This window comes from Pholcus phalangioides, unplaced genomic scaffold (genome assembly GCF_987345545.1).
Source record: "Pholcus phalangioides strain wild (caught in Gottingen) unplaced genomic scaffold, Ppha-v1.0 ptg000015l_1, whole genome shotgun sequence".
NCBI lineage: Eukaryota > Metazoa > Arthropoda > Arachnida > Araneae > Pholcidae > Pholcus > Pholcus phalangioides.
The window spans coordinates 60,058,228-60,130,316 of NW_028301608.1; the positions used below are offsets into that span (position 1 = coordinate 60,058,228).

The 72,089-nt window shown below is 33.2% G+C and overlaps 5 protein-coding genes across 5 annotated transcripts; 2 read left to right on the forward strand and 3 right to left on the reverse strand.

The window, feature by feature from the left end:
* Positions 1–22,948: 22,948 nt before the first annotated feature.
* On the reverse strand, positions 22,949–27,201 carry LOC149076348 (uncharacterized). Its single transcript, XM_089242214.1, has 3 exons — positions 27,190–27,201; positions 23,702–23,764; positions 22,949–23,416 (listed from the first exon to the last, which is right to left on the reverse strand). The coding sequence occupies exons 1-3, from the start codon at positions 27,199–27,201 to the stop codon at positions 22,949–22,951; spliced, it is 543 nt and encodes a 180-aa protein (XP_089098340.1).
* A 10,633-nt stretch (positions 27,202–37,834) lies between these two features.
* Positions 37,835–40,539, reverse strand: LOC149076349 (uncharacterized). The gene is made up of 3 exons (XM_089243913.1): positions 40,270–40,539; positions 39,128–39,184; positions 37,835–38,584 (listed from the first exon to the last, which is right to left on the reverse strand). The coding sequence occupies exons 1-3, from the start codon at positions 40,279–40,281 to the stop codon at positions 37,910–37,912; spliced, it is 744 nt and encodes a 247-aa protein (XP_089100039.1). The 5' UTR covers positions 40,282–40,539; the 3' UTR covers positions 37,835–37,909.
* A 5,694-nt stretch (positions 40,540–46,233) lies between these two features.
* Positions 46,234–48,585, forward strand: LOC149076350 (uncharacterized). Its single transcript, XM_089242215.1, has 3 exons — positions 46,234–46,254; positions 47,810–47,869; positions 48,103–48,585. Exons 1-3 carry the CDS (start codon positions 46,234–46,236, stop codon positions 48,583–48,585), a joined length of 564 nt encoding a protein of 187 aa, XP_089098341.1.
* A 10,154-nt stretch (positions 48,586–58,739) lies between these two features.
* Positions 58,740–62,248, forward strand: LOC149076351 (uncharacterized). The gene is made up of 10 exons (XM_089242217.1): positions 58,740–59,164; positions 59,552–59,892; positions 59,987–60,329; positions 60,417–60,539; positions 60,637–60,799; positions 60,892–61,115; positions 61,224–61,323; positions 61,435–61,622; positions 61,715–61,818; positions 61,959–62,248. Exons 1-10 carry the CDS (start codon positions 58,740–58,742, stop codon positions 62,246–62,248), a joined length of 2,301 nt encoding a protein of 766 aa, XP_089098343.1.
* Positions 62,249–68,537: 6,289 nt separating this feature from the next.
* LOC149076352 (uncharacterized) lies at positions 68,538–70,855 on the reverse strand. The gene is made up of 3 exons (XM_089242218.1): positions 70,844–70,855; positions 69,354–69,413; positions 68,538–69,020 (listed from the first exon to the last, which is right to left on the reverse strand). The coding sequence occupies exons 1-3, from the start codon at positions 70,853–70,855 to the stop codon at positions 68,538–68,540; spliced, it is 555 nt and encodes a 184-aa protein (XP_089098344.1).
* Positions 70,856–72,089: the final 1,234 nt, after the last annotated feature.

Consider the following 72,089-nt stretch of genomic DNA (forward strand, 5'->3'; position numbering starts at 1 on the left):
AAAAATATTTCATTTGCTCAAGTAGTCAATCCCTTTTTAAAACTGCTAATGTTCTCTATTTCTCTCTGGTAACTTTAAATAATTTCTCACATACCACCCGTGTGTCACTTGTAGTATTTGCATCTTTTACTGTTAAGGTTTTTCCTATATTTAACTTGCTTCTCCTTTCTGATAACCTGAATACTTCTATATTGCACTTGACCAACTTCCACTATAAGCAATATCAACTTACCGCAGGCACTTGCATAATGCATGTTTCTTATTATACTCATTTCTTTATGCTTAATGGATCTCCTAGTTTATTTATTTAATCCGAATTACTTTTGCTGCAAAGCAGTGGGGACTTTCATTCATTTTTATTAGGATGGCTGGTATCTATAATTTCTCATTTCCGCGGTGATATGAAGCAGCTATATCTGTCTCACTCAGGGACGCTTTAAATACCGGTTCTCAGCAATAGAATTTGTTACATTTCTCAAGTGAAGTATAATTTCGATCAGCTTTTTTAATGATCTCATCACACATTCTTCTCTTTCCTTAAACTTATACCCAATTCGAACTTGAAATCTGATTATGAATATTTATTGTAGTAACAGCTAAATAAAATAAAGATGTGTGTTTTGATTGGAAATCCTGATTAAAGATTCAATTATTTTATTTGCTTGTTTATTTTATAAGCTTCTTTATTTCTGATATTGATCTTAGCTAAGAACAGGATATCATCATCGATAACAATTAGAAGTTTTAGATAATTACACTATTTAACGATCTCAACGTAATCTGAAATTAACCCTTCAAGAGGTTTCTGAAATTTTCTTGACCCGCATTATAACTGCCATAGTATACATCACTAAACCTACTAGAAAGTGCTACCCGTTTTCAAGAAGAATACTGTTTTTTTCCGATCTCTGCAGTGATAAATACCCCCTTTTGAAACCGAGAATAATAATAACAAAAAAACGATGAAGATAAATACTATATCTCTTTTCTATCATTCATTCTGTACGCGTATTTCTATACAACTCCAAAAAAGACGGAGTAGAAAGAAAACCCCTTCTCTCTCTCTCTCCCGTTATCCAACTTCGAACAAAAGCAGACTCAGCTCACTGGCAGTTGATTGATAGGACAGAGCATGGAAGGAAAACATGTTATCAAGCTAAGCTGTCAGTACAGAGATAGCTGCGTTTGGGATTGCCGAAATTAAAGGGTTTTAAAAAGACGAGATATTTCGGGATTGTTGCTGTAAACCTGATTGGGAAATAAATTTACGATTCCCTTTCCAAAACTAAACTCATTCAAATGAAAACTGAAGTTTTTATTCAATTTATTTAAATATCAGTCTTCATACTCGACTTTTTGCCGGTTGTGTTTCAGGTAGACTATTTATATTTCAATAAAATTGACGTGAATGATTTTTGAATTTTATTAACACTGTAACCAACATAGCAGCAATCACTAAACCGAATGTAAAATGTCACATCTTTTTCATGAATTAGGATTTCTTCCGATTTCCAACCTATGCAAAGTAGGGAAAATAGAAAAAAAATGAGTTTCATTTAGCAATCGGCTCCATAAAATATCTGGGCTGAAATTAAAGGCTTTTAAAAGACATTTCATTGATAAGTGCTGCACTTCAGAAATTTGGATTGTATCTGTGAGGGCATCTTCAGTTGTGGCGTGAACTGAGTCACTGCAATCTCCTTAGCTGTCCAGATATGACTGATCCGAGCAGTCGAGAAGATTTGGAGGGGGTTTCACATAGTTGCTCCCACAACCTTCAAAGATGTGCACTACAGATCTGGATGAAACATCTGGGATTTCCAATTCCACTAAACCATACTCCTAACCCTGTAGTTTACTTTTCAAGACATCGGCTATTGGGTCTTCAATCTTCCATCTAAAATTGCATAGCGATACTTTAAAGATTCAACGGCTAAATGAATGCCAGAACTCTGCCACTGGACTTATCCCGTTTGCCGAGGTCTCTTCCAGACGGGTTTCATGGCAGAGTTCGGAACACTTTATTTTGAGTCAAAAATAAAAAAAATTAACAAACACAATTTCAATTTTTAATAACAAATTTTTACAATGTATTGTCTCCCACCAAGGACGCTATAATATCAGTTTAGATTTCGATTCTTAGATCACGGTTCATCATAATTATTCCGTTGATTTATACTTTATAATTTGACTTGTTATTCTGTTATAAAATAGTGTCAGTTCGTATCAATAGTGTCAGTTCGAGATCCTGGTCGTAATTCGAGACTTTGCTCTCAGCTCAAATTTAAAATTCAAACCAATGTCTTTTCTCTAAACTTACAAGCCGACCCCGTTATTTGCCAAATAGAACCAAATATTCAACTTGGTAAACTATGAATAATCGAAGAATCCGCAGACCAGATAACCTCTGAAACATTTATTAATTAAAAGTCTATTACCATAAAGACTGGAAACGTACATATTTTCAAAAATAAAGAAATACGCTTTTTCGAACATTTTAATTACAGTATTAGTATTTCTAAACTTTTCCCCCATCTTCGTAGATTCATAGCTTTAGTTATTCCTTAATTTCTACTTAGCATATAAATGTATATAAATCTAATAATTATGATAAAACATAATACTCATTCATAAGACCATAAATCGTTATACAGATAGTATAACTTATTCGAAACAAACCCTAATGATTTTTATTACAACATATCTTCCAAACACATTAATTTTTAATTAAGGCTGATGCCTCTTTAATTACTAATCACCAGTAATTTCTCTTTACTGTCTTCTATTTCAGCGATGTTTCAAATAAGAGCTAAAAATAAACTCTAAACGTGATTCCTATAATTACAAGTTTCTGCCTTTTCAGATTATAAGCACGTCTCTGAAAGATATTTATCATCACTGTCTCTCAGAACACGTTTAATATGTATATTTCGGTGCAAGCTATTAACGGAAATAACATCGATAAATCATGTATCTTCATCGTGAATATATTATGCGTATATCTTCATTGAACGCCACAATATTTTTTATACCAGTATTCAATATAATTACATACTTACTATTAATTTCACCTTGCAATAATGACTTTCAAGATAAATTTAACTTTTTCTTTCCTGTGAGAATCCAGGTAGTTAAATCACTTGTCGAGATAGAAAAGTTTGAAGACACCTGAAAAGCTCTAATTCCCTTAGGGTTTTTTATCGCATGAAAATCACCAATCCCCGTTTGGTAAACATTGCCAAAATCGTGAAAATAGGCATAACCGTCGATACTTATAAGCTGGGCCCTCTAGTGATATAGCCACTAGAAAGTTTCCATAAACTATTTTCATTCAAAAAATGAATTTTTTAATTAGTTTTGAGAATTCCTCTCACTTTACAGCAACAAAGCATAAGTAATAATGTCATATATTTCTTATTGCGGAAAAAAGTCAAATAATGAGATTAGAATCTCATTAAACAGGTAAAAGGCCGAAGTCCTAAAATGAAAGCGAGTCCAAACATGTTTTCAACAATCAATAAATTGTTCTCTTTGTTCATTGTAAGAAGCTCTCTCGATCTCCAGGGCATTTCTGGGCAAGTTTTGGGCAATTCTGCAGTAGAATATCTTGGCCACTGTGCGAGCGTGCAGTATTCGTGCTGTACTCTCGTCCTGAGAATCCAGGTTCCATCCCGTTAACTGCACAGTAGTTGGTCAGCTGAAGTTAGTTTTCTGCAATTTCCCAACTTGAAAGCGCGAATGCGAGTCGGTCTCGTACTTAAAAAGTATGTCCGCAGAAAGCGGACAGACGTACTTACATAACATGAAAATTCAAGCATTCACCATCTTCACTTGAAAATACGGAAGGCAGATGGCCGTACCAGCAAGAACACGAAACAAGCGCAACTCTCACAGGGGCCCCCACTCACAATATGAACACACATTCCGGCATGTGAAGATCCCTTAGAAATTCCGCAGAGGAATTTGTACGAGCTGCATGTATGGTTAAAAAGAAATAAAAGAGTCGAAGCCTTTTGTCACACACTGAGGATCGCTCGTTCAAGTTTTGAAACGCTGTGGTGTTGCTTGACATGTTCACGTACTCTACAAGCGAAAACTACCACAACTACTTAACCGTGCATGCACCTCGTACACATCCCTCTGCGGAATTTTACAAGCGGCTGAAGCTCTCGTGCTTTTCATCAGATCGAAGTCTAAGGACACGAACGTGAATCCATCATAGCAATCCTATTCGCAAGAAACCATCCCAAATCTAACTTTCACTGTGAGATGGTACATTTTCTTGTTGAGATGTAGAACGATTTTTTTTTTTTTGTATCATGACAAAACATGTATATTTTTTGAATAATCTAAATAAATATGTATTTTGTACATACAAAATTATTATTTTTTTGTATATATTTTTTTTTTTTTGGATACTGATTTAATGGTCCCCGATGCCGCTGAACTTTCAGACTTTCAGATACAATGTTTACTGCTCTTCTCGATTTATGTCGAATCCGTTATATTACAGATATCAATTTAACTACATCATGTTTAATGGTGAATGACAATCATTTTCATAAAAGGCATTTTCAATCATCGGCCTTTGAGCTTTATGTATACCTGTGTGGTGTTCCTTTGTTTTTATATTTTTATAAATTTCTTCGGATTTCAACTTGGAGGTGTGATAGCTAGCCGGTCTCGCATTTAAAAAAGTCTCTCCGCAGAGAACAGATAAACCTTCAACACGATAATTATATACCATCAAAATTCAAGCATTTACCATGTTTGCATCAAAATACGGAAATCAGATGGAAGAACACAAAACAAGCCTAGCTCTGACAACAGTACAACATACAACATAACTGCAATACCTCAGGGTCATGAATGTACATACACTCATCCAACACGTTCCGATATATACCGATTTGTTGGAAATCGGTGAAGAACTGTGTACGAGATGTATGTACGGTTGAGTAGTGGTAGTAGTTTTCTTCAGAGATCAAGCATTCACTATCTAAAAGATAAATAAATCTGAAAAAAACAAGTCTTACAACTTTGAAGATGAAGTATAACATACAATCTCCTGTATTCGTTAAGTTATTAAAAAAACTTGTGGGTTGGAAAAGATATCTTGCCGAATCACTTCCTGCCAATGTTTTAGTTTCATCATGCCATGAAGCATCAAGATCAAGATTAAGAGATAGAGAAGAAAAGAGATTAGTTTTTTTTTTATTTTTCTAAAGAAAGGATTGAACTAAAGTACCTCCCTGTAAGACCAATCTTAAAACAAAAAGTATTTTTGTTATGCCTTATCAGGTTTTGAGTTTCCCTGTGGATGTGAATTAAAAAAATTGTTATTCCTCTCTCATTGTTTTTATTAATATAAGTGCCGCGCACCTTTTATCTATCACACTGGTCAACGATAATTTTGTTCTCAAACATATTTCAGTGATTTTAGGATCGTTTTGGGGCACTAATTCCGAATCTGGTGTTGGTTTTGTCAGATTGACCCTAGTTTTTGGAATAATGCATACTCTCAACAATGTGATTTGTATGCTGCTTATGCCTTACCATTGAAAGATAATTTTCGCTTTAGCTCAGAAACTAGAGCCAATCTGACAAAATCAATGCTTGATTCGAAATTAGCGCCTCAAAATGACTCTAGAATCATTGAAATATATTTGGCAATGATTTACTGCATTTATTTATAACACGCTTTCAATGTGGTTTGTATGATATGGTATTACTATTCAAATTAAATTTTCACTTCATCTCAGAAACTAGAGGCAATCTGAAACAAAACCAATGCCAGATTTAGAAAGTCAGCAGCCTCAATATACCCTAAAACCATTAAAACTTTCTAAAGAACACGATTTTTCCTTTGAGCAGTATCATCATTGTGTATGTTAAGGTAACCAATATACAAGAGACTGACTCGTATTTTTATCTTTTCTTTGGCATAATTATTTTTACCAATCTGAATTAGAAATAGTATAATAGACATCGCTGAATTTCTTGTTAGATGCCACATTTTTTAAGAGATAGGTTTTCTTCCGATTTTCAGCAAGTGCAAATCCTTTCCCCCACAAATTTTGGTATCGTCATTGCCGGAACACAGCAAAATTGCCGCATCCGGTTTAGCGAAATATGTTATCGATACCTGTCAGAGGGTTGAAGGAATATCCTGGTGTCCCAAAAAAGACCAATCGCATTATATTAAATCAATTAAAAATTGTTTTTTTGTTTTGAAAGTTATTTTATGAAACTTGTACTTTCTGAGATAACTGTATTTATTGTGTGGGCGTGAAAATTGTCAATTTTAATATCTTTATGCAAATATTTATTGCATGTGTGTTACATTTTTACAATGTGTAAAAATGGTAGAATACTTTACATGATATCAACATCAAAAGTTTCAACATTATATTTGCAACCAAAAGTTGCTAAAAGTTTACTTTTACAGAGGAATGCATGGGATATATATGCACAAAACAAATTTAGTCTCCAAATATTTTTTACTATCGTGAAAGATTTTGTAGCAAACTTTCTCGAATATACTGAGTGGCAGAGTGCTACGTAGTATAAGTTGGTCACCCTTCACTTAAATTAATGATGAGCAAACTACGGCTCACGGGCCAGATGCGTCCGCCATCAGATTTTAAAATAATACCATAAACATTTTTTCCATTTCGGTGTTTTCAAAAAATCCGTTCAAAAGGGGGTGTTCCTCTTTTTGCATATGGAAAATATATTAATTAGAATTTAAATATAAATTGATTCTCAAAGACATTTGCATATGGTAAAAATGGAACACATATGCAATAAATATGCATAAAGATATTTTTTAAAAAATTTGACAGTGGTAAAAGATAAATCTCAATTGCAATATAACCATGGCAGTCTTCAAAGTATACAACACATTCCACCACTTTGTTCCCAAGCATAAAAACAATATTATGAATCCATGTCAGAAAATATGTCTGGCCCGTCAAAATTTTTTCTTTTTGTTTTTTTGGCCCTCTTCTAAGAAATGTTTGCCCATCAGTGATCTAAAATGTGTGATTATATTATAATCATATATGATTACATTATGATCATTATAATCATTATCACTATTATCAATGATTATAATATGATATGATAATCTAGGGCTCGCTCGAATTTGACATTCGAACTCAACGAAATACTAGCTTCAAAGAAATTCGCATGTTTCTTTCCATAAATTAATTTTATTATTGACTAAATTGAACATACGACTTGTATTCATATAAATTAAACAGAAACACTGTGCATGCACATTGGAGTACTTAAAAGATTCCGTAACCATAGCCTGCGCCATATGCAGCTGGAGCATACCCGTTGCCCGCGTATCCGAGGCCATATCCATGACCATATCCGGCACCGAAGTATGGGTGAGCGGAAGACACGATGTTGACTGCAGCTGGATCTTGATTGGCGGTTCCAGGTTCGTTGGTCTTGACCTGAGCACGGAAACCGGCACCGTCAGCGACGTAGTGGACCTGACGATGGACCCCACGGGCATCGGTGAATCCGTAGCTTCCCTTGACACCATGTCCATCTCCGGTCTCTTGCCTGTGTTGTTCACCATGATGATCCTTCACGGTGTATCCGAAAGAATAAGGCTGAGGTGCGTGGTGGTACTGCAACAAATATTTAATTTACTTAAAAATCAAAAAAAATTATTTAAAATATAATTCAAAAATATGAAAAAAATGCTAAAAATGAATGAAACAAGATTTTGAAACATATATATATATATATATATATATATATATATATATATATATATATATATATATATATATATATATATATATATATGCATTTTTTTTAAATTCTATTTTCAACGATTTAAATTGCATGCTTCTATGTTGACCAATTCAAGTTAGTACAGTGATACCTCAGCTTGCGAATTTTTTGGCTAAAAATTATTTTTTTTCCGTAAATTTTCTGCCTTGAATAACGAATACGGTTTCGGCTAACGAACAATTTATTTGATATGGATACATACACTAACGAGACTTCGATCTGTTTTTATCTTTTTATAGAGCTCCTTGGTGTTTCAAAAAACTTATCGAATTGAACGATTTCATAGAGTTTTATGGGAAAATCGTGTTTCCGTTAACGACCTTGAGTCCAGAATGGTTATCTTCGTTAGTCGAGGTATCACTGAATCGTATATTTCCGATGTACTAAATTCCATTAAGTACTGAGAATAACGCAAAAATGATCAAACAATCACTTTGTCGATCAAGATTAGCGAGTTATTTTAGGATAAAGAGACTTTCCTATGGCCCTGTATACCTGAAATATTTTCTTAAGATACTGTTTTCGGATTTAAGAAATGTCATAAAACTTTCGTACTTACTCCATCATGCAAATACGTTGCCTCAACCAGGCAAACGGCGACAAGGAATAATGCGACCTGAAATCATAAAGGGTAGTATGTGTGATTAGGAATAATTTAGTGACGGCGAAAGTGTTGAGAACTACAATGCAGATTAAAAATTTGAATATGATTATCCTTATTATCATTATTATCCTTATTATCATTATTAAGTGGATGTTTATAGTTATAGTAGTGGCACAGTTCAGAAAGCTATTATCAGTTCAGTCATCCTACTTTCTGAAAATAATTTACTTTTTTGGCAGGCCCGTCATTTGGGAGGTCAGAGGGGGCCGTTGCCCCCCTTCCCCATATATATGTATATATATATATATAATTATAAATACATTGAGTACATGTTCTTTGCCCCCCCCCCCCCCCTGGAAAAAGTTGAAATGACGGTCTTGCTTTTTGGTCCTGCTGTACTGGCGTAAAATGAATTTGACAAATGCCTACTAATTTGGGCCCCAATAGCAATATTTTACAATAGAAGCGAAAAATATTTTTGTCATTTTTTCAATAAGTCACTGTTGTGAGTTCAAGAGCTCATATATGTATATGTATGTGTATAAGAAAAATTCAGAATGAGTCGGTTTATATCTACACCGAGCAAGGTAAGTAAAATTTCTAAAATATTTAGGCCCGAGACATTTATCAAATTATTTTTTTCCTGTCTCTCGTTCATTCATCTGGTCGAGAAATGGTAAAAATCATTATTTTCGACAAGTATGTAGTGAATAGAAATAAATTACCTACTAAGAGTCAGATAATATACATAAGAATAACAGTACCAAGTGAATTTCAGCAATTTCAACAGTGTTAAATTAGATTGATCCAAAACAATCTCAAAGACCTATGGTAGTGATTCGAATCCTATCACTTTCCAGGAACGTATATAAGTGAAACTCTACTCACCCTGCAGATCATTGTTTTCTAGTAATCCAACGTTTGCGTTGTACACAAAGAAACTGAATTGGTTTCATACATTGGTGTATTCGATTTATATAGAAACTGTCAACCATTATCCATCCACTACAGTAGAAATGGCGTAACCCATCCAAATAAATTCTGGGTCAGTTTCTTTCTCATTACGGTATCTCACCATTAAAAGTTAATTTTCCGTTTAATTTGTTTTTTGTATCCAACAGATTTGTTTTGAAATATTTCTCCCCTAAACTACGTGCAATTAGTCAAAAGCTAGCATTTGATTTGCATACCATTCAAACGTATAAAGGTGAAGGGGGATTACAATATAACTATCTATAGATTAGATATGAAAATATCTGACCCGTGTCTTCACGTACTCACTTGACTTGCTCTCCCGTCTTACGCAGTCACGGGTAATTAATTTCTAGAGATCTGAATTGCCAATTCCAAGTTAGGCAGATTTAAATTTACCATATTATTATCAACCATGGAAAACCAACGCTTGAAACGCTGATGAACGAAAGTGGTTCATTTGCATTTTTTTCAATATTTTAATATAGATTTCGTCACTCTTTAAATTCCAAAAGTTAAAATTCAAATATATAATGGTTCCTGAAAGAACCAAACTCAACATACATACAGTCGGACCCTTCGGAGTCATATTAGTGCACGAAGGGTGGCTATTATGCATAACCACCGGTAAAAGTGATAAATTTATCAAACTTACTGAAATTGACGATTATGTAAATTAACCGGTCATGATGCCTAACACAACAGGAGGTCCTGTAAGTGCTCATGTGGCCTTTATCTCATCAACCGTCCCTTGTGGAGGTATAGTTTCAGTTTAAAAAAATGCTCAACAGGCGTCCAAAAATTACCGTGTACCAGTTTTGAGTGTGAATATACAGAGCGTTACAAAATAAAAAAAATTGAATCTTTATACGGTCCCCTTGTCCTCTAACTTCCAATTGCCCTGTTGTTGCCCTGTCTCTCCTGAGGCCAGCAAAAAATTCCAAGTTTCTAAGTGCAATATTCGCTGAAATATTCGAATTCAGTAATCGGAGAAATGTTGGAAAAGGACAGCATAAATGAGGGGGAAAAAAGCCTTGTCTGTTAGTTTTTGCTGTTCTTTAACAGCTTTTCTCCGAATTTTTAATTCAAGTATCTTGGCGAATATTTCACTTGAAACATGGAATTTTTCTCTGTTGTTGGCTCTAGATAAGGGGAACAGGAAAAAGTGGGCTAAAAATCAAATTCTCTAAAATGTAGAAGTCACTGCAAACTTAAAGAGAGGTACCGTTAGAGAGCAACAGACCTACAAACGGTACAAACGTAATTCAATCATTACACTTCACTCACTTCACTTCTGCAATATAGAGATTGCAGTACTGAAGAATCAAACGCAACACTAGAAACGCACTCAGACTGTTAGGTACACACACTTACACTTCCGGTACATCTCACTAGATAGTAAATTGTGATAGATAACGGTAGACCTGAGTAGCGCTCGGTTTGAAAGAAAGACAAAAAAGTAAGTAAAAATTCGTTATAAATAGGACTCTGAATCGTAAAGAAGACTGCCATTATAACAGATGATGTTTGTTATAAACGAATTGCAATTTTTCGAACTTATCGAACTTATATATCATAAATTGTAGAAACTTTCTGTGTACTATATCTGTATTATTTCAGTCTTTTAGATTATTTTGCTGTAATGAAATAACAGGACCGTACTCATGAAATTGGTTAGTGTCACGGCAGCTGGTTCTCTATAGACGTTTCCGCATAGAATTTCGTATAAAAAAATAAGTAAATAAATAAATAAAAAATTTCCAACCAAAAAAACGAACAATTAAGATTCACAATTATTATATCACTCGCTTTCATGGCTGTACGAACTCAACTATTTTCACTAATTGGAAAGATTTATTAGCATAATTTGTTTAGACGTTCAATAATGACTTCAAACTGCAAGTTCGTGACAAATGAATCATGTGACCGCGGTCGTATAGTCTTTGGAAGGGACAGAAGTCGAATAAAATCGCCGTATATCCAGCTTACTTAGTGGGAAAGCCTAATAATAGGTAAAAGCTGTGAAGCTGTGACTATTCTGCATTTTTGGGACTTTCTGACGTTACATAATGAAAACTTTTTTAACTTTATACTCATTATAACTGAATATTTATTGTACCTTTGACTAGTTATTTGACAATTTCTTTTAAATGACTCGTTTATATGCCGTACTCAATATATTGGAGTTTTACTATACTGATTGTTGAGTTTGTAGCATAGAAAGCTGTTGTCTGTGAGATTTAAAGTTTGTTGTGGTGCTACTGGAAGAGTTTTGTCCTTTTTTGAAAATGTCTTATATTAAACTACATTCAATCATGTGATAGCAATACGCTATTTTTTTAAGCTTATAAATCTACACTATAGTAGATCACTGTGATCTCATCGAAAATAGTTTTAACTACAAGTAAGTTTCAGTGTTCACTCTTTACTGAATTAGACATTTCACAAATTCATGTGGATTTACTTTCATTTTTGTCATTATTATTATTAATTCTGTGTATGTGCATGTTGAAGACGGTGTTTCCGTTCATTCCTCAACTAGTGGTTTTTCCATTCCCATTCAGTTTTAACAATGGAAACAAATATGAATGAGAAGCTTTTTCCGACCCCCCCCCCCCCTCCCTTCTTTCTAGCGTAATTAGACACAACTGCATCTAATTATTTTTTTAAATTTTACATCGTGAATCAAAGGAAACAAAAATAGAAGATTGTTCTCAATGATTCCAGCACACAATATCCCATCAAGCGGGGGTATTCGATTATGAGGGTATCAATGGCAATTCAACTGCCATTTTGCAACGTTAGTACCTATAGTTTGTATATTCAAAACGCTACGAATAATTATGAAAACTTGAAGGTCAGAACCTAGTCTCAAATGCACATATATACTTTTCTTAATCTTAATAGTCATATTTTCTATTTATTCCAAATGATTAATTCAATGAAAACATCATATGTGTAGTGGTTGTGTGGTGTGCATTAACAATTGAAGTGTGGATCGTAATATTCGATTGAGTGGGTAAAAGTCGTTGAAAATCATATTCAGCGGAAAACATTAACGTTGCCTCTATGGGAGGAATTTTGGTGCCGGAGGATATTATCCGTTTGAGCGAGGCAGACTCTATGTGTTTCTATTCTGTGTTAGTTATATTGTGTTTATGAATAAAAATAAATTTCAAACAACGCGTTTTTAGGTCATAAATTTTCCATAAAATAAAAGTACCGGTTTAAAAACAAATTTTGACAAATCAGGATTTTTACTTCGAAATTTTCTGAAGTGTGGTATCCGTTTATTCGTATTCAGATTAAACGGGGCTGACTGTATTAGTAATTATTTGTCTGTACCTTTTTTTTCAAAATTTTTTCCACCCATCCCCATGATTTTAGGGCACGTGCAGTATCGACTAAGATAAAACTAGAACAAACGTATTTTCATATTGTTGAAAAAAAATCCATTTATTTCATATTCTTACAGTTAAATACTATTAGAATAAATACACGAAATCAGAAAATCTGTACAAGATGTGAAAACGATTGCATCATAGGTATTAATAATCCCTTTAAATCTCAATCCAAATTCAGAAGTAGGATATTTCTAACTTTTTCGCCTGGTTTCGCCTTTCCAATTCGCTCCGGGATGACTGCTTTTTACGTTCCTGGAGTATTGTCCCCCGCTGTTTTCCCCTTTAGGAAATTGTTCCTGGTTCTGTCCATCGAATGTATTTAGTTTTTCTTGAATTGGTTGTTGCCCATTCTGCGTGTCACTTCCCTCATTCCAAATGTTTCCATTTCCGGCTATGCTTCCATATTCAATTTGTCTTGAATTATCATTGGATTTCGACTGCCCTGGCAATTTTTGACCGAATCCATTTCCCGGTCTTTGTTCGTTGGAACCAACATTTCCCTGCCAAACGTTTCCATTTTGTCCAAGACGTCCGTCTGGAATTCCATCTTCGTTTGTAATCTTGAATTGCCCTTGTAAATTCTGATCACTGGGTTTAATATTCTGAGCTCCACTACCCTGTACGATCTGAACATTATCTGGCCCATTCCAGTTCTTATTGTCTCCAGCATTTGGCCGTATCTGAACGTTAGGTGACTGGTTATTTCTACTTGCGTCGATGGATCCGATAGATCCCCTTGAGTGTTGCCAATTATCTGGCACTCTTTTGTATGCTCCATCCCCGGATACGATATCTTTTTCATTTCCGTTTTGCAGAGAAGCTCCGTTCAAATTTTTACCAGCATCGTTTCCTCCATACCATGTATTAGTAGCTCCATTTCCAGCACTGTCAGGTTTTCCTCCGATTCCTGCTTTTTGATTAGAATCATAACCACTAACGCCACCAGCGAAGTTTCTTCCATTACCCCCACTTGATATTTTTCTGCCATCATTCTGGTTAATACCACCTTGACTTCCTAGAGCATTCTGAGTGTTGAGTCCAGTTTCCCTGAGCCATCCATTACCATTTCTATTCTGATCACCCACCGATTCGCTTCCTTTATTCCAATTTTCACCAGATCCATCACCATTACTTCCACGTCCTTCATCCCAAATATCACTCAATTTAGTTTGAACGGTTTGATGCAGCGCAACTGGTTGTCTGTTCCAATTCCCAATTCCAGCATTTTGATTTTGCCCACTAATCTCGCTTGTTGGTCTTGTTTGAATGATGTGCTGAGGGGAAATTGATTGTTCGTTCCAGTTACCGAATCCGTCATTTTGATTTTGTCCACCAATCTGACCTTGTGCTGCGGTTTGAATGATCTGATGTGGTGCATTGGATTGTCTGTTCCGGTTCCCAACTCTGCCATTTTGGATTTGTCCGCCAATCTGACCTCGTTGTGCTCCAGCTGGAATGGTTTGATGTAGAGAAACTGGTTGTGGTTGTCCGTTCCAGTTCCCGGTTCCATCCTTCTGATTTTGTCCACCAATCTGACCTTCTTGTCCTTCTGTTTGAATGACCTGATGTGGAGAAATCAGTTGTTCGTTCCAGTTCCCGGTTCCACCCTTCTGATTTTGTCCACCATACTGACTTCCTTGTACTCCTGTTTGAATGACTTGATGTGGGGAAACTGATTGTCCGTTCCAGTTTCCGGTTCCAACTTCTTCGTTTTGTCCACCAATCTGACCTCCTTGTGCTTCTGTTTGACCGACCTGATGTTGAGAAATTGATTGTGTGTTCCAGTTCTGACTTCCACCAATATTTCCACTGTTTTGAGGACGCGAGGAAGAAGAAAGCTTAACAGACGCTGGATTCCCGTTGGTGGTACCGGGCTCGTTCGTTTGTATCTGAGCACGGAATCCATCACTATCAGCGACGTATTTGACTTCTCGTCCATTACCCTGGTAATCAGTGTAGCCGTAAGAGCCTTTCACTTCACCATTTTCATCTCCCATTTCCATTCGGTACTGAGAACTCTCCTTGTCTTCAATATTGTAACCAAAAGAGTATGGCATCGGTGCATGGCCCTTAACCTGAAAAGTTAATAAAATAATGTAGAATATATGAACGAAAATCAACTACACTTAGATCTCTTGAAGGAAAAAAATACGAAACTTTATTTTTAAAAATTCGAAAGTATCATTCATCCAGCATTTAGTGCCGGTTCCACTGTTGCGTTCAACTGTGTCGTTATGTACAGTTATGGCTCCACATTCCGAAAAAGCAGGGTCTGTCCCCTACTACTAAACTTCTAAATCGTTCATGCGCCTAGTAAACTATCCCCTGGGTAATTTCTAAGTTATTAATGCATGCTTGATTGTGTTGCAAGGTCTAATGCGTTTGCGATGCTGAAGTTATTAATTTTTTATGGTTTCCATATTGAATATGGCGTTCGCCAGAAATTTCTTGTGTACAGGGTTAGATACAAATAAGTTCTCTCACTTCAAAGAGCTCTGGAGTGCGTTCCACTGCTCCAAAAGAGAAAATTTGTACTACAGATAATTACATTGATGCGAGTGTCATTTAATAACCTTTTGACGGTCAGTGTTCCGATTTAAGAGCATCGGTTTTATTAATAAGAAAAAATATATAAGGTTCATAACAGCACTTGATTTTGTTCTTAAATGTGTGAGATTCCAAGTATAGTTTTTAATAAATTTATTTTAAATTTGCAAAACAACAATCTCAATGTATTTGCTATGATTTTTTCTGTTTTCAAGGGTGAATAAAATTCAATTTTTTTATTTGTTTCCGTAGACGAACCTTGAACCTTCACCCCTATATCGGGGAGCCGTATAGATAGGACTTCAACAGCTGATACCCCCCTCTATCATCGTTCTTCCAATTGAATTCAGTAGTGCATTGAAGCCATGGTTGGTATAAGAGAATAGAAATGATCACACAATTTAAAGGTCATCTAACACTATCTCTAAGGTGGCGAAATATTTAAAAATGTGGTGGTGGAAATGCATCTTCAGCCCGGGAGTTACGAGTCACCTCCACAGGAACTAATGGATATCACATATATTGATGATATATGATGATGGTAATAAAATGTAAAATTAATAAATGATATAATAAAATCACCATACGATGAGTAGGATGCTGAAGAAGCAAATACAAGCATATACCAAAGACCCCGGAACATTGGGTCTGAGCATCTCGAGGAAATTTTTAGGCTTTTTAAATCTAAAAGTCTTGAAGTCTTGGACTTTTAAGTCAGTGCTATTGTAATTGAAGATTTCACGAAGATGTCATAGTCAGAGTTGAGAAGAGAATCACAGTATTTTCTTCTAAAGAGTCTTCTCTATAGGCATGGGCAAGTCCATTTCATAGTCCATGCGGGGCCGAGTCCCGCATAACTATGGAGGCATAACTAGCCTGATCCTTCAGGTTCTAGATTTTCTGACTGCGTGTGTTTCTCGTAATCATTCATCTGAAGTCAGTTAGATAGTCATGCAAGCACTGCGCGTATATGTGCCACAAACTTTTTTGTGTCGCTCAGACTCCTTTCCAAAACCATTTCATTCGGTTTCAAGCTGTTTAACTTTAACGGACAACTGTTTCTTCTTGTACCATATAGCTTTTTTCAAACAAAATCACACAGTTAAATAGAAGAGAAGGAAACAATAGAAAATATACATACTTCTGGATTACAGTAACTAGAAGGAAAAATAACCAGCACTTCAAGAAGCACAAGCAAACGTGTCTGCAAAAAAGAAAATAACAGTTCGACAATTAATTTATGAATTTTTGAACTGAACAAAAACGAACATTTGATCATTTGAGACTATTAAAAATGTTTTGTATCCTGTAGACCTAACATTACATAAAATGTCATTATCTATAAATAAATCAGTGAATTTTACTGCGAAACAGATATTTTTTGTAATTTTGTACGAAAAGTTTCTTTTTGTGAATATATTGGTTTTCCGATTCTATAAAGTTGCGAAGTATTCTAATCGCTATTAAAGAGTCATCGATTCATTGTATTTGATTAACTGCTAATATTTTTAAATTCCACAAAGAAGTAACTGAAAACTACTACATTTGAAAATAGTAACAATAACAACTGTATCGCGTCAGATATTTTTGCAAGATTATGTATATATTGTCACTTTGAATATTATTGCATGTCCTCTTTAATTACGTGAGAAAAGTATCCGAAAAATAAAGTTCGTTTTATAAATATGATACAATGAATTTATTTTAGTCATATTAGTATTTTTTAATTAAGTAGTTGTTAAAATAGTTCTAAGCCTTTTTGCAGCAGTCTAAAACACTTCCGATGCTCCTGTCACAAACTCTAGCCTAGGTTGACATTATCATTTTGGCTTCCAAAACTGAAACCGACTTTTAATAATTTGTCTGTACTTGGCACATAGTTAACGCCGTCTGAGCTAGGGTGATGTTTGTCTGGCAGGAGGCAGCTACTCAAAGTTATTTAAGAAATCAAAATATCCTCTATAAAGCTCGACTACACAGGGCTAAAAACACTTCCAACTCCCCCTGTCGATAGATGTTCACTGCGTAGTATGCTTCTCAACCACAGCGGGAAAAGACCCATTTCTTAAGCAAGCCTTTTCTCTTTGGTCTTCCAAAACAAATTGCATGACACCAGTTGGAGTTTATTCCTAAAATACCTATACGAAACTGCACCACCAAATTTTCATTCCCCCCCCCCCTCCCCAGAATTCTTAGATGAATATCTCGGTGCTGAAACAGGATATCAAACACCGTCCAAAGATCTGGATATGAAGAGCTATATTTCTAAAAGCAATTTAACCCTCTATGTGGTCCCGTATATACTTGAATATACATGTTAAAAAATTCTATTGTACCAACTTCTTTTCTCAAACTTTTTTTTTGTATTTTAGTGTACACATCTTTTAGTGTAATTTCAGAACAAAATTATGCTATGTAAATGCAATACTTTTTCTCTTATAAAGATTTGATTCCCTGGCGGTGTCATTTTTGAGAGCTGCATAAATTTTACATGTTGAAAGATTTATAAAATCGCACCGAAACGAAGGTATTGGTACCATTAAAATCAAGGCAAACTATATATTTTAAGTAGTAATACTCTTAAGCAGCAATTTTAGCTAATTAAAAATCCACTCTAATTAATTGAATTGCTATGTTGATATATTGTTTTAATTGGAAATATGCTATTTGCATAAAATTACTTCCGGTTTTTCTAAAAGAAACTTTTCAATACGTTTGGGTGAGTGGACCGCAGAGGTTTAATCTTTTTAATAATCCAATGCGGAGAAAAAGAAATCAATCGCCAACAAACTCATCTTCAACCTACATCACATTCTTTTCAATCAAATTAATTATTTTTTTTTTATTTATTTGAATTTGCTGATAGAGATGCCGTGAAAACACATATTGAAAATTTTTCCCTCAAAGCCAGCTGATTGCTATGAGGGGTGCGGAGGCGAAGGAGATTTAAGATATGCCAAAGAATAGCTCGAAATTGTAAGAAAAAATCACGAATACTTCAGAGAATAGAGAAAAACTTTCTTAAATAATTTTCCCTTCAAGAAAAACGGTCATTACTTACGGATAAATTTTAAGCAACACAAGAATAAAATGCGAATTAGTAATTACATAGTTAACTATAGTTTCCTAATAATTTGATGATTATTATAATAGTCTTTAAATTATTCAAAAACTGGTAAAATTTGTCTTTATATTATTGACTTAAATCTAATTTTTTTTTATTGTACTTGGACATAAATTCTGAAATTGTTTCAAATATAAGTTAAGAGAAAAGTTAATTTCGAACAGTACAGAACAACTTGAAGTTGAAACTTAACATTTAAATTTGAAAATTGACTTCCGCTTAATACTCTTAATACCACAACTCTCAGAACTTTCGGAAAGATCTGCTATTCATCATATTATTTAAGTTTCGAATAACGCAACATTTTTTTAATAATATCGATAAAAACTATTTTCAGTAATATTGAAATTGCATATATACAAAAGCAACATAGATATTATAAATCAGGCATGTAAGGGAACCTCCAGAAATAAGAAATGGCTTCTTACCTTCGAAATCATTGCTTGTGATCAACTAAAAATGCGTAGTTCACGACTGAAGATGTTGATTTCACTCAAGCCTTATATATGAACGACTCGTGAAGAGTCGAAGACATGACACATAAAAAGTGGCATTTATTTTCGATTCATTTCTGGTTTATCAATCAACCTGTCCATATCGATCTTATATATCCGAAACGAACAGTCATAGGTAAAACAAGGGTAATTGCCGAACATGATAACCTGATGATACGATTCATGACATTTTGAAATCTTGAAAAATTTCAGATCACTGCATGACCACTTATTGACAAATGAACCATGAATCCATCAATTGAAAGAACATTTTTCTTCATAAGAAATAATGTATAAGAAAAAGGTAAATTTTGTAAAGGTAAATAAGAAAAAATATATTTTACCGTAGATTCTTATGAAACCTAGAAGAAGGAACCTCATCATTTTTAACACGACGTCGAAAACGTCATCACTCTATACAAGTCCTTCCGCATACATCATCGCGATTCTCTAAAACAAAAATTCTCTATTTCCATCAAAATTTAGCACGGTGTGTTTCATTCACCATGTTAGTTTGGCAATACTGTGCGTGTATTTATTACCAAATATCATTTTTACTGTATATTTATTTTTGTAAACGTATTCCTAATACATCGGACATTGATAGTTCAATATTATGATCATATTCATGCGTGTAATGTGACTAATGGTGTTTTTTATGGAAAAACAAAAATCAAGAAATCGATCACTCTGACGAGTGAAATAATAGTTCCTCTATTCCATGCAAAAATTCTACAATCTCGGATAGACAGGAATAAAAATTTAACTAAATTGAACAATGTGTTAATCGATTAAATTATAATGAATTTACCATCGTTGTTGTTGATCTTTTCACTGTTCCCAAACAAATAATGTGTGTTAGTATAATTTACGCCTCTCTTATTAATACCGAGAATTTATTCCTTAACAGAAAAGAAAAATTCATCGAGATATTAAGTGCAATAAAACCCCTTTTAACGGTTAACCTTCAGATGCGGTGACCCTTCTTTCACAGCTAAATATTAATTTTCCGGGTATATTCTGAGTTTGAATTTAAAACTTCTGTTTAACGGTCACGCTTCTTTTACGGGCGAATTTTTTTTCTCCCCGCCGGTGTCCGCAAAATACGGATTTTACTGTAATTGCATTTTTTTTTTAAATTTTCGCCATGTTCGGGTGTTTTTTGCATTCTTTTTAAGAGAAATTCGAATTCCGACTGCCAAGTATGTTTGTTTCCTTGATCAATTCCTGAATGGAAACTATCAAATATCATGAAAAAGTCATGGAAATATTTATATTTTTTCTGAAAGAGAAAACCGTGAGTATAATAGCGCTTCCAAAAAATTTCCTAAGCATGGACCCCACACGAGAATAAATGCATTAATTATTTTTTACGTGATTGTCGTGATCATATCTGTATTATATCATTAGAGTGAATTTGCATCTCACCAGCGACTTTTAATGTGAAAATAATTATAAATAGGCAATATCAAATTGAATGAAAAATTCCAATATCAAACATTTATATGGAAAAACTATATTCTAGCTAATGTTCATCTGTCATTATTAGTTGCAAAAGCTTCAAATTAGTTTGATTTCGAATAAAAATTTAATCATTTTATGTGTTTTTTAAACAAAACATTAATGATATATTATATCTTTATTAATTAAAAAATTGTAGCAATGATAATTTTTATAATAAATTTTAAAAAAATTATTGGTTTTTAATTTTTGATGCAGGATCTTGTATGAGTATGTACGTAAGAGTTTGAGCAGCATGTATGTACGAGTATGATCATATATTTATAAGTACAAATATGTATGTATCTGGTCACAGCACTTTGTGAGTTTTGAGCTATGTGAAGAACAGAATCTTTGTAAGTGTTTCAATTAAGATATTTTAGTTTTGTTCTTCATACCGTATGTATAGTTAAATTAATAATAATAATAATAATGGATATTCTAGAACTTGAAAATCAATTCAACACCCACTTTGATCATATAAGCCAGTGTTTCTTAACCTTTTCTTGCCCGTGGCCCCCCTTTGAACCATATTTTTTTCTCGTGGCTCCCCTGTCTTACCCAGAGTTTTCAACTCTCATCTAGAAGCAAGACACTTTATACGTATTGAAATGATTTTTTTCAGTGAATTTATACTAAATGAAAATTTTGCAAAGAAACTTGGCCTCCAGACCACTAGCCTAGAATTTATTGATCTCCCCGCTAGTCCGAGTTCTATCAGGACCGTCTCAACATCATGGGGGTCCCCTCCTTAGGCAAAGTGATGCTATGGTAGTCTCATACTTTAGCTGGAAATAAACATCCTACATATTTCCTACTTATTTTCACAATTAATTGTACTATACAAAATATCATAAAGTGGGGTCACTTATGGGCATCAGGCCCCTGGGCATGACCCCACCCAAGAGTGGGACTGACAGAGCTACAGCCCGGGGCCTTATAGGGTTTTCATCTTTTTTTTTTCATACAATACATTTCATATAGAGAAGGGGAGTCTGAAAAATTTAGCCGGGGACTTGAGAAAAACCCCATCCTAGGGAACTTGTTGCAAAATGTAGGCGGTGAGGCCTAGGTGGATCTATGCCCTAAAGAAGGCCCTAGTTTTATGGGTGGTTTTGTTGGATTCTCTCTCACTTCAAGTGTTAGTCACTAATATAAAATCTTTATTTCTCCACACCTTAAGTTTTCTTCTCAGCTCTCCAAACCACCTGTCATGGCCTCTTTCTCCATTTTCTTCCGTGGCCTCCTTGAAGTATCCCAGTACCACAAGTTGGTTGAGTACCCAGTACACAGTACCCAGTGGTTGAGACCACTGATATGAGCCACAATACGTCTTTTTTGGTAACAATGATGATTTTAAAAAATATCTTGCGCCTACCATAAATGCTACATACGCCTACAACCTAATGCTTGTTTATGCGTGCTTTTCAGAATACGTCTCAAAATATCGGTGGCTCAGAACCAATTGCTAGTTCTTATGGAGGCAAAATATGGGGTTGAATGACTATTTCTGTCTGCCAAAAATTTCTCAGACATAGAAATTATTGCAGATTACGTAAACTAAGTGATGACCTATTTATCAGCGAACATGGCACTGACTAGCAGTTTAAACAGTGGCACACTAGCTGGGGAAAGCGGTAATTTCAATCTGAATGAAAAAAAAAACGGATAAGTTTTAAATAGGTGTTTTTCTATTTAAAAAAAAAAGTTGGTTATCCTAAAATACAAACTTAATTCCCCTTGCCGGATTTTACTAGCGAACCGTTGTCCTAGAGGCATACTTCCAATTAGAAAAATTATCTGAATAGCATGTATATATAGAACTCAAATACGTCATTCATGTACAGCAACTTTAACTATAATGAAAGTTTAATTTCATTCCGGAATAGCTTTGGGAAATTTGCATATGCAGCGCTTACGTTGAACTGCTTTTAGGTGGTTTTTTACGATTGCAGTGCTTTTAAGCCCATGAAGCGGATAGGTCAAAAAATCAATTCTATTCATAAAATGAAACATTTCAGTTGTGCAGAATTTGCAGGTAATTATTTACTGCATCTTAAGCGCACCTTCCACTTACAGGGGCTTTTGCAGGGGGATAGAAAGAAATATCTCAGGTCTGTTTTTTTAGAGCTTTCATTTCACTTTCTCAATTATTTAGTTATTTTTTCCCTTCGCATCGATTTATTTGCTACTTTTTTCCGCAATATTATCATGAAGATAATAAATACCGACTCTTTAATTATATTTTTCAGAGTATCATTTTGCTAAGACTACGATTTTCGGCATACTTTGCTTAAGCCTTTCAATCCGAAAATTTAAGTTATTTCTTTTAACTCTGATAGTTCAGAAATTTCGTCATTACCTTTTTTTTTTTATAGAATACGAACACTTTAGACGAGTGAGAGTAGTAATGAAGGTGTATATAAATAGACAGAAAGATTTCTAATTTTACTAAAAAATTTATTTGTAATAAGAACATATATAGTTTCTAGTGGTACAGGCCATGATGGTTCTCTCTGCTGTCATATCGGTGGACAGTTCCGTGGCCGTAACCATAACCTAATCCGTGTCCGCCATATGCTCCAAGATATCCAGCGGCCAGCGGTGCGCCGTGACCGTGACTTCCATGGCCGGCATATCCAAGACCGCCATAGGAGTAGCCACCATATCCCAGTCCGTGTCCGGCACCGAAATATGGGTGAGCAGAGGAGATGATGTTGACAGCAGCTGGATCCTGGTTAGCAGTTCCCGGTTCGTTGGTCTTGACCTGAGCACGGAAGCCAGCGTGATCAGCGACGTAGTTAACCTGACGGTGGATACCGCGATCATCGGTGAACCCGTAGCTTCCTTTCACACCGCTATGCCCATCACCGGTTTCTTGCCTGTGCTGCTCACCATGCTTGTCCTTTATGCTGTATCCAAAAGAATATGGCTGTGGAGCATGATGATGATGACCCTGCATGAATAATTTATTAACATTATAGCATAGGTGACAAAACATTATGTATGATTTTAAAATTCTAGAGTATAGTAAGTTTAATTCAACGCAATTAGATTTACAGCTGTAAAGTCAAATGTAAGAAAAATGATTGTGTTTCAAATTTGTTTTAAATTTAACAAATTTGAACCTTTTCGAATGACTTTTCATTAATGTCACTACAAAAAGTAATTGTTTAATATGTGTAGGTGATATAAATAATATTTTTGATGCGAAATATGTATTTAATTTGTTTGAACTTACTCCATGATGTGGTAAGTAACTTGCTTCAGCAACAACAGCTGAGATAAAAAGGATGACTGCAAGCTATGTAGCAATAAGAAAAGATCAGTGAGATGGTACGTCAAAAGCAACTCAAGTCTAAAAACTAAACACATAGAATTTCATGAAAAATTTAAATTCATGCAACGAAAATTTATAAATTCATGAAAACAAAAAAATCATAAAATAATAAATAAATTCATAAAAATTAAAATTAAATTAATTGAAAATGTGATCTCTCGTTAGAAAAATATTTAAAGAATGTTGATATCCCTACCACAAAAATAATTTTACGATGACTGACTCAAAGAAGCTACATGAGTAAGGAAAAAATAATTAGAATAATTAAAATTCAGTCATGCCGTTCCTATGCAACGAATAACGTCACTTAGTTTCACTCCAATTTTCTAAAGACAATCAAATGTTAGTTTCAGACATTTAGAAAACACACCTTACATAAAAATCAAATGTACGGTCTCACCACAAAACGAATTTATTTCACAACGAAAATTTTACTGGAATCCTCACATTTTCATTAATTTTACTATACAGGAATAATTATTTCTCACAACAAATACTTTCTGTATTACTCCCTCTATATTATTTCTAAAACTTGATTATTTCATTACGTAAAAAGAAGCAAAAATCAGGAATTTAAATTATCGGTATCTTGAAAAAAGAAAAAATTATCAACAGAGCGAATTTCTTTCGGGAATATATAGAAATCAAAGTTTTACTAATCTTCATTTTTTTTTTATTCGGGTCCGCATAAAAACTTTGCTGAAGTGATAGTATTACAGGTCGATTTTTCTCATTTTGCTGATGAATTTATAAATGCGTTACTTTAGTTTCTAGAAAGAACCATGGAATCTATATGTCTATACCGGTATATCTACATTCGTCGCTCTTACTGAAACATTTGATGTTAATCTGATATGCGTCATAAAACGTGTTTACTAAATTGAAGTAGGAAGTTGATCATAATGTTTATAATGATTACAATGAAAGTAATCTGACCCATTCAGGAAAATAATTATGACTGTGTAAATTTTTATTTGCGAATATTTCAATAAGAGTTTTGTCTTTCAAAAATGTTTTCAAAATACAGGAAGTTTCATCTCGGACGGATAATACTGCTATTACATAGTTAAATCTTTTTATAGCATCAAAATGCTTCTAACAATCGACATTTTAAAAGTCAAATAAAATGGATGGATTGAATTTGGGGCTTCATTGAAAGATTAAAATGAGATTTCTAGGACAATTTTTTTTTCCTTTCAAATCCAATTCATTTTCTAAAGTCTATGGCTGAGAAAAAACTTTTTGGAATAGTTTAGTTTATATATAGTAGATCATTTTTGTAGGTATTGCAATACGAGTAGCGAATTTCTGAATTTCTAAGAAATTGTGGTAACAAGGTATGTGAAAGTCTTCTAAAATATGTATTTACAAAAAACATAAAAAGAAAATACTTTCTATTAATATTAGAATTCTAAATCATATTCTCGAGTCGATTATCTCACAACTATAGCGTTTATCATTGATTTCTTCGAGAACTTCGACTGATCATGACAGGAAGTTTTGAAATTGAGTCAGAGATTAATGATTAGTTAATGATTACTTAGATGTTTGTGAGAAGTAAGTGTTCATTAATTAATAAGCAATGAATTGAAATCCATATCGGAGAAAATTGGCCGTAATAATTAATAATAATAAGCAAACATAACCCACATAACACCGAATTGTTTCAAGTGTGCCCGGACACACCCTATTACACAGAACAATCCTATTTTTATTGGAGGTAAATACATAGATAAGTAAAGTTAATTAATAAGTGTGAGTTATAGAGCTTATTAAAGTAATCAGCATGTTACAGCGGTCGTTTTCCACCATCAGTCATACTATGTCGAAACACTTTTTGGTTTTATTATCATCATTATAGTAGTGAATATGACTGCTATGTTAATATGCAATGTAGAAAATTAGACAAAATTATTGATGTACGAGTATAAAGACATTATCTATCGAATGTATTTTAGTTGTTCCTATGGAAACAGACAGTATTAATTTTATGCATAATATAAAAGATGAAATTGTATAAACTATGCAATTCTATAAAATTTTTGATAGAAAATGTATAATCAAATATTGTAGGTATAGTTTTGGTAATTATGATGATTATTAAAAAATGAACAGATAGAATAATTATAGGGACCGTTGGGTCAGAAAAGTTTACTTTAAATCAGCAGTGTCCAAATTTTGACAGTGCTGAAAACAAATGAACAAAAAATATGTTCGAGTAATATTTTTAAATAAATTATTAATTTTTATTCATCCGTTATTCTTGCGTGTTAAATTCGTAATTATGCTTTCGAATTTCCTGATTTGTTTTGTGAGAAGCTCTATATGTATTATTTCAGTGCGCTAAATACTGTATATTCAATACAAATGCATGATAACCGACGTTAATAAGATTACAATTATACCTAAAGAAGCTCGGAGATTTCACGAGCGTAAAAACCGATTTAGAATATTTGGCACCAAGATAACTGCAGAAGTATACATGTCTACCGCGAAAATTCCACACACCAAATGGTACAAAATGGTGCCGAAATTCCATGTACATTTCGACAGACCATGGGTGATCAATATAATTGTTACACTGTGCAGAGGATAAAACATCCACTAATATAACCGCTATCACGATGACCCTGGAACCCATTTGCGTTGGTTACCAAATTTTAACCCCTAGCCTAAATAATTATTAAAAAATTAATATTAAAAAAATTGAATGATCTGGGGTGACTGTGGGTTTAAATCCCCCCCCCCTCCAAAGAAATGAATTATATGTAATTAGGCATAGAAAAACCGTATAAAAGAAGTTAAGCAAAATATAAATATTTCATTGAAAATAGTTTAGTCTCGTATGATATTATGATGATATCTCTAATGATATTATTACTATTAACATGCCAATGTAAAGTTATGCAATGATTATAAGAAAAATCAGTAGTTTTTTTTTTATCCAGAATCCAAAATTTAGTCCACAGTAATATGACTATCGGGAATTATGTGATCAGAACCACTGTTATTTTTTAAAATAAGATATACAAGTCGAATGACAGAGGAAGAAAAAAGGCATAGAAACGCCCCAGCTTCATACGTTACACACTATTTTCATTCAAGAATCTTGAGAATTTTATAATGTTACTTATTTTCAAACATTGAACATTGTCATGGAGTAAAAAATTGTCACTCTTAATTTAAAAACATAAAAATGCTTTAAAAAATTCCCCCGAATATCTTAGACAATGCCACAAAAAAAGTTACTAAATAGGCTATGGCTTTGAATTAGCCGCAAGAGCTAAGGAATAACGTTTAAAGCTGTATAGGACGCTGCTTTATGCAACTAACTACGACAATTTCAATGACTGATACAAACATAAGAATAACCAAATATATTTACCTACCTTAAGAGACATGTTTGAGTTAATCCGAGTGTTCCTACAAGAGCAATGTATGAAACTGGTATGATATAATTCTGGCAGCGGACAACCCTTTTTATACAAAAACGAATTGCACGGTTTGAACTTGAAATTTTAATGTTTTCGACATAAAACCTTATTAATTCGGGGTCGAAATCTTTTCCTCCCACTTTTTTAAAATAAGAAAAAAAAAATCCGTATCAACACCCAACCTAAATTCCATTTCTCCACCCTACCTTTCAGCGGCTTAATTTATCAGTTATATCATAATCATTCACGGATTAACGTAAAGTAAATAAATAAAAGCGATATATATCTAGAATGTGCACTTAAAATGCTATAATGATATAGATACCGTAATCAATACTGTCTCTTGATAACTTCGAAAGAAAAAAAAACTATACTACGGAATTTTTTTTTTTCAATGAAATAGGTGAAAGTGCTAAATGAATGTTTTTTTTTCTTTTAAATAGGTAAAGAAAAATAGCATTCATAATCTTTTTAAAAAATAAAAACACACTCACACGGCCTTACTGTTCAGTTTCTCTTTTCTCTCATTTTCCGCTTGTATAATAAGACAGATTTCGTCCAACGCAATTTCTTCGCACGATTTTTTACCTCAAAAATCTACTTTAGAAATTTACTAATAAAAAATATCTGTATATACTGTAATCATAATTGAGCAATTCTTTCTTCTTCGATACGACCTCAATATTTTCTAACTATGTTCCCACTTTCAATAAAATTATAGTATATTGTTTTGCTACGAATTTACATTATCAATTTTTTGTATAATCAATTATTAAACATAAATTTGAAATAAGTAAATCTACTTTTTTTTTGACAAAATTTTTATAATACAATCCATAAATTTTCAATTTATTTGTTATCGTAAACGATTGAAATAGGTCATTCCACTGAAATATATAGGACTAAATACGTTAAAACCTCTTTTATTGAAACTGAAAACAGTTGAAACCAGGGAAAAAAAAAAAATTCTTTTAAGATGAGGAGTAAGTTCCATGTCTGTAAAATGTGCAAAAAAAGGGGGAATTTTGAAGTTAAAATAAGTCTAAATAAATACAGTGCATCTTAATTTTCTTCAATTATTGATACAATCTGGCAAATGTATCTCTCATTAATCAATTTAATTTATTTCAAATTTTAAATTTGTCATTGCGATGTTCGGTGATAGAGACCCCCCCCCCCCCGATTTTTGCAATGTCTTACGTGTTTCCAAGTCTTACGGTGTTTACGTATACCAAGTCTCAAAATTTTTCTAGACTTCAAAAAATTGGCAAAAATTAAGAATATCAATCACTGCTATCTCAGCCAATTTTCATCCAAATTTTACTGGGTAAATGTTGTTCAGTACACTGAAAAAAGGGGAAAATTTTAATAATTGACATATTTTTAATGAGATTAATGTGAAAGGGGTAAATTCGATTATTATTCATATTAATCGATAAAAAAAATCGGGTTATTATTCATAATAATGGAATTATCACATTTACCGTAACATATGCAAAAAAAAAAATTGAAATTTTATATAATTTTTAATTATAACTTTACGGAAGTGCCACTTTCAAGCTGAATATTTCTTTGCTTCTTTCTTTTTTTTATTTCACTTGCATGTTAAAATGAATGTGGATCTTTAATTTCCTTCCTGAAACCACGTATGGAGGATTTACTTTTTGTAAAATAAATTTTGTGTCCGTCCATTCTGTTTGATCCAGATTATCGAAGATATGAGGTAGTATATGTACCCTGTTATCAAGACAACCACAGCCAACTCAAGGTATTAGATTACGTCCAAAACGTCATTTAGGGAAGAAAATATCGATTTTTTAAAATAATTTTTTTCGTGAAATCGCCATTTACTGCGATGTTTTGTTTGTAACGCTTAGAAACAAAGTTTTGTCCAATTTAGTGTTGCGATTTTACATCAAGTAATCCGTGAATAAAAACGTTGAATGCGTTTTACGACGTATGCCATTTTTGGCATTTTACTTGAGTTTGAAATATGATTTATAAAAGTCTGTTTATTGTATCATAGCAAAATTTTGATATGATATTCTCTCATATATTGCCAAGTTTATGGACCAATATTTAAGATTTATCGCATGTGTTTGTCTGATTACAGTGTTTTATATACAGGTATATTATAAATGAATTTCCAAAAACTCACACGTACATAAACAGATTTGGGTGTAACTTAGGAACATGTACTATACAACCCTTTAAATTTTGGTTCAGTTCATAACCTGTATCATCACCAGCTGAATATATTGTGAAAATGAAATAAAAAAAGATTTCATTCATAGAATTTTTTGCAATCGTGTTTTGAATATCACATGAATTTGCTTGAAATTTGACATAAAAAGTATGTTTTCATAGAAAATGGCGTGGGTAGTACAAAATTTATTATTGTTTTCACCATTTTCAGACACTTTCTATCAAAATATGTTATTGAAGTTCACTCCAGTACCATTTCATAGAAAAGTGCTGATACAGATAGTCGCTTACACCTTAATTAGTTCTTTCAATGTCAGTATTTTTCATATTAACTCTTTTAATCTCATTGTAAGAACTACTGTATTTTGAATCTGAAATACAGTATTTTGCGTTTTATTTCAAACATATTTTAATTTGATTTTTATTTCCTTCCAAGAGAGTTAATTAGCTTATAAAAACACTATAAGTGATTTACTTCGCATAACATGAAATACTTTAATATTTTACCAATGGCATTATTAAAAACAAAACAGAAATCGCTATCATAGTCGATATTGAATAAATCACTTCGAAAAGTTTCTTTTCCCATTACTTTCTTTACATAAAAATGCAGATATTTAAATCCCACGTACGTTGCGAAGAGTAGGAAAAATAATATCCGACGTTGCGAATGACTAATGATATAAATCAGATTTTCTAGGCGTGGCAACTCCATTCTGCTAATTAATAATATTAGGAGACGATATAGATTACTGTACGTCAAATAACCAAGATTTTACATTAAGATAAATAAATATTCCGTCCGTGGGTCGATCGTCATTGCGACAAAAAGTATTTAGAGTGAAAGGTTATGAACATCACGCACGGTGAAGAAAAGTGTCATTTAATCTGAAATAACGCTGAATTATTTATTCACTTGTTTTTGTTCAGAATTTTTCGTAATATTATAACAAAATTTGTTTTGAAATACGTAATTTTATTTTATGGGAAATTTATGTCCCTAACAACGAAATATTTTAAACTGAAATTCATTTCATACATGAATACAATTAAAACAAAATAAAAATGCATATTGAACTCTTTTATTTTATCAAAGGGATCACACGCACAATCCGTCCAGCCAACGTTCGTTAATTTGCATATACTTGGAAACAGACCAATCGTTGCGTGTAGACAGCTGTACAGTACCTCATCAAAATTGCATTTATTATAAGTTACTCATTTTGTTCGCCTGAGATAATATTCTTAATTAATGATCATTTAGATTTTTTTTAATGAATTTTTCCGATTTTAGTTATTGACTTAGCTTGTTATTATTCCTTAGGTGAAATATATATATATATATATATATAATTCATATTCTCTTTGTCTAATGTCTCGTCCTTTGTTTTGTTTCGAACTAGAAAGACGTTCTTTGATTAAATAAGGAAATCATGTACATGTAAAGTTTCTGAATGTTGGATTTATAATCATTAATGCAGTCCTGGATCATTGGATTTATAATCATTAATGCAGTCCTGGATCATTGGATTTATAATCATTAATGCAGTCCTGGATCATTGGATTTATAATCATTAATGCAGTCCTGGATCATTGGATTTATAATCATTAATGCAGTCCTGGATCATTGGATTTATAATCATTAATGCAGGCACCAGACAACAAATTTTAACAAAGTTTCTTGGTTTGAAAACAGTTATTTACATTTCTTATGTAATTTGGTGTGCTAAACCCGAATTTAACTATGAAAAAGCTGGAGTGGCAACGGATTTCTCCAAAATTTTACATTTATTTTGTGTATAGTAAGACAATACCAATTCCTTATAGAAGAAAAATTTACATAAATATTTCTTAAAAAAAAGAGAAGCTTTGAGTTAGGACTCCTGCTGCCACCTATCAAATAAGACCAAAGCTGTAAATACTTCAAGTAAAATTAACTGTTGGTTTTATACCGGTGGAACTGAGCAATACATTGTATGATGACATATACTGTTTATTTTCATGCTGGTATTCAGGTATTATAGCGCATGAAACTTGTAGCAATCTATAGCACGGAAATTATAAAATATATGTATCATACCACATACTGTTCATTTCAATGCTGCACACCAGTTTGAAACCACTTAGTAATTTTACTAGAACAATTACAGGTGGTGTTATTTTTATTTGATAGGTGGCAGCATGAGTCCTAGCTCAACCAACTATGGTTCTCACACGATAAAATATAATAAGTTAGGAAACGTTACATCTCCTATTATTATTTTCCTTTTGTTTTTGGCTGGTTTGCAAATTATTTTCCCCGTTTATGATAGTGTGCGCGAAACTGTAAACTTATTCTCACCGGTCCACAAGTAGAAAAAAGGTTGAAGGACACTGTGTTATAATGACACTATTGGAATTAATGACATAGTGATATTAACGAGCGCCAATAAAACCTTTTCATAGTAATAATATTCGTATTCAAGAGGTGAAAATCATTCAGAATGATATAGCTTCGTGACAGACGCAATTCGTGTCGCTGCTCAGTGTTACTAATCACTTTTTTCAATGTATTTTTAATCACATCGTCATTAGACATCTAATGACGATATCATGACATACACATTGCATATTCCCAAAAAACTGTAACTGCATATCGTATAACTGGCACACACACACACACACAATAACCAAAGAAAATACAATGAAAACTGTGCAAGACGGACACTGTATGAGACGGAAACCTGTCTTAAACGGAATCAAAATATAGTCTGTTCAATGATTAGTGCTGTTATTTGCACTTTTCTAAAATGGGAATCTGTCTGAAACGGAATATTATTTCAGTCTGTTGACGTTAAGTTTCGTACAGGTTTCACTATATATTGAGAAAAACTGCAGGAGGGGGGGGGGGGGTGTGTAGAATTTTTCAAGTTATAAATTCTAATATTAATATATTTCTCACTGTATTGCTTATTGCCACCCACTGCTTGAGATTTCTATTTAGGGTTTCGATTGAAAATATCACCCAAATAATTGAATTCGTTTCTGATATCTGTTCGCAATTACAACATCCACGAAAGCAATCATTTGCTTACAATCGTTGGATAGCCATAAACTCTTTTTATTATTTGCACATAATTTGAAATAAATCAATTGATGTTCAATATCAAGTTATCTTAGGGCCCTAATGAAAGAGGTTAATAGTAACCTAATCCTTTCGCTAACCAAAAATTATTTATGAATTTCTCAGATAACTTATATCAATTTTCGTCACGAAAAAAAATAGCTATATCCTCTTTTTATATCAAAAATATGGTGCATCCCATAGCTTGAACGAAATTAAATTTTTGGCTCGAGGCATTAAGTAATAACTTTGGGTCAATTCTTGTTCACCACTCGTGCGAACGAAACGTCGAAAGACAAAAACTGTACTTCACGTCGGCCAAAAAAATCCCGAAAACTTTTAAATTTAATAACTTTGGGTGTTAGATTATTGTCTTGTTATGTAACAAGAAAATAAAACCAGCAGTTTTGTATTGACAAGTTATACGTGGAAGACGCGAAGTACAAGAGAAAATATATTACGTTATTCATTCGGATTTAAAAATCAAAAATTTTATAATTCCAAGCCGTGCACAAAGTTTACTATTTATAGAATTTTGGCAAAATGAACTCACAGACTTCTAAAAATTCGGAAACAATTTACAATTTTAAAAAGAATGCTGTAAAAATATTTTATGCCATTATTCTCGTTGACTAATATAAATATTTCCATGATGGTCACTCTCATCTTCATGCAATTTCTTGTAATTTTCGAATAATGCATATAATTTTTTTTTTTTTTTTGATTTTTCAACAACTGTTAATTTTTTTTTTAATTTCAATCATCATTTAGAAGTAAATATCTTGAATTCTAATATGATATTTTATTTCCCACTTATGTATTTCTTTCACAGACTAATACACACGACGCAATCAATCAATGAATGAGAGCCGTAACCCATGGAAAAACAAAAAATCGAGAATCTGATTAGCCTTTCATATTAGCCAGCAAAAACACGGCCTCATTGATTGATGATTATTCTCTGGACGGTAGATTCGAAAACTGTCCAACGTAATTGCATAACAAGACTGTTCTGTTGACAGTCGGGTGGGGAGTAAGACAAGACGAGGGAGAGAAAAACACAACCAACTCATTTATTGGGAAAGTCCGAGGAGATTTTCCACTAGTCAAAATGTTTTATGGACGAAGTCGCCTATCTTAAGAAGCTCGAGGCGCTCTGCCTTTCTTATCAATCTTCCCTGTGGAATTTCTATCTCCACGTAATGATTTATCTACCTGCCGAGAATTCTCAATTTCCAATTTTTGCTGACTTGAAACTGTTAAGTAGTCACGTCTTCTCGGATACATGTAACGCCTTTATAGCGTCTAAAAAGTACTTTAAAAGTAGCGGGAATGAAATGTTTGCTGTTAACCATGAAAGTTAACGAATCCTTTCAGGCAAAAGTGCACAACCTTCGGCCCGAGGGCCAAATTTTGCCCTCAAAGAGGTCCGTAAAAGTTGACCCGGTAGTAAAGTATCAATACACAAAAAACAGGATAAATACCTGAACTGACCATATTTTTTTCATAAAAATGCGTGATATCATCATAAAAACTTGTCAAGGGAAGTAAATTTGCCAATTACAGCCAAAAAAACCATCGAAAGCAAGTAAAGTTGTAAATTACAGCAGAAAAAAATTGTCAAAGACAATTGCCAATTACAGAAAAAACAATTGTCGAAAAATAGTGAAGTTGTCATTTACGGCCAAATAAGCTGTCAAATTCAAGTAAAGTTTCCAGCATCGCTAAAATTGCTGAAAAATAAACAGTCGTAGAAAATGATGGGTACTGCTAGTGAAAATGTAATTCACCCAAAAACATGTACTCTATATATATATTTGACTTATAATGTGGGATAAATGTATTTATATGACTGTAACTAATTATGATAATTACAGTGATAATTGTCATAAATATAATTTATAAGTCATAAAATTAATTATTATTATTTATTTCAAAAATTCAACCAAACCTTGTTTAATATTGGGAAAAAAGGTGCATTTTATAAAAGAAGTTCGGAAAGAAAAAAAATCACGGGAATATCCCGTAAAATGTGGCGTCACACTCTTCATATACAGGCCCGCGAGAGGCAGACATACCTCATATTTGGCAAACTGACTTGAAAGGTTGTACAATTATGCACCTTTGCTCTCGGGCATTGAGGTAGAAATTGCATCATTGGTGATATTTTTAAGGCAGTTTTTTTTTTACGTTTTCTGAAAAATATCTTCAATTTTTTTCGGTCTGTATCCCAACAGATTTGAGAGATATAAATTATAAGTGATTAATTTAAAAAGTAATAATTTATTAATTCTTAAAAATATGCTGAAAATGTTAGATAAATGAGAACTGTTTGGAGAAGTAGTATATTTTTAAAAGTAATTATATTAGTATTGCTTTGAAAAAAAGCTCCAATGTACAAAACTTATGAAAAACATGGAAAAATTCGAAAAATGTTTATGTGCTTGGTAATGGTGAGCAAGACTGGTAATTGTGTAATTATAAAAATATCAGTCGTAACTTATTCCGGGACGTTTGATAAAAGATCTCTTGTAAAACTTGAAAAATTTAAGCAATAAGCGTATCGGTTACATTTAAACGAATGTGAAGGGCTTATTGAATGTTTTTTTTTTCAAGTTTTGTAAAAGATCGCTGATCGTTTACCAAACGTTTATAGTGTAATCTCGGCCTTACGTTGAATGGAAAATTTTATTATACATCAGCTAACGAATATGATTCGTTCTGGAATTATGTTCGTTAACCGAAACGCGATTTTAAAGGTTCCTATGGGAAAATCTTTTATGATCTCCGCTCCTATCTTTGACGAAATTTAATGACAAGTTTCATGAAACATCAACGAGCACTATAAAAAAAAAGAAGACGAAAACTGATCGAAGGCTGAAGTAAGCAGCCACGCAATTGGATAAATGAGAGTTTATAGCAAGAAGAAAATACACTAAAGCTCTTTTTATTTTTCACCATGTATACCAACACTAGCTTCAGTTTACTAAAGCTGAAGTTGATACAATCCTGTCGAGTTTGTAGGTGTTACTATCTATTTGTTATTGAGTCTGCTCATTTCTGTGTCTAATGCATGCAGATAGAAAAAATAGGCTCCTAGAATTTCCAGACTGTTCAGTTTGATGCTAAGTGTCGTTACACTGAAAAAAAACTCCTGCTTTGAATATATGTAGTGTGAATGCATAGGCTCCTTTTTTTTCAATGGATTTGCTATTAGCTGAATCTTCCATGTTACATGAAATTGTTGAAAATCTTTTGAAAGAAAGCTACACCTGGAAAAAAATTCTGAGGTGAATATGAGATAAAATCGGACTCGAATGACAGTAATGGTGATTTCCCGGGTTCCAACCCAAGAGAGGATATAGATAAGATATTTTCCCTAACGAACTTGAGGCGACCACCGATAGACAGTGCCTTCATTTCCAACCCTTCTCATCAATGGCAGTAAATTGCAATATAATGATATGGCCAGAGTTGGTGTTTGGTGAAGTAGTAATGGTGATTGGCACTAAAATTCAGCTCAATAAGTAGATTAGATTTAGCATATGCATCCATACCAACGAAAATATTCATTAGTCGAGGCAGTTAATCACGGAAAAAATTTTCGTCAGCCTAGGCGTTCGTTAGTAGAGGTATCAATGTACATGTTTTCTCTTCTTTTTCCTCCTTAATTTCCTGTTTATTTTTATTTATTTATATGGTTTTTTGACTCCCAGTAGCATTTAGACAATAATTTTAGACGTGTACATTATTACTTTGTTTTCTTGGAATTAAATTGTAGCTAGGTTGCTCATAGGCAAAGAATATTTTTTTATTTATTCTTGTCTTATAATATTATAATATTAATCTACGTCTCTGAGTTTGCCAATTTTCCAACCCCAGCACCTATTTTTCTTTCAAATGCTTTGCCCTTGCCCTCTTTTGCTCACCTCATTCATTTTTCAAAGCATCATAAAAAGAAAGAGCCAGATTTTCATTCTTACTGATACGCACATTCATGACAGAATCAATTCTAACATCAAATAATGTTCAATTCATCAAATCTGTCCTCATATTCGAAACGAAATCGGTTTTTTAACAATTGAATCGATAGTATCTGGAAATAAACACTTATTTTGTTATTATTGGCAAATACGTTCATCGGAGTTGTTTGAAAATAACCTTATTTCAAGTGTCCTGCTGCATTTTTCGTTATTCCATCGAAAACAAGTGTAATAATTCAAATGGTGGTTTTTCATTATATTTCTCTTATGCGAAACCATAAATACGATTCTTTCGAGATCAAAATCAATATATCTTACAAAATATATTTCATCAGGTTGAATGATGATTATTTTTTGTTGATGGTAAATACCTCTAACTATTTTGTTTACTAATACAGTAGCACTTGGTTAATTCGAACTTTTACAAATTCCACTTGAGTTTTCTATCTAATTCAATATCAAATTTTTTTTTGAATAATTTGAAGTTGGAAAAAAAAATCATGATTTTTTTGTGTGAATAAATTTAGTTTGGAAAATTTCTACAAAAAGTCAGACTGATTTTTTCTCGATCAAGCAATAAATTTTAAAGGCGTGCCACTTAAATACCGATTATGAGTTTCAAACTATGGATGAAGATGTACCACTCAAAACCTGAATCTTTTTGCCGTCATTAATAGTATTAAAAGTATCAGAGTTCAGATTTTTTGTGATACGTTAACGGAAGTATATTTCCTTGATAGCATAACAATGATAAGCAAAATTCAGGAAACAGTTTCGTAACGGATGACCATGAACCGTTAATCAGGCCTTGAACGTGATGAAGAAATTCTGCAGTGATGCCGATTCCAAAACAGTGAAATAACATAGCAGCTAAGACCAATTATTATTATTATTAATTAATAATATTTGGGAAACAGTTTCGTGACTGGTGATAGAAATTTAATAATTGATAATCATTATTCTATAGAAGAGTTATCCACTTTGCCCAAGAATATTTAGAAGACTTCTAAATATCATTATTCTATGCGAACGTGGATGATTGTCGCAATTTGTAGTTATTTTACGGATCCGGGATAGATTAATTGAATAGTTCGGATTTTGGATAATTCGAACTGTTTTCCAGTGACTTTCGACCTCGAATTAATCAAGTTCGACTGTACTAGCATGGAAAATTTCCACACAGGTTTTTTTTTTCGTACTTCGTTCTTCCCTTTTTATAAAGTAGCTCTCGTTGTGTACTATAAGGAACACTCAAATTGAAAGACAATCAAATTTCATAGGAACACAGAAACTTTTTAATTCACGAATAGTTACTGATACAGATCACATGTATTTGGCATACGATTCTAACTGATATGAGGATAAGACTCGCAACCTTTTTTTGTTAGAAGTGGTTAAGAAACCTTCCATCTTCACGGCTGTCGTACCTCTTGATCGTACCGTATCCATAACCGCCGAGGCCGTAAACTCCAAACGGATATCCTCCTCCTAGTCCATACCCGCCGAGACCCTTGTGGAAGTTACCGTAGGCTCCGTTACCTCCGTGAAATCCAAGACCACCGTAGTTTCCGAGACCACCATAGCCGAGGCCTCCGTAGGAGCCAAGACCTCCGAGATGACCAAGACCTCCGAAATGACCATGGACTCCGTGATGACCATGGGCTCCGTGATGACCATGCGCTCCGTGATGACCATGGGCTCCATGATGGCCATGGCCATGACCGTGTAGACCAGCTCCTAGTCCTTGCCCGTGTCCTCCACCGTAGTGTCCGGCAACTCCATGATGTCCTGCCCCGTGGTATGGATGTGCTGAGGACTCGATCTTGACGGCAGCTGGATCTTGATTTGCAGTTCCCGGCTCGTTGGTTTTCACGTGAGCACGGAAGCCGGCCTTGTCAGCGACGTAGTCAACCTGGCGGTGAATTCCTCTGTCGTCGGTGAAACCATAGCTGCCCTTGACGTTGCCGTGACCGTCACCGCTTTCCTCTCTGTGTTGCTCGCCGTGATGATCCTTGACTTTGTATCCAAAAGCGTAAGGTTGGGGAGCATGATGATGTTCCTACGTTGAGAAAAATCATGAATTGTAAGAACCAATAGAAAAAAAATGAAACTGTACATATTTAGAGACTGGATTTTTGGACTATCACCTAGAAAACATAAGTGAAATATTTCGAAATATTTCGTATCCAATGATAATAAATAATTTTAATATATTTCTAAATATATTTAATATTTGTAGAAGTATTTATATTTTTTTCGTCTTCTGTATTTTAATTCGAATCACCTGGTTGGGCAATTTGCCTGTTATAACTTTGAATTTCTATTTGTATCAAGATATACATTTTCAGTTATGAATTATTATAATTACATTCCCAACACACACACATAACTTTAATGATTCATTTATTAAATTACTGAGCAGAAATTACCGTTATTTGAAGAGGTTTATAAATAAACCTATGCGATGTGTATAATTAAACTGTGAAATATGAAGATGTATGTGGTGACATCCTATTCAAATTATTCTCATGAAACTAAGCAGACACTCTCTAACAGAACGAAATAGCAAAAACTAATAAACCCTATAATAAAATATTCTTACCAAAGGAACATAAGTTGCTTCAATGGCGATAACGACCACAGCAAGAGCTACAAAAACCTGAAATTAAATAGAAATATCAATTACATTAACTGCAACACATACATTTAATTAGGAATAATTTAGAAATAAAACGAGATAATTATTCGAAAATACATGTTAGAGCATGCTAATCCTGATCTTAAAATTTGTGAATCTCGTCTCAATTAATGTGTACTTCAGCGAAACGCAGCCATAATATTGATATTCATCAGAGTCAAATATTTATCCATTTTTATTCCTATACCAAAAAACCAAGACAATAAAGTCAGCTTCACCCGGCCCGTCATTTAGTGGGCAGGGGGGGGGGGCCGTTGCCCACCCTGGCTTTCGAAAATACACTAAAATGGTATATATATATATATATATATATACAAATATATATATACATACATTGAGTACATGTGCTTTGCCCCCCCCCCCGGATAAGGTTTGCCCCCTCCCTGGAAAAAGTTGAAATGACGGCCCTGAGCTTCACCACTAATAATAACCTTTAAATGCTGGTTTTGCATACGTGCAAATTATCAGTTAAACGCTCATTACTTTAGCCAGTTTGAAAATAAAAATTCAGAATCACTTTTGCAGATAAGGTGAGGTCATTTCCTTTTCATTTTATGTTTTGAATTTGTTGGTAGATGTGCCAATTAACGACAACAGCTCTTTATTTGTTGCAGAGCATACATGGCTGTGATTTTGCTAATTTGTAAAAATGACTTTTTTTTTTCTTTTTGCATTCCTTTTCTTCTTTTTTACCCGGAAATTTGCAATTGCGAATTTTTTTCTTACTATAGTTTGAATCACAAAAAGAAGATATATTTGGAAAGTGATAATTACATCTAACATATTTACTATTTTATGTGGGATTTTTGAGGCTTTACACGCCTTCAATAAGGCTCCGTAAAAGCAGTAAAATATGAGATATATATTTTATAAATGATTTTTTCGGCTTTCAATACATGCCTTCAACTATGAAAAAAATTATCAGCTTGAAAAAAAATTCAACATTTGAGGGTTAATGTAACGATTTAGTGCTACTATAAATGTTATTTTGAATTAAGGCAATTTACGATTCAAATGAAAGTAATAGCGAAATCAATCCAACTCACCTTCGATATCATTTTGATATTCCCTGAATGTATCGGTACTAAAACTTAACTTCGAAAAGACTGAACACTGAATGCAATGATCCAACTTGCGACAGCAGAGCTTTATATACTTTTAAACTGTACCATGGAGAGTGTGGGTTTTACCCTAAAATTCCAAATTTTAATAATATCGGGGTCATTAATTTGCATTCACCTTAATAAACGAGATTGAGAGAAAGAAAGGACCATATGATCCATTACATTTTCTGATCTTTTCTTTTTCTATTTAACCATTTTTGGCCGGAAAGAGAATATTCGAGAAAACGGAGATTAAGAATGAAAATGACCAAAATGAAATGTCGCGCCCAATTTCACGTTCACAGTTCTTTTTTTTCCCCCCGCGTTTTAATTTTTAATGGGCTGTGAACTTGTTCACATTAGGTTGGTGTTCAACTGATATTAAGGAAGGGAAAAGAAAAATGTGTGTTTGTGTTTTTTTTTCCTCCTGCTCCCGGCACGTATAACTGGCATTATTCAAAATGATTTAAGGGTAGGAGCTTTCACGGCTGACCCGCAATCACAGTCACGTCGCGTGCGACCTTCCGATCAATCGATTCCGTAATCGTTGATATCAGCGTGGATTGACGTGTAATCCGGGCGTTATGCGGATCAATCGACTCAAAAAAAAATAAAAAAAAATAATAACCTGTAAAAAAAAAACATCTTCCCGCCTGGTACCAGACCATTTAATGAAGTAAAACGATTTTTTTTCCTTTTTCATATCATTACAGCTTCATGATCAATTCTTTATACAATCACGAGTTATTGATTTAGTTTTGTTGTTACTCTTACGGTAATATGTCGTTACAAATTTGATAGGAGTACGATGATGGTACAGTGATACCTCGCCGAACGAACACCTCGGCTAACGAATTTTTCGGCTAACGAAGAGTTTTTCGTGGTTTTTCTGCCTCGGCTAACCACCGCTTTTAACGTGTATAAGGAAGCCCCTGATTTTTTTTTGGACTTAAAATTTGAAAAGAAGTTGAAAAGATATATCTAAAATACAATACAAGAAACCCCCTCCTATTTTTGCGAGACAATTTTTGGCTAAAAGGGTGGTTCCTTACACACGTTAAAATACAGTAATTCACAGTTAACCGAATATTGATCTGGCTAACTGTGTTTTTATGTATGTGTCATGAAAATGATATTGTCACGTCATTTCCATCGTTTATCGACAACGTTTCGGTAGATATTGCGGTTTTGCTTTTTATCGGTTTTCATCATTGAGAAATGATCGGCTAACGATAATTTTCTTTAATATTGATGCGCGTACTATCATAGCACAGCTGCGTTGAGCTAAATTGTACTGCCAATTAGCATCAGATTTACAGTCCCTCGATCTCGATTCATGCCTACCTCAGAATTTTTTTCCCGATATACCTCCATTTCTATTTCTGCAAGTTTTTTCATTTAAGTAATTTTCATGCAAAATAAAAGATTCAGCTCGTAGAAAATTCATTGAAAAAAAAGACTTAGCAAACTCTAAGACTCTTAGCATCAAACTGAACAATATGGACATTTTAGAAGCTTATCTTTTCTATCTGCATATATCATACACAGAAATGAGCTGACCAAATCACAAATTGTTATTAAGTGTTAAATTAAGACACCTGCGAACTCGACAAAACTTAAATTTCTATTGTGCCAACACTAATTTTAGTGGACTAAAGCCGTGTAATGAAATGTAAAATAAGATTTCCAGTATCTAATCTTCCTGTAAATTCTCCTGTATCTATTTTTTTCATTCAGCATTTGGTCAGTTTTTGTCTTGTTTTTAAGTTTCTTGGCTCCTTGGCAGTTTAGAAAACATGTCTTCAAATTTTAAGCACTATCTGGAACGAATTACATGATCGTCTATAGAAACATATGAAAAATTGGGTTTCGGTTAACGTATAATTCGGCTAGCGAGCGTGATTCTGGAACGAATTATCTTTTGTTAGCCGAGGTATTACTGCTACCATTTTAATGAGGAAAAAATGTCGAGCTGAAGCAATTAATCAGTATCTGTATTTGCTTTAAAGATACTAGTTATGAGGGTTTTCGTATGTATTTCTTAAGATATTAGTAAAATAATGGTAAATGTATTTTTCTATTTCACTTATGTTTTTGATGAAATTACAAACGATTGAAATGAAGTCTTTCTTTTCTTTTCAAGAAAATCGTGATCAAATGAGGAAGTTCGATTAAGAAAAATGATTAATCACAGAATGTATCGAATTGTAGTTTGATCGATTGGAATGTTTACATCACGACGTATATTTAGATAGCGAACGGTTTTCGATACATCAATCATTTAAATAAACTCAAATATCAAACAAAAACTCAAAAAAGCTTAGAAACTGAATAAAGAGTTTAATTCGCTGCAAAAAAAATCTCAAGCGAACGTTGCTATTTAAAAAGAGGAAAATTATTTGATTCTTTTCACAAGATCCCGGTTCTTTTAAAAAATCAATTTGCGTCTTACACTACAGTATAATCTATTCTATGGGAGGGGGACATAGGCACCGGAACCTAGGACGCTGAAGCCATTTAAGCCCTCACCCAATAAGTTTCGTATGAGAGCTGAGGCAGCACCTCCAAGAGATAGAAGGCCTCTGCACTGTTTGCCATAAACGTCATTCAGACTACCTAGCAAGTTTGCCACATTTTGAAACACGGCATCCTATTTTGTTTCTTCTTATTTTGGCGTAGAATCTTCCTGATTGGCTCACAAATACCGCATAGTGATTGAATGTGAGGCATAGAAATCGCCAATTCTGAGCCCGATCATTTCTTTTTCTCACAATGATGACACTGGCATGAGCAGGGAATTTTTTCCCCTGAATATTCTGAGGGAAAATGGACTACTTACTGACGTCACAAGCAGCGTGCGGAGGCCTTATATCTCTAGGAGGTGCTGGCTGAGGCCCTTCCCCTAATAGTGGTCTCGGCGGTAACCAAATGACTTTTCTTTCCGAGTTCACATCCGCATAATATCCAGAAAATATCTGATTCTTTTAATTTTGTTTTCTTTTTGTTATGAAGCATTTACTTTTTCCTGGTAGATGGTGAAGGCCATTTTTGAGAGAAACCCAGCAATGCAAATTTTGACTCAAATTGAATGAAAATTATTTATCATCATTTTTAATATTTCCATTTCAATAGCATATTTATTTTCCGTTACTATTGTTTCATTGGTTATATGTGAAGATGAATATACCGTCAACCGGGACAACTTCGCTAGTTTTTAAAAAAGATGTCATTTTTGTGCCCTGTCAAGTTCCTGAACCAAACAATAGAGTCACCGATGTTTCCATCGCATAGAGCAGACATTGAATGAAAGCCTTTTCGCATGCTTTTAGCCTCATCAGTTATTCACAGGTGTTTGTCAGTGTTTTCGTTTTCGACTTGTAGAATAGGAGTTTTTGGTAGTCTACAAAAGTGTCTTGCCTTGACCATTCATTCAAAGGTAAGTAATAACTACTTGGGCGCGGTTGCCCAGGTCGACAAGATACCAAAGGATGTTTAGAGGTGTTGCGAGTTCGATACCCGGTTCGTCCTTGTCAGAAAACTTCCCTGACACAGGGGTACAACAGAAAATGGCGTCATGACTGCAGAAAAATTTGCTATCGCAAGGAGTCCCCCATCGAGGGGGTTCCCGCACCAACCTCTCGATGAGTACAAAAGCAAGCCTGCCGTTTGGAATCGGCAATAAATTGTAGGTCCCGGTCTAATTAGCCCTCGTGTGCAGAAAATGACCGTGGTGCGACTAAAATGATCTAATAAATAACTACTTATTTTGCTTGATACAGCGTTTGACCCTCTTTCAGAATCACTTTTAGTTATGAATGTTACGTTTAAGTTCAATAATATTAATTGGTTTATATTGCACCGGAAAACTTAGGGGGCAACACTTTGCCAATCTAGAATTTTTCTCAAATGCTTGCATACTTTTTCTTCAAATCTCTGCATTTTTCGTGTTTGTTTTATAGGTCGTTCAGATATGCCACAAACATTACTACCGAGTTAGGTGGCAGCAATTATTGAAATTATGACGATACTAAGTTGCGGCCAGTTTCTAGAGAAAGGAAGAAGGCGGCGAATTGAGTGGCAATAGGAGAGGTGAATCGCACTTGATGGAGAAGAACAAATAACGAATCAGATTGCTGGGACTCGTAAAAGTAAGAACAATCAGATGGATGGCCATCACAGCAGTGAAGAATCTAATTTTTCGTGTCTTTCACATGGGCATTTGAATCAGAACCCGAGCAAGATGGAAAACATGCTGAAGAGCTTTGACGAGAATTGGTCGCTTTTGCGGTTCCCGCTGTTTTGCTGTGAAGATACACATTATTCAACCATAGACGAGCATGATGAAATGATGAATGTCAACGGACATTTTTTTTTGTCAAAAAAATTGGACGAAATGAACTACTTCTTCACGAAAGAAAAATTGAATATTGGGAAGTTATAAATATTTACTGATATTCATGTTTTTAATGCTTTTTTTGTAGTCTAAAAAATGCGAAAATTCTAAAAAAAATGAATGCTCGGGTCTGACAGAGATATAACCAAGAAAAAAAGGAAAAATAAGTGACAATATTAAATTATATGACGTCACAGTGAAAAGTTATATCACATAGTCAGACATAATATCAATACTACTTAACTGCACATACACTTGGTGCACATTCTTCTGCGGAATTTCTGCTTCATAAAAATACTTATTCAAATATTTTTGAACATGGCTATTTGCAATGTTCTAATGCTATCCAAAATTTATCTTATTTATCTAATGTTTTTTAAAAAAATCAAGTTAATTCACAAACTTTTAATAAATATTTTAATCGAATTGATCGGGTCGATTAACTCAACCAAAACTTTTAACTGCAATTAACACTTGATTGATTAATCGACCAGATTGATTGATATCAGATCAGCGCTAGATATCGAAAACGATTTGAAACGATTTGATATCCATTTATAAATATATTTGTGTTATAAAAAGGATTATTTAATTTTCTTTTCTTTATAAAATTTGAAATTAAATTTTTAATTGATTCAGTATTGACTTGAAATAAATCAATGCTTAGATTTATATGTTTTTAGTTTTTAATGATATTTCTATTGAAGCAAAACTATTCTCCATGTTAAAAGGTATGAGACAACTTAATTAAATAAATGAAGAATTTTTTTTATAACGTTAACTAAATTTTGAACAGGCCGGTATATTGTCAGCATCAGGTCATATTCCGGTTCGAAGACTTACAACTTGGAATTCACTTTATAGCTCTATTGAACTCTCTCGAAAAAACTAGGAGCCTAAGCGTTGCATGTCAACAATTTTTCCAGTGGAGTTGTCAGTATAAATTTCAAAATCAAAAAAGCGGATCAATGCATTTTGACAGACGAACCGATCCTGAATATTATCAACTAAGTAATTGAATGTTATATCTATTAGATACATACGTGGATTTAGGAATTGCAATGAGCCGTATCCTGGATTTTACTGATCATTATCATGGCTTATTCTGCAAAGCTAACAGAATTACATACATGTTATGCACGGCATATCGCAATTGTGGTGCGCATGCGTTGTCATGCGCTTTCTGTGTGTACGTTCGCCTGACTCTGGGACTCTGTTACGGAGCCCTTACAAAATTAAGGACATAAATCTCCTCAAAAAGCCCCAGTGGTCCTTTATCAAACGAATAGCTTGTCTTATTGTGAGAGGCTCCAAATTCTGGATTTGCACTCACTGGAATGGCGTAAAATCGCTGCAGAGATGAAGATGTGCTACAAACTTGTCCACCAAAGGTTTATCTACCATCCTGAGAACCTTTCTTCGAGATCATAGACAGACGAGTTAGCCTACGGAGGCATTGCTTCTAAATAAGAATACCAACGGCCAGAAGAGATTGCTTTTTTCCTCGGATACAGATGTCGTGTGGTGAGAATATGGTCAGTCCGCCATCAGAACTTTCATGCGTCTCCTAAGAAAGATTTGCTTCCGCTATTGAGTATTTCGACCTGGCGCTGTACGCGAAGTGTTTTAACTTCGGACTATTATTTCTGATCATTTTTATTTTTTATTCATTATTATATATTACTACTTTTCCAGTGTAAGTGCATTTCATGCCTTCTGGGGTTATTGTAAATAAATAAATAAATTTGTTCACTTATGATGCAATAATAGATTTAATGTGATTTGGGGTTTAGATTAGCAGAAAAGTTACCATTCTCAAAAAGTAATTTAATACGACGGAAAGAATGTGAACTGATCTATAACCGGACCACGAATTAAAAAGAGCAAATGCCGAAATTAACCTTGTCGGGATATTTAATTTGCCCTAGTATGCCGATACATTCAATTTCGAGGTCAAGTTCAAGCATGAAATTCCATTTCGGTGTCTGAGTATAAAAACCAAAGTTACAGCTTCTAGTTCAACCACAATTCATTGTTTGTTTTCTGACTAGAAGGACTTCATTTCTCAAAGAAAATGATCGCCAAGGTATTGTACATGAAAAGTGTTTTTTTTTCAAAGAATATAAATAAATATTATGTTTTTTTTATATGTTATATATATATCACTTTAAAATTACCTACTCATTTTTCTTAGTAGTCTAAATAGTAAGGGATAGGATTTACTTATTTGTAACTTTATTTCTTTCCTTGTATGAAGACTAATTTTAAAACCAATATATAACAGTTAACAGTTACAGTTACATATACCTGGAAAATAGATTAATATCGTTAAGAACGTACTGTTTACACCATTAGTGCTCGAATCTCTCCGTTCATAGGACGTATTTCACATAGAACTACTTTTGTAGGCAATAGAAAAACTAAATTACTTTTTCGCAGGTCAAATATCCCTGATAAATACTGAAAAGATGAATTTAAAAAAAAATTAATTACTCTTGAGTTATAAGACTAAAATTACAATCAATCGTATGATACTATCGTACAATATCATTTTGTATAAATTTAACAACACATACTAAAACGTATTTTCGGAAAATTTGGTATTTTTTCAAAACAGTTTCGTGGGCTGGATAAAACTATTGGATAGGGAAGATATTGGCAAGCTGATCCGAGTTTGTGCACCATATTTCACCCATAATCACTTATTTTGGAACAAAACTTAATGGTATAATTTTAGACATCTTGATATCATATAGAAAATGGTGGGACAAAAGAATTCTATTAGAAATAAATGACGAATAATTCAAACAACACAATGCCTATATTTTAAGGCCTTAGATGACATTCACAGTATCCAGTACCACCGATATTTAATGGATAGTTGAACGAACGGATCCATCAAGACCAATAACCTTTTGTAAACACGATGTATTTACGTTCATTTATGTATCGTACGTATCTCTCTGTTTATCTACCTATAGTCTATCTCCCCCTTTTTCTATCGATATCATTGTTATCTCAGTAACTCGGGAATGATTTATGGTGACATTAGTGATTCCTCATTATTCATTACCCTTTATTTATACTTAGGCCTTCTTCGTCGCTTTCATCGTAGCTGCTGTTCAAGCAAACATTTTACCCTTGCAAGGAGTAAGTTATAATACTCTATTCCAAAATTTGATGCATGACATGCGTGTGCAATATAATGATACTAATGAACGTCATGAATGTCGTTTGTTATGATGAATGAATATAATGAAGTCATTAAATATACTCTCAAAATTTCGATCAAATGACTGTGCTTTATTTGCAGTGCAATAAAAGACAATATAATTGCTTTTAATTTTATTTTAAAGAATCGATTATATTAATTTTAAATTCAGGTTCATCACCATGCACCTCAGCCGTACTCTTTTGGATACAGCGTGAAGGACAAGCATGGTGAACAGCACAGGCAAGAAACCGGTGATGGGCATAGCGGTGTGAAAGGAAGCTACGGTTTCACCGATGACCGTGGTGTTCAACGTCAGGTCAACTACGTCGCTGACCATGCTGGCTTCCGTGCTCAGGTCAAGACCAACGAACCTGGAACTGCCAACCAGGATCCGGCTGCTGTCAACATCATCTCCTCTGCTCACCCATACTTCGGTGCCGGTCACGGACTGGGATATGGTGGCTCTGCCTACGGGGGTCTCGGATACGCCGGTTATGGAGGATATGGACTTGGACTCGGTAACGGCATCAAAGCACCGTTGGCTGCTGGAAATCTTGGAGCATATGGTGGATACGGCCTCGGATACGGAGGTTACGGACACGGTACTGTCCAAAGGTACGACAGCAGAGAACACCACCTCGGCCTGTTCTAGATCATACTTCGTTTAGCTATGTTAATAAATTATTATGAATGACATACTCAATGATATTCGTTCAGTCTTGAAATAAAAATAATTTGTAAAATGCATTATCATTTTGATTTGAGTCTTTATAAACATGTCAAACTTACTCCGTGAAGTGGCAAAGAGCTGGCTTGTACATTTGAAAAATGACAGATATATATATGTAGTAACATAAATACAATCCACGCTTCTCAACGTGATCACATGGGGAGTCAATTTTTTTATTACGAAAACCGCGTGATAACTATAAAACATTCTGGTTGTATGATCACCATTTGTCCCGTTTGGTCGAGCAGATTGTATGGAAATGGAAAAACTCAAAATGTTAAACCATGTTTGTGAATTGACTTTATTTTTTTGAAAAAACCGATCAGATGTCTTACAAATTATATTTTTATACATAACATTTGGATAAGAGACCATATTTAAAAATATTTGAATCAATATTTTAATCATATTTTTTGCCAAGGCAATGCAATGGAAACTGATAATTTCAAATTGAATTCGATGGGAGTTTTAGAAGACAACCAAAATTTATTGTTTCTACTATGAACAGTATCTTTTGGTATTCTTAGAAACATCAGCTCCACTCTTCACAATTGGGAAAATTGGGGAAAAAAACCACCAACACAACAACAAGATCCAAGTGAATAAGTAACAGTTTTTCACAAAATTATTTTCAGCATATTGAATTGCTTCAAGTTGGCAGCCTAATTTTTTTAATTATTCCTATATTTGTTTACATCTGCCTACTAAGTTTGCAAAATTATTGTAATATATTTTAATTCCATCTATTTCAACAGGGCGGCAGAAGAAATATTCGATTAATCAGCCGATAAATCGATAAAAAAATATTCCTTAACCAGTTAAAATTTTTAATAGATGTTTAGCCTCAATTAATAGCATGCTGCGCTTCGATTTGATATTGTCGTGAGAATGGCGCAGAAAAAATGTCTAAAAGTTTTATCAAGCATCAATTAAACAGGCATGTATTATTGTTTTCGCTGGAATCAATAAGTGTAAAACACACACAGGTCATTGAATCTTTTTCTTCTAAATTGTAAAAAAATGTTAAGAAAATACTTTTCTTTTAGTTTAGTATTCGAATTAATGTTCAAAACAAAAAGAGAAACTATAAACCATTGCCAAAAAAAATTTAATGATATTGTGATAGAATTTTGAAAATTAATCGATTAATAATCAATATAACTTATTACAAAAAAAACTAAATTTTGTAACGAATAGCAAACGCAATAATCAAGGAGGATCTCGGGGAGGTAAAATATAAAAATTTCTCTAGGTGTGTGGAACAGAAAGAAGGTTAAAAACCACAGGTATATATGAAGATCAAAAGTAGTTTCGAAATCGGGGGACTAACCTAAAATGTCAGATATTCTAAAAAAACGATAAGATCATAATGAAGAAATTCCAGAAGCTGACACAAAAATGTTCATCATTACTTCAATCATATTAAAGCTTCAATTTTTTAATCTATTCCACTTACATCTTGCAAATAGGTGAGTGAAATGAATAAAACTTTTTAGAATTTTTATAGAATTAATGAAAGAGCAGGCACGTCATCTGGAAAGTGGGGGGGGGGGGCTGGTTTTTTAAAATACACTAAAAATGGTATATATATACCAATATATATATATATATATATATATATAATTATAAATACATTGAGCACATGTTCTTTGTCCCCCTCCCGAAAAAGTTGAAATGACGGCCCTGTGAAAGAGTAACTTGGTAAGTTTGTTATAAAGTGATAGCATTTGAAAATATTCCATTAAAATTCGACTGATTATTTTTACCGAATATTTTCAAATACTATTATAAAATCCCATCTACAGCACCCAGATATGCGAGTGATATTTCAAGGATTAATACGTCGATTAATTATTTAATGTTTTCGATTAACCAGTGAAAATTTTAATCGATTCCCAGCCCTAGTTTTATGAAAGAATCTTTGATGTTAGAACAGTCCCAGTGAGTGCGGGCGATTAGCCAATATATCATTCAAAAATCACTGAAAAAATAAAAATCCAATCATTTCAAAAATTTTGATATCATGCGAGATTTAAAAAAAACGCACAGGCAGATTTTTTAATATTTTTTTTCCTGTCAGAAGAGTTGATTCTATCAAATACAAGACAAAAAATATTCTTTGATTATTTATATAAGGACTATTGCAATTACGGACTGATTATCTGTGGATGATACTATGTATATGATCACAATTTTTACTTCAGATTCTTTATTGTATATATGTATATCATTGTTATTTTTACATAAATTAATGAATTTCCGGATACACCCATCCCCCCGGGAAAGCTTCGATATCTCTCTGAGATGGGAAGCGGGGTGTGTCCGGTCCTTCAATGTTCAATGTCAGAAGAATTGAATTTGCTACCAACAGGTAGCACTGTATTGGTCCAGAAGCTACTGTTTGTTGCTTTTCAAATAAAACTGCCACTGTACAAACTACTGATACAACCGATGTGCGAAGTAAAGACCGTTTTCTTTGTCTTGGTGCTTGTGAGTGGCTATCATCAACATCAAACAACATCCTCGAGGTGAAAATGTTTATGGTTATCTATCGATAAATATATTGTAACGACTTGCACTCGCAAAATTTCAACTGTTATCCACACCTATCATCTGATCTTGGTGTAAAACTTCATCAAATTAACTTTTCCCAAACAAAATTAATGATATTGTTTCTAGTTCACACGAGCACTTGGTCATATTGATGAGAATCGCTGAAGAATTTGAAGGCACGGATGTTCTAGTATTAACGAATGTTGAACCTTCAATCGAAACTTTAATATATCAGTGTGTGGCACTAGATCTTATAGTTTTGTTGCAGTCAAAAATTACGGAACAAATATTTTGTTTTAAAAATTATGGTGGCTAATTTGAATAAAAATGTTTTTAAGTGTTTTTATTTATATATATATATTTTTAATTTATTGTCTTTTTTATTTATTATTTAATTACATTATTACAATAACAACAGTGCGGAATTCAATGAAAATGACCTGGTTGTTTTCTATTTTTAGCGAAAAACAAAAGAATGAGAGATAAAAGGAAGATAACTTTTTATACTCAGTTTTGAAGATCGAAAAATTAAGTTTCTAATATACTCTAATAGATGGCGCTAAATATATACAGACAGACAGACAGAGAGAGAGAGAGAGAGAGAGAGAGAATAATATAAATTTATCTATAATAAATATATTTACTGTAACAGCGTGCATTATTTTGGGTGCGTTTGTGTACATGTGTCCCAATTTATAACACGGCCATATGCACTCGTAGCATTTTTGAGAACTTTATTCATTTATAATTCTATCGTTATATATTTCGAGTCAATATGGCATTTGTTTCAGTGATTCCCAATTTCAATTTCAATTCATTTTTATTTTATTCTGTTAATACAACCCCCATGCCTATTCCTCCTTCTAAAAGAAAAATATCTTAAATATGTATTCGCATGAAAATGATGGGGCACGCTTGATTGAAATGCAGGGTGTTCCAGACCCGTGTTGAAAAAAAATAATTATACAAATACAAAATTTAGAAAAGGCTATTAAAGGTAGAGACAAATATTTTGAAACGTTTGTAACAGGTGGTTTCAAAGTTGTTTTGTAATTACCAAAATGTTTCTACATGCGCACCTTTAGTGACGCGGAGGATGTCACGCCTATATAGCATTTCTTGAAATGTTATATGTAACATGGGTGTTGCAAAGAACTAAAGTAAGAATGGAAGTGAAATGGGTGGAAGTAAAAAAAACGAAATCTTCTCTTTCAAATGTTTTGACACGTTTGTCCTCTATCCTTAACGTTTTTTTTTTTCGAAAGAGGCCAAGTCTTCTGGACCACCTAAAATTTAATGCAAGTACATACTTGAAAAAAAATGAAAACAACCACAACTTCAACTAAAAATTTTTGAGGGAAATAAATTCAATAAACTAGATGAAAAAAAATTTTTTGACTTCCATTCTTTCTAACGTTAATGTTGCAAATAACATGGCAAGGGATACTATATAGACTTGACGTCCTCCACGTCACTGAAGGTGTGCATGTAGAAATTTTGTACACTTAAGTAAAAACAAAACTTTGAAGAATTTTCTTTCGAATTCTTTTAGCCGTTTGTCTCAATTTCTAGTAGTTTTTTATATATCTTTTCGAAACGGGTAAGAACTTCTGGACAAAGCATCAAAAATATAGTTAATATAGAAGTAATTAATATAGAGTTAAATATGGAATCACAAATTACATGAGATTTATGTCTAATTGTGTTTCTACATTTTTAATTTGATATTCTTCTCCTAGCTAAGTATTCAAGTCATCTATTGAGAATTTTAAAATGTCGTTCACGAGCAGCTACTCGTTCTTCTTTATGTACAAGGTGCAAAAGAAAGTCCTCTCGACTTGAAATAACTCGAACTAACTTCAATAATGGTATAGTAAGATCACTGAAACATCCTACATAATATTCAATGTTTCGCTGCTCGGTGGGTTTTGGTCACAAAAAAAAATTCAATGCATATAAATGTTTTCACTAGATATGAACTACATACTTTGATATCAATAAAAGTGTGCGAAAAAAAATATTTTTGGCAAAAAAATTTACATGGCTATTAAAATTATGTCTGATGTGCTTCGCACGATATTTAACATTTAAAATATGTTTCGAACTTGAGCACTATAGGTTCGAACTGACCTATAAAGCTGACTGTTAAGCTAAATGTTGAGAGTACCAAGGTTCTAATAGCGTCATTTAATTCTTTAATTCGATCCAAACTTGAATATGTATTATATTTGGAATCCTGTTCATGATTACCAAAGAAAATTATTAGAGTCCGTCCAATATTGCAATGAAAAACTACACAACTAATATTTGCAACTAAGATCCCATTCACCGATTCTGCAATCTATATAATCGTCGAACAGGCCACACACTGTAAATATTTTTATACACAAATGGAAATTTTGAGAAATCGCCTGTTTAAATAGTAAAATTTTGTATTTAATTTTAAATTTTTAAACACATGTCTTTTCAATATTTTACTATAAACTTCGTTGTTTTGTTTTTTATCAGTAGTATACGAGGCGGTATACCGCGCTTTTTTGGCACGCTCCAACTCCGGGGACCCTCCGTCTCTAGGTATTTACTGAGATATAGTATGATATGGTCTTCCCACTCCGAGGACCCTCCGTCTCTGTGTTTATCCCCACTTTCGGTATCTCGAACGAAATCTCTCTCTTATCTCGAGTTTTTGTCTATTCATAGTTATATTATTATTTATGTTTCAACTATTACTTTTTATTTCATTCACTTGAAATTTTTTATATATTTCTATTAAAAGCTTTTAAAAGTTTAAAAAAGTTTTAAAAATATGTTTTAACGTACTTAATTTTTTTACACATTTATTTTTGTTATATTAGATTCAAAATTATTTTATCGCCTTTTTTTATGTTTTTTTATTTGAAATTTTACACTTTAATACATTTTTCAATTTTCTATACAAAGTTTTCATGCTAATACTTTCGCTATTTATTTTATTTTCCTTGACATTTTTTATATTTTATTTTTCAAGTTATAAATTTATTTCTACATTTACGTTTTTCTACCCCTAGTTTTTTTCTCTTCAAATTAATTTTACTTTTTCGCTTTTTTTTTCAATTTAGTTCATTAAATTGAATTTTACCGAAGTTTTTCATGCATTTATTCAATATTTGTTTCATTAACATGAAATTTTTTTCTATTTGAAGTAATTTTATTTTTTACTTCATTACTTTTTTTTTTCATTTCAATAATTCAAAATTTCTTTACTTTTTCAACTTCTTTTATTGTTTTAAAAACTTTTTTTTCTATTCAAAGTTTTTCACTTTAATACATTTTTCAATTTCTATACAAAGTTTTTCAATTCAACTCTTAAACAAATACTTTTAAACTGATTCTTTTTCTATATATTTATAATATATTAATTCAATATTGTTTTTTACTTAATGTTTTCTTCATTTCTTTAATACTTCTTATATTCCATTTATGAAATTATATGATACATATAAAAAATTAGAGAATGCATACAAAAAAACCCACAAGACAGAAAACAAATCTATAGCAAAAATAATTTATTCATGAAATAGGGGCGTATATACATATGGCAGATAGGGGATTTTCCCCTATTGTGGAAACATTATCAATATCCGTAGGGTAACGTGGAGAAGTCATCCTTCAATATTCTTTTGTCGTAGACAAGGCCATACTTCTTCTCTTCAACTCTAGTGAGAATTCGTCTTCTTTTAACCTCTCTGGTTATCTTATATTCGTCTCGAATGACGACTTTTGCGGTGAAGTCCAGGGATTGAACCAGGGCATTCATCGTGTCATAATTGAGGATTTTTGAATTCCTATAGTTCAGTGTGAAACCGCGAATCTTACAAAACACTCGTTCATCCGACCTTCTGTATGCATAGTTTTTTGCCCCACCTATAAAATTGACGAAAATAGAATAAAAACGTTGACAAATATCAGTTTTTCCCTATGGCAAAAAATATTAATGACACTTCATTCAAATGAGAACCTTTTCTTATGGATTAAATATTAAATTTTTTAAAAAAGTGCATTACCTGATACAAAATCAGTAATCGTATGTCCATCAAGTTCATCTGTAAACTGTCCAAGAAAATCACCAAGTGGCGGGTCGTTGGCCCCGTTACTGGCATAGATTATTCTGAAATTTAAAAAATAAAAATCAATAAGTAAATGATTGCTAATAAAATTAAACAGTTTCATCAAAATTTTTATAATATGTTAGCAACTTACGAGTCTGTATCAAAATACAACAAGGCATCTCCTAGCTTCTCCATCTCCGAGTATAACTTTAGCCGAGCCCACGCTGTTGTGAATGTAGCGAGAAAAATATTTGTCCTATCTGTTTGGGGTGTGCAATCAGTCTTGTACTGCCAATGAACAGCTGCTATGTTTTCGGTTGGTAGATACAAGTCCTTAACCTGCAAAAGTTTTTGGTTTAATGAATGAGTATTTGAATTTTTTAACTAGTTAAAATTATAACTCTGAATGTTTTATAAAACTATGAAGAATAATCTAAAAAACATATTTACCTCTATCGCAGTATCATTCATCATCTTATAAAAATCGGATGTTTTGGTTACATACGTCAATTGGGTCTTGTTTTCTTGCATTCCCCAGCGACCCCAGAAGCTAAGAAAAAAACCGTTAGTTTACCAGTGATTCTATATGATCATGGAAAAAAAGAGAGAAAAACATCGTGATTTTTATCAAACCATGTATGATAAAGTTAAAAGTTACCTATTTAGACATAACTTTGCCACCTGGCGTCGACCTGGATTAACCTGGATGTTTTTGGGATCTAGTTCTATGTCCTCGACTTGCTTATACTGGTTAATGTATGCGGTTTTCTCCTCGTTTGTCACGCAGTTAGTCGGCCAACCAGAGGATTCCTGTTTGATCTTGAGGAAAGCATTGATGTAGGGGGCGAATAGACCCTCCTGCGATTGCTCAAAATGGTAAACCTGGAAAAAACAATTTACAGGTTTAAAACAATATCCCATTATATGGATTAACGTTAAAAACTATAAAAAAAAGTGATGAATAAAACAATTACCTCGTATATCTTCTTCACAATGTAGCCTTTTTCAATGGCCTTCTTGATCTCTTCAGAAACCCATGTACCTGTGAGACTCCTCTCTTCATCACTGTGCTGACATTCTTTAGATAATGTTTCAACACACGAACGACATAGGGGAAAAGTCAGTTTTCCATTAGACCTAGAAAATAATATTTTTTAATAAATGAGTAAATAAATATTTAGAAAAAACACTCAAATAATAATAATTTAGAGGGAAAAAAACACGCTCTATTTACCTGTATGGGAGAACGGGTAGGTATAAACCTCTGGGTGCTAAAACCTTGCACTTTACTATACCGAAATATGATGATAGGTCATCGAAATCTTCTGTGACAATCCGGGGATGTCCGACCGGATATCTAGAATGGAAAAAAAACCATCGATAATCTTTTTTTTAATCAATACATTAAAATTTATTTATAAAAAAAAATAATTAAAGTACTCACTTGCAGTACTTATTGACCCAAGGGTACAAAGACGTGAAGTCAATATATTTTGCAGTGCCTTGATAGAAGAGCTTGGTAGCATTGGTCCTTCCACCATAAAATGCGTCTCTGGGTTCTAACCTACCAACAAAGTTGAAGTCCGTCAAGAAATTTTTCAGATCCCCGTTTGTTTTCTTCAGAGCATTGAAATCATGCTCCCACATGACTTCAAGATTGAAGCCGCCTTGACGGATTTTCTGCTCTTGTTCTAAGGTCTTTTTGTGGAGTTCCCACATATAATTTTGTGTGGTAGGATTCATTATGTCTTTTTCAAAACATTGAGGACACCCATGCCAATAGCAACCTTAAAAGATATAAAAAACAATAATTAGTGAAAATAGTTCAGAAAATAAGCTAAGAAATGCAGTAAAACAAAAAGTAACTTAAATATCGCTTACCATGAAACAAAAATACGGTGTTTGTGTCCTCACAAAACCCGTCCACGCTGAGTCCGAGAATTCGTTTTTCTCCTGTTCCGTTTCTTGAATGATTTATTTTCATGCCATTTTTGTGATTGAGATATGATAACCATTCAACGCCTAGTCTGCTGCTGTTCGTTTGGTTGACATAGCCTGATACAGGCACCATTCCAATTGACCCCTCATCAATGTATTTAGACCTATAGGTCGCCATACAGGCCGAGGCAATGGTCAGATATTGGAAGGGGTCAACACCCGTTAATTCCAAGAACTCATCTCGAAACTTCAAACAACATCGTCGAAGAATATCAACGTCTGACCTAAAATAAATTAGAAAAATAAAAATATTCATTATAGCGTTGGAAAACGATAAAGAAATAAATCATATACAGCACAAAAAAAAAAAAAAAAAAACTTACTTGCAGTATTCGTACATTTCGTCTCGGAAGACGAATTTTTCACATTTTCTCTTTTCATACCAGATGTCAAATTTTGCTTTGATGTCGACAGCGAAACCTTCAGGATTATAGAACCTTTTGTCTGGAAGCGCTTCATCATAGTCCTGATTTTCTGGTCGGTTGAAGAGATGGGGGAAGAACCCTTTCTTCAACTCTTCAAAACCAAAAGTCTTTGGAAATTTGGATAAGGCCATGGGGAGAAAGTTGAGACTGTCTATAATTCGAATATTTAGACTGTCCAGACGCAAAGCCATGATCTTGGAGCCGCAAGGTACAACAGATGGTTTGACTCCTTGCTCCAAAAGATATCTATAAAAAAAAGGCATGTGAAAAAAATGTAACATTAAAAAAACCACATAAAATACATGCATGTATATAAACATTGAATTAAATATACATATATATATATATATATGGGAATGATACATCTAAAAATTAGAGGTTTGACAAAAAAACTTACTTGAGCAAAAATTGACCATCGAACCCCTTCATGTTGTGTGCGATGGCTGTAAATCCCTTATGTTCCTTGCAAAAGAGCCAGATGCAGAAATCAACGATGGCGTTGTAGCCACGAAAAACGAACTCCGTTCCATCTGAATATTGTGCCATAGCAAAGTTGATAATATGTTCGCCGGAAGATTGGTCTGTTTCAAAATCGAAGAAGATGAGTTTTTTCGATGGAGACTTTGGATTCTACCTACAGAACAAAGCTACAGAAAATATCATATTTTCGCTTTGTTCTGTAGGTCAAAAAACCATACGAATTACATGAACAGTCCCGTAAGAAAAACCTTCGGTTCAACGCGGACCAGGTTACGTTTACTGCTCGAATAAAGACCGAACATTTGACAGATCCATCAACCCTGATAATAGTAGCAGTGGATTTTTTGCGAGCCTTATTATCGCAGCTGATAGACGAAACAACACGTGGACTACATTCAGATGACAGAATTCGGTAAATATTTATTAAAATATTCAGAATAATTTAAGGAATTATTTTTTATTTGAATAACTGATTTTACTTTTGAAAAATTTATTATTTTTGATTTGAATATATTTTTTTTCCAGAATTATAATGCTTTCCGATAATTTTGAAAAGCCTATATCAACAGGTCTTGTTCCGAAGGCCTCGCTCACGATAGAATCATTTCTGGCAGTTATAATGAAAGTGTTGCAAAGCAAGAATTCCATCCCACTAAACGATCCTTCCCTGAGATTTGACGTCATCACTGTGCGGTTACCGCGAGGAGGTGGAATTCCAAGAAGAAAGATCACTAACATCACAACAGATAGATTAGCAAAGAAATCAGTTATATGTATTCCTGAAGACGGGTTGTGCTGCGCACGCGCGATCATCGTAGGAAACGCTATAGTTGAGAAACATCCTAAACTTTCTAGCATAAAAGACGCAAAAAGAAACATACAGAAAAAGATGGCCCTGGACCTGTATCGAAAAGCCGACGTTCCTATAGGTCCCTGTGGGTTTGATGCAATCGAAAAGTTTGCCACAGTCCTAGACGTTCAGATAATTGTCAAGTCCTTGGAGGAATTTTATAAGGTATTGGTTTTAACTATCGAATGACTATAATTTTTTTTACTTATGTTTAAGCCAAAACTACGTAAAGCTAATAAATCGATACTATTATATATTTTTACAGGTTGTATTCAAGACATCCAGAAAGGACAAAAAAATATTTTTGTTGCTTCACAATGGACATTATGATCTGATTACATCTCCCAAGGGATTTCACGGCTCGAGTTACTACTGCTCAGACTGTGACAAAGCCTACGATCACGTGCAGTTTCATAAGTGTGCTACGAGATGTAACACCTGCTTCGACGAGTCTTGAATATAATGAATATTTTTATTTTTCTAATTTATTTTAGGTCAGACGTTGATATTCTTCGACGATGTTGTTTGAAGTTTCGAGATGAGTTCTTGGAATTAACGGGTGTTGACCCCTTCCAATATCTGACCATTGCCTCGGCCTGTATGGCGACCTATAGGTCTAAATACATTGATGAGGGGTCAATTGGAATGGTGCCTGTATCAGGCTATGTCAACCAAACGAACAGCAGCAGACTAGGCGTTGAATGGTTATCATATCTCAATCACAAAAATGGCATGAAAATAAATCATTCAAGAAACGGAACAGGAGAAAAACGAATTCTCGGACTCAGCGTGGACGGGTTTTGTGAGGACACAAACACCGTATTTTTGTTTCATGGTAAGCGATATTTAAGTTACTTTTTGTTTTACTGCATTTCTTAGCTTATTTTCTGAACTATTTTCACTAATTATTGTTTTTTATATCTTTTAAGGTTGCTATTGGCATGGGTGTCCTCAATGTTTTGAAAAAGACATAATGAATCCTACCACACAAAATTATATGTGGGAACTCCACAAAAAGACCTTAGAACAAGAGCAGAAAATCCGTCAAGGCGGCTTCAATCTTGAAGTCATGTGGGAGCATGATTTCAATGCTCTGAAGAAAACAAACGGGGATCTGAAAAATTTCTTGACGGACTTCAACTTTGTTGGTAGGTTAGAACCCAGAGACGCATTTTATGGTGGAAGGACCAATGCTACCAAGCTCTTCTATCAAGGCACTGCAAAATATATTGACTTCACGTCTTTGTACCCTTGGGTCAATAAGTACTGCAAGTGAGTACTTTAATTATTTTTTTTTATAAATAAATTTTAATGTATTGATTAAAAAAAAGATTATCGATGGTTTTTTTTCCATTCTAGATATCCGGTCGGACATCCCCGGATTGTCACAGAAGATTTCGATGACCTATCATCATATTTCGGTATAGTAAAGTGCAAGGTTTTAGCACCCAGAGGTTTATACCTACCCGTTCTCCCATACAGGTAAATAGAGCGTGTTTTTTTCCCTCTAAATTATTATTATTTGAGTGTTTTTTCTAAATATTTATTTACTCATTTATTAAAAAATATTATTTTCTAGGTCTAATGGAAAACTGACTTTTCCCCTATGTCGTTCGTGTGTTGAAACATTATCTAAAGAATGTCAGCACAGTGATGAAGAGAGGAGTCTCACAGGTACATGGGTTTCTGAAGAGATCAAGAAGGCCATTGAAAAAGGCTACATTGTGAAGAAGATATACGAGGTAATTGTTTTATTCATCACTTTTTTTTATAGTTTTTAACGTTAATCCATATAATGGGATATTGTTTTAAACCTGTAAATTGTTTTTTCCAGGTTTACCATTTTGAGCAATCGCAGGAGGGTCTATTCGCCCCCTACATCAATGCTTTCCTCAAGATCAAACAGGAATCCTCTGGTTGGCCGACTAACTGCGTGACAAACGAGGAGAAAACCGCATACATTAACCAGTATAAGCAAGTCGAGGACATAGAACTAGATCCCAAAAACATCCAGGTTAATCCAGGTCGACGCCAGGTGGCAAAGTTATGTCTAAATAGGTAACTTTTAACTTTATCATACATGGTTTGATAAAAATCACGATGTTTTTCTCTCTTTTTTTCCATGATCATATAGAATCACTGGTAAACTAACGGTTTTTTTCTTAGCTTCTGGGGTCGCTGGGGAATGCAAGAAAACAAGACCCAATTGACGTATGTAACCAAAACATCCGATTTTTATAAGATGATGAATGATACTGCGATAGAGGTAAATATGTTTTTTAGATTATTCTTCATAGTTTTATAAAACATTCAGAGTTATAATTTTAACTAGTTAAAAAATTCAAATACTCATTCATTAAACCAAAAACTTTTGCAGGTTAAGGACTTGTATCTACCAACCGAAAACATAGCAGCTGTTCATTGGCAGTACAAGACTGATTGCACACCCCAAACAGATAGGACAAATATTTTTCTCGCTACATTCACAACAGCGTGGGCTCGGCTAAAGTTATACTCGGAGATGGAGAAGCTAGGAGATGCCTTGTTGTATTTTGATACAGACTCGTAAGTTGCTAACATATTATAAAAATTTTGATGAAACTGTTTAATTTTATTAGCAATCATTTACTTATTGATTTTTATTTTTTAAATTTCAGAATAATCTATGCCAGTAACGGGGCCAACGACCCGCCACTTGGTGATTTTCTTGGACAGTTTACAGATGAACTTGATGGACATACGATTACTGATTTTGTATCAGGTAATGCACTTTTTTAAAAAATTTAATATTTAATCCATAAGAAAAGGTTCTCATTTGAATGAAGTGTCATTAATATTTTTTGCCATAGGGAAAAACTGATATTTGTCAACGTTTTTATTCTATTTTCGTCAATTTTATAGGTGGGGCAAAAAACTATGCATACAGAAGGTCGGATGAACGAGTGTTTTGTAAGATTCGCGGTTTCACACTGAACTATAGGAATTCAAAAATCCTCAATTATGACACGATGAATGCCCTGGTTCAATCCCTGGACTTCACCGCAAAAGTCGTCATTCGAGACGAATATAAGATAACCAGAGAGGTTAAAGGAAGACGAATTCTCACTAGAGTTGAAGAGAAGAAGTATGGCCTTGTCTACGACAAAAGAATATTGAAGGATGACTTCTCCACGTTACCCTACGGATATTGATAATGTTTCCACAATAGGGGAAAATCCCCTATCTGCCATATGTATATACGCCCCTATTTCATGAATAAATTATTTTTGCTATAGATTTGTTTTCTGTCTTGTGGGTTTTTTTGTATGCATTCTCTAATTTTTTATATGTATCATATAATTTCATAAATGGAATATAAGAAGTATTAAAGAAATGAAGAAAACATTAAGTAAAAAACAATATTGAATTAATATATTATAAATATATAGAAAAAGAATCAGTTTAAAAGTATTTGTTTAAGAGTTGAATTGAAAAACTTTGTATAGAAATTGAAAAATGTATTAAAGTGAAAAACTTTGAATAGAAAAAAAAGTTTTTAAAACAATAAAAGAAGTTGAAAAAGTAAAGAAATTTTGAATTATTGAAATGAAAAAAAAAAGTAATGAAGTAAAAAATAAAATTACTTCAAATAGAAAAAAATTTCATGTTAATTGAAATTGAAATTGAAATTGAAATTTATTACACACACACATATTACAACATATAATACAGACGCAATATACAAAAAAAACAAACACAAAAAAAAAAAAACATATATATTACCATTTATATATTAGCCCAAGGGATTACATAATCCGTCCAGGGCATATTGATAGTGTAGTATATATTGGGGTTGACAACAGACCAATGGTGTATATAATTAAAATATAATATTGTCTTCACATTACATTCGTAAAGAGAGAAAAAAAGATGCATGTATTTGGGATTAATATTCAATTGTGTTGATTTTGTTTATGAGTAGTTTTCTGAATTTGTGCAGTGATTTTTCCGTCTTTATTTCGTTATTCAATCTATTATATTCTTTAGGTGCTATGTATATGAATTGTTTTTGTATTATGGTTTTGTTTGGTTTAATTATGGCGTATTGAATTCCGTGTTGTCTTGTTTGTCTCTGCTGTTGTTTAATTCTGAACCAATCGGGATTTTTCTGAATAAAGAATAATATTTTGTAAAGATAGAGTTTATTGATGTTAAATCTATAATCATTGTGACAGTCTTGGATTATATTTATTTTTTCAGATACATTATTCACAACTTTTCTCAGAGTGTTTCTTGTTATATTTATATTTGAGTCATAATCACCGCCCCATACCGATATACCATATTGTATGACTGGTAAAATCCATGCGAAGTAAATAGTACGAAGAAATTTAGGGGATATAATATTTTTCAAGCAGTAAATCCTGGTATTGATGTATTTTAGTTTATTGCTTACTGTCACCGCTTGAGTTTTCCATTTAAGGTTTTTATTAAAAACGATTCCAAGATAGTTTATTTCATCGGACTCCTTAATTTCAGTACAGCGACACTCATTGCGTGAGCAATGACCTACATGATATTGTATTGTTATTGGTTCTATATTTCTGTTATTATATAATTGAAAATGCATAAATTTAGTTTTATTTAAATTAAGGGTCAATTTATTATATTTTAGCCATTGTGAAATTATTGTCATATCATTTTCCGCTTTATATTTAAGGTTTAGGTTATCATTATCGGAAATGAAGAGCACTGTGTCATCTGCATAACTAATAATATTTCCATTCATTTGTAGGTGTTGTATATCATTTACATAAATCAAAAAGAGTATCGCTCCGAGTACCGATCCTTGTGGGACACCGCTTACTATTTGCTTAAAAGATCCTATTTCATTTTTAATTTTAATTGCCTGTTTTCTGTTCGTTAAGTAGCTTTTAAACCAGTCGTGTATTTTTCCTCTTATACCAGCCTTATTAATTTTGTCCAGAAGTATTTTATGGTCAACGCTGTCAAATGCTTTACGTAAATCCAAAAAAACAGCAAGGGTTTTTTTATTGTTATTGACATTCTTGTAAATGTATTCAGTGAGTTTTAGAACTGCCATTTCTGTGTTTTTATTTTCAAGAAATCCAAATTGGTTTTTTGCAAAGTAAGAGTTAGAGTTGAGGAAATCCATAATTTTCATTTTCATAACCCGTTCTATGACTTTAGACATAATTGGAAGTATCGATATTGGGCGATAATTATTATAATTATTAATATTTCCAGTTTTGTGAATAGGTCTAACAATGGCATATTTAAGTTTTTCAATAAAAGTACCTTCAGTAATTGAAGTATTGATTATATATGTTATGAACCGCAGATGATGTTTACAGACTATTTTTAGCATTCTAGCATTAATGCCATCGTATCCAATTGCTTTGTTATTATTTGATTTCATAACTATGTATTTAACATATTTTTCTTCCAGTGGAGTAAAAACCATAGAATTAATTTGGTTATAAGACATTTGAATTGGACAATGATCGTTATCAGTATCTGTCTCATTTGATTCATTGCTGACTACATTAATAAAATAGTCATTCATTTTTTCTACCACAATACCGAGATCTTCATCAGTGGGTATCTTTATTATTTTCTCATTTTTATTTATTAGGTTGTTAATGATTTTCCATTGCTTTTTTGTATCGTTTCCACAAGCATTAAATTTATTGTAAAAATATTCCTCTTTGGTATATCTAATCTTTTTTTTCAGCATTTTTTCATAATTTTTGTATTCTAACCTGGCTTCTTGATTATGTGCGTTTCGCTTGAATTTTTTATATAATTTCTCTTTAATATCAATCATTTTTTTTAGTTCAACCGTTATCCATTCATTTTTCTTTCCATTTTTATTATTTTTAATACTTTTCATCCAGAAACAACGGTGTTTGTAGATGATATCAATAAATATTTCGTATAATATATTCACATTTTTCTCCGAGAAAACATTTTCATTCACTTTATAATTTTTTATGCAGGTCTCAAAGCTTACATAATCAACCCTATCAATGTTGTTCTGCTCATGAGTTTCAGATTTTGTAATTTTTGTTTTTTCAGCATTATAACCATTTAAAAGTAATGGCCAGTGATCAGTTATATGAATTTTGGCTATTGCAGTTTCATACTGCCAGTTTAATTTTGCATTTCTTATATATATATGATCGATGCACGATGTTGATCGGGTAGGCGTATTAGTATAAGACAAAAATCCATTTTTCGCCATCATGCCTGTTAATTCCTCCGATTCATAGTTTATTTTTAAGATATCAATATTGAAATCTCCCATACAAATTACATTTTGATATTTTATATTGCTAATAATGGATTCAAATTCGATTACGAATTGCATTGGTTGGAAATCATGTGCTCTATAAATCAGTATTATACACAACTCGAGATTAGAATCATATGAACAAGTTATTTCTGCTGTAGTCATATGCAAATCGATTTTTTGTGCAGCATGAACATTTTTTATGTATGCTATTACTCCTCCGGATTTATTCCTAGTTCTTGTCTCACAAATAATATAATACCCGGGTATTTGATATAAATCTATTTCATCATTTTTTATCCAAATTTCACTTAATAAGATATAGTCGAATGAGTAATTTATTTTTTTTAAATATATCATCAATTGATTGAAATTTTCACGCATACTTCTGACATTTACATGTATAATATTAATTTTACTTTCATTTGAAAATTCATTTATAATATCAATTGAGTCAAGATAAGGTGACGTCGGACCTACCTCGTATTCATTCACTTGATGATTCACTGCTTTTAATGTTTATTTTGTCCAGATCTTTGATATTTCTAATGTGATGTACTCTATCACCGTCACCTTTTCGCAATAGTATTTTCCCATTCCTAATCCAAGCGTAGTTGTATGAATTGGCTTTTTTAAATTGTCTCACTTCATAAAACAGATTCCTTAAGTTTTTTGTAAGATGTTCGTTCACAAACAGCGTAGTCGAAGGGTACTTATCGTCTAGTTCACTAGCCAACAAACCCTTACGAATTTTCGCGGCTTGAATCCATTTATCTCTGATCGAAGAGTCACGAAATTTCACAATGACAGGACGAGCTTTATTCTTGTTGACCGAATTTACACGATGCATCTTAACGATTTCTTCACAGTGATATACCTCTAGTAGGGACCCGATTTTAGTAACTAAATTTTGGAGGTTCTCCCCCTTGTCTTCTGGCATTCCCTGTATTTCGATGTTCGATGACTTCGATCGTAATTCCATGTCATCCAGCATTGTGTAAGCATTCTCAACTTTTTGTGTCAACGATTGATTTTCCTTTTGCAGTCTGTAGTTGACATTTTTTATTTCCTTCAGCTCATCTTTCATCTCCTCCAATTCAGTTTTCAAATCCCTTATTGCATTGTCGTTAAATTCCAATGATTTTTTTAGCTCGGAAATCTCAGCTTTAAGTTCTTTACATTCGGATGTTAGTTTCTTTGTGATCTCGGAAGTCATTTTTTTCATCTCGGATCTGATCATCTCCAGAATTTTTTGTTCTTGATTTCCCAATGACTCTTTGCATGATTCACAATTCCAGTTTTGTTTGTCCTTCCTTTTTCTGAAGTTCGCTTCAGAGACGCCAACACACATCGGGTGGTATAGATTTTTACACTCACAGCACCTGAAAACTTCCACGAGGTCGAAAATTTGTCCCTTACAAATCTTGCAGTATATATCCATATCGTCGTCAAATCAATGCAGTTTCGTCGATTTCAATAGCTGTACATCACCATACACAAATTCAAAAAAAAAAAAAATAATAATAAATAAATATTGCTTATAATTTAACTCTCCTTGTTTCTCATAATTACATTTACCCTTTTTGTAGTTTAATATTAATGAAGTTTAAAATACGTATTCATGGCCTAGTTAAATCGAAAAATCAACAATAGCTTCAGAACCAAACAAGTACTTAAACGAAAAAAACAAAAAAAATCAGTGCTACTAAGAAACGTGTGTGCGCTTCATTCCGTGGCTGTTGCCACCCTCCAAATATTGAATAAATGCATGAAAAACTTCGGTAAAATTCAATTTAATGAACTAAATTGAAAAAAAAAGCGAAAAAGTAAAATTAATTTGAAGAGAAAAAAACTAGGGGTAGAAAAACGTAAATGTAGAAATAAATTTATAACTTGAAAAATAAAATATAAAAAATGTCAAGGAAAATAAAATAAATAGCGAAAGTATTAGCATGAAAACTTTGTATAGAAAATTGAAAAATGTATTAAAGTGTAAAATTTCAAATAAAAAAACATAAAAAAAGGCGATAAAATAATTTTGAATCTAATATAACAAAAATAAATGTGTAAAAAAATTAAGTACGTTAAAACATATTTTTAAAACTTTTTTAAACTTTTAAAAGCTTTTAATAGAAATATATAAAAAATTTCAAGTGAATGAAATAAAAAGTAATAGTTGAAACATAAATAATAATATAACTATGAATAGACAAAAACTCGAGATAAGAGAGAGATTTCGTTCGAGATACCGAAAGTGGGGATAAACACAGAGACGGAGGGTCCTCGGAGTGGGAAGACCATATCATACTATATCTCAGTAAATACCTAGAGACGGAGGGTCCCCGGAGTTAGAGCGTGCCAAAAAAGCGCGGTATACCGCCGCGTATACTACTTTTATCCATTTTTACTATTTTTAATTAATAGTTTGTCGGACGTGTTGTCTATTTTCATTCGTTTACATTCTGCACACTTTTATACTGTTATACTCATCTGATTATTATTTTGTTGCGCATTTTTTGTTCGTTTTTTTATACCTTTATTTTTACTTATTTTGTTTTTTGTGTATTCAACTGTAATTAGCTTTTACTGTTATTGGAATGACTGCTAAATAAATAAATATCTAACATACAAAGACTAGACAAGTCTATGCTTCAATAATATTTTTATTAAAACACTTTTCTGCTTAATTATTTTCTTGCACGAGTAAATTTAATTCACCGTAGGTATGATGCATTATGTTTTGTCAAGTATAATCTTCTCGCTTATTTTTTGAGAAAGCGAATATATTTTAAATTATCAATTTCTTTTGTTCTTTGCGTTCAGTTTATTGCGTAAGAGTTTTTTCTCTTACCGATTCTTCGAGATTATTTTAATTATGAGAAACAATACCTGAGTTTGTATGCTTAAATCAGTGTAAGAAAAAGAACAATAAATAAAAAACGCTCAAAAAATCACCCATGAATAAGGCAAATACAAAGAAATACAAATTAATTTTATATTTCTTTGCATTTATTTGTCTTATTCGTTTCTGATTCTTTATAGTATTATTAGGCAAATATTCTACTCTTCCATAAATAAAAAAACACAGGAATTTTTTTGGCATAAAATTTATTTTTATATAAATCTATAAGATTTCGATCATGTTTCATGTTGGCATAAATTTACATACTTTATTTAAGCATTTGAGTCTAGAATAGACCAAGATGTTGTTCTCTGCTGTCGTACCTTTGGACATTACCGTGTCTGTAACCATCGTAACCGAGACCATATCCACCATATGCTCCGAGATGTCCGGCGGCCAGTGGCGCCTTGATGCCGTGACCGAGTCCAACTCCGTATCCTCCGAGACCGACGTATCCGAGACCTCCATATGCATAGCCACCGTATCCCAGTCCATGACCGGCACCGAAGTATGGGTGAGCAGAGGAGATGATGTTGACAGCAGCCGGATCCTGGTTAGCAGTTCCAGGTTCGTTGGTCTTGACCTGAGCACGGAAGCCAGCATGGTCAGCGACGTAGTTGACCTGACGTTGAACACCACGGTCATCGGTGAACCCGTAGCTTCCTTTCACACCGCTATGTCCATCACCGGTTTCTTGCCTGTGTTGTTCACCATGTTTGTCCTTCACGCTGTATCCAAAAGAGTACGGCTGAGGTGCATGGTGATGAACCTATAATTTTTATTATATAAAATTACATGCACTCTAGACAGATCAGATGATATCTGTTGCTAAAATCCGAATGGAAGTTAGCAAATACAGTCGAATCCCATTATAACGAACACGGAGAGACCGTAGAAATCACTTCGTTATAACAAAATTCCATTATAAAGGAATTCCAGATTTTTGCATTGTCGCTATAATAAAATTATCTGGAGATTAGAAAAGTGTTCGTTAAAACGAGATTTTCGCTATAATGGTATCCGTTAAAACGGAATTTGACTGTAGTTTGCAAGTTATTTGCTATAAATTGATTGATCGATTCGTAGATAAAGTCAAACTTACTCCGTGAAGAGGTATAATGCTGGCTTGTACAGCAGCAGCAGCGAAAGCAAAGAGGACAATCTGAAATAAAAACCAAAGATCCAATAATCACTTCTCTTCTGCAGTAATATTTGAAAAATGACAGATATATATATATATATGTAGTAACATAAATACAGTTCACGCCGACGTGATCACATCGGGAGGCAAGTTTTTTGATTACGAAAACCGCGTGATGACTATAAACGAAAAAAATGGTTGTTGTCAGTCGAGAAAATTGTATGGAAATGGAAAAAAAACTCCGTTTTTCTTTCCAACGTAACAAGATTTCAAAATGTTAAACCATGCATTCTTTCTTTCAATTGTTCTAAAATAGAATTTTTTTCCCATTTAAGCTAAATAAATCTCTTTTTTTTATTCAGAAAGTTTGAGGAGTCAGAATGGAACTGTCTAACGCAGAGGTCTTCAAACTTTTTCTAATCTCGAACACTGGCTCTACCCACTATCAAAAGAAGAGCACCCTTACGGCATGTTTGCCGTACGAATGCATAAAATCAGAATGATTTCAATACTTCAAAGCAATTTGTGCAATGTTCGGGACGCCGATTGAGTGCTCGTGAACACAAAATCGGACACGAGCATTTTTTCTCAGTGAAACTCTGTAAACTCTCAGAGTGAAGAGAGATCAAAGTAATTAATAATTACTTAATGATTAATGTGGATTTTTATTAGGTAATTATTGATAATTATGGAATCTATTTATACCTTTTTATTTGAAAAATAAATTCAAATTTTATCATAAAAACTCATTGCATAGTCGCTAAGAGGGGGGGGGGCGGGGATTCTGTCCAACCCTTGAGATTCTCCCCTACATTAAACGTGGCCCTCAGATGCAAAACGTTGAAGACCCCTAATCTAGGAGGCTTTGCTAATACTGTACCACCGGAATAGGAATTGTGAACTGAGTAAAAAAATATTTTTTGTCAATAAGCGAGTCCTCTGACATCCTACATAGCCTTGGAGATTGATAACGATAACTTATAGGGGGAACATGAGTTAGCTTCAAAATATGCAAAAAGAAAAAATAACAGACTAAAGTCCTGATAACAAAAAACGGTTTTTTCGCATGTCATGATATCGGTCCATGCCCCGTACTTTGCGAAAGTGATAACAACACACGAATGATAACATTAACCATGATTCTAATAAGTGGCGTCTACTTCATTTTAGGAAATTTAAGTAACGAATATCTGCGACAGTTTTTATAAGGCTCTCGCTCAGCTTTTAATCAAAGACTGGATGATGATTTTGACGAAAATGCTCTATTTTAAAAAATGATTAGGATATTTTGAGCTATAACAATCAATATCTGCTCAATAAATAAATTTTCGAAAAATCGAGTATCTCACTCGGAAAAAAAATATTTCCAATTTTTAAACTACAACAGTTTAATTGAAACCTCGGGAATAAACATTTTACAAATACGAATTGGTATCAATTAAGTTTCTCACCTTGGCGATCATTTTCTTGTGTGGGATAAGTTAGCTTCTCGTTCTAATGCAGGAGAGAACTGTAATCAAATCGTATAGGGACCGTGGCTTTTATACTCAACGGCTAACATGAAATTTCACACTTGATCTTGACCTCGAAATTCCTTAACGATTCAAATACCAGAACAAATATTACGTTCGAAGCAGACATGACTGACTTTGGCCGCTTTCAAAGTCACGTCATAGATCACTTCACATTCCTCTCCTAATTCAGTCAATGATTTATATTTTCTTTTTTTATATACTTGTGGACGGCTTTACATCACAGAAAACTATTTTATTTTTAAGGGAACGGGATGAAATAAATTTTATTTCGCAAAACAATGAATATGATAAGGTTTTCATGAAAACAAACAAACAAACAAGAAAACGAATGCCAAAGTATTTTTTCTGGTAACTGTAATCGTTCCCATATAGTCGTGTTGAAAAAGTTTATACGTTCTATTGATAAAACATTAGCCTATGCAAATATATTATTGTATCAACACTCTTTTACATTTATTCAATTTTCCCAGTCATGGTGGAAGATATAGAAGTTTTTGTATCAAACGTTTTAACACTTGTGAACTGACGGTTTTTGGCCCTTTTCATGATTTTTTTTTAAAATACTTAGAATATATACATCTCAACAGTCTCTTTTGCTAGAAATTTCAAACTCTTTTCTCTTTCATAATATAGAAATTATTTAAAGGTACTATAAATGAATATTTAATGAGGAATAATGAAAAAAAAGTATGTTTTAGAGTTTTAAAAAAGTTCCGCATAAGAAAGCATAATTTTTAACATAAAATTTCAAACAATTCTGAATAAAAACTTATCCAAATGTTGTACAAATATCTAACAATGGTTTTTAATTAAAAAAAAATATCATCTTGTCATCAACAAACATGGCTACCTTACCTAGGAAATGTGTTTCAACTATACTTACTTCTACATCATTTCATAAAGCTACATCCGTTGGCTGCTGCCATCTATCGATATATACAGTATATATATTATATATAGATGGTCCCACCGAGTAAGTCTCGGGCTTAGACCCGAAAATGTTCACGAAATTATATACAGTAGCACAGTATTAGAGCAGGCATGTTAAATGACACAGGGTGATTTATATAGAACCTGTCCCATAAAATGAGGTACATCACAAAATATGTCATATATGTAATTGTATGCTTGATATATAATTGACCTTGGATTGTGTACTGTA

Bases quoted from the DNA above. Each gene is read 5' to 3' on its own strand.
- LOC149076351 (XM_089242217.1), top strand. From the start codon at position 58,740: ATGCTTTCCGATAATTTTGAAAAGCCTATATCAACAGGTCTTGTTCCG. The intron at 60,330-60,416 runs GTGAGTACTTTA...TTTCCATTCTAG, and splicing joins TGGGTCAATAAGTACTGCAA to ATATCCGGTCGGACATCCCC. The intron at 60,540-60,636 runs GTAAATAGAGCG...ATTATTTTCTAG, and splicing joins CTACCCGTTCTCCCATACAG to GTCTAATGGAAAACTGACTT.
- LOC149076350 (XM_089242215.1), top strand. From the start codon at position 46,234: ATGTCGTGTGGTGAGAATATG. The intron at 46,255-47,809 runs GTCAGTCCGCCA...ATTTATACTTAG, and splicing joins TGTCGTGTGGTGAGAATATG to GCCTTCTTCGTCGCTTTCAT. The intron at 47,870-48,102 runs GTAAGTTATAAT...TTTTAAATTCAG, and splicing joins ACATTTTACCCTTGCAAGGA to GTTCATCACCATGCACCTCA.
- LOC149076349 (XM_089243913.1), bottom strand. The intron at 38,585-39,127 runs GTAAGAATATTT...TTCTCAACGTAG, and splicing joins AAGCAACTTATGTTCCTTTG to GAACATCATCATGCTCCCCA.
- LOC149076352 (XM_089242218.1), bottom strand. The intron at 69,021-69,353 runs GTAAGTTTGACT...TAAAAATTATAG, and splicing joins GCATTATACCTCTTCACGGA to GTTCATCACCATGCACCTCA.
- LOC149076348 (XM_089242214.1), bottom strand. The intron at 23,417-23,701 runs GTAAGTTCAAAC...TTATTCATGCAG, and splicing joins GTTACTTACCACATCATGGA to GGTCATCATCATCATGCTCC.